The sequence below is a fragment of the Uloborus diversus genome, chromosome 1 (assembly GCF_026930045.1).
Source record: "Uloborus diversus isolate 005 chromosome 1, Udiv.v.3.1, whole genome shotgun sequence".
NCBI classification, from domain to species: Eukaryota; Metazoa; Arthropoda; class Arachnida; order Araneae; family Uloboridae; genus Uloborus; species Uloborus diversus.
Window position 1 is genome coordinate 267,547,322 of NC_072731.1, and position 72,089 is coordinate 267,619,410.

A 72,089-nucleotide genomic window follows, 5' to 3' on the forward strand; every position below is an offset into this window, starting at 1 on the left:
CATTGAGGGATCCGCAGACAAAATTTGCCGAACATAGAAGTTCTTGGGAGGGCTTAGGGACCTCCCATTGGAGTGCTCCTGGACCCATACGTAGTTTGATAATGTTGGCTTTGATGTTAGTTTTAGCTATTATGTGGTATCTCTTTTGTGATTGACATGAAGCTTTCACTGCTGCAGTTCTGGGAGCAGCAACTAGTAAAGAAATAAACTAAGCAAAAATTAAACATTAATCTACAAAGGGCACAAATTTCAAGATATTCCACAAAAAATAAATAAATGAATAAATAAATAAAAATAACTAACTACGAAAAAAAAATTAGCGTTGAAAAAATTCATGTAGGGGAACGTGGGGCAAAGTGAAATAGTTAAGATGACTGAGCTCTTTAAAAATGAACAAACTGGAAATTTGTTTTAAAAATTAGTGCATGAAGAAAGAACATTCTATTTAATAATAAAACTTGCCTTGAAACATTATTTTTATTTTTGGCAGTAAAAATGCCTTCAAAAAAAGTGGAAAATGTTCACTTTTTTTTTTCATGGGGCAAAGTAAATGATGAAATTTTTTCAAATGAAATATTTTCTATTTGATAGAGAAAAATATGTTTTAAGAAAATAATGAACAAATAAAGCGACAATTTAGTAAATAAAAAGATTATGAAACAGTAAACTAATAAATTAATAAATTTTTTTAATTAATAATAAAAAATAAATGAGTGAATAAAATAGTGAATGAATAAGAAAATAAGTGAAAGAATAAGTGAATTATTAAATGAAGGAATGTAAATAAATTAGTAAATAAATGATTACATAAGTGATTTAGTAAATGATTGCATGAATAAATGAAACGAACTGTTTCACTTTGCCTCGCATGCACTTGACTAATTGAGAAAAATATTAAATAATACAAATAAGCTAAATATTAACTAAATAAGTGCTGCACCGGTAATTAGAAGGTCCCAATTAATACTTAAAATGGTAATAATAAAAACATTATCATTTGATAATCTCACATAATTAAAAACCGAGCGTATGTATCTCTCTATGTATCTATGTAGTCATCTATGTCCAAGTTTCTTCTCCCGAACGACAGTGAACTGAACATCGAGTCAGGTATCGATAGATTTCTAATTTTCCCGTTTTTATGTTTGACGATTTAATAAATTCCTCCGATAATAATTAGCCGGATATCAATTAAAAACTTTTTATTATGACACTTAGATTTGAACATAAAATCCCTATTTTTCGAAGGCTTTCCTCCTTTCAAATGATTATTCAGTGCTTCATCTCAACTTTCCACAACAAAGCTTTTGTTAAAATTTGTAGCGTGAAAAAAATTATTGAGACCAAAGATCTGTTGCCATTTTCGTTTCTCGAATATGAACAAATAAAATTTATGCTTTTGTTTTAAAGACTTTTCCTGTAATCGGGGGATTTAAAATGTTTACTTTTTGGTCATTTTTTCCGCAATCTGCTGCAAAATTTTACCTTTCTTTTTTTTTTTTTTTTTGTTCAAGCCTGATTGTAACATAACTATTACTTTCGAGGTGCACCGTGCAAAGTCGGTAGTAGCTATTATCAAAATAATTTTTGACTCGCAGCAAAATTTTACAATTTGAGTATCAATTTTTGAAAACTGCTTGTATTATCGTATGCTTTGATATTCAGAGGTAATTTTTTTCTTGACTGAAATGTACTACGTATGTTACTACATAGTTAAAATATCACTAGCTAAGTTTAGGTTAAAAGCAAAGTAAATATTTCGACATTTCACTTTGCCACACATTCCCCTACATTGCTTCTCAAATCCGTTATATTGAGAGTAAAAATGCCTGAAGCTCTTTCTGTTGGGTGAAAATAAAGCACTTCAACTTAACTGGATCAAGCGCTCAATTTTTTTATGTGTTTTGATAAATCTTTGAATTTTGTAAAGAAAATAAGAAAATCTTTTTTTATTTTTCCTTTTTACTTTCTTCTATATCTAATCAGAGAGACAGAGACATAGAAGAAAGTCTTGCATTCGTGCAAATTTTCGAATTTCGAATTTTGACGGATTCGAACGTTTTGAGGTGTGCTGAGTTCATTTCGACTATTTTTGGAAAATGTCTGTCTGTCTGTCTGTGTGTGTGTATGTGTGTGTGTGTGTGTGTGTGTGTGTGTCCGTGTGTCACGTCTGTGTGTGACCAGTTTTTCGTGGCCGCTCTACAGCAGAAACTACCGCATGAAATCGAACGAAATTTGGTACACATATGTGCTTCTATGTGAACTTGTGCCCATTGGTTTTTGGCACGAATTCCTCCAAGGGGGGTGGAGCAATGGGACGTTTTTTGAGTTACGCGTGCTTGCTATTCCTCAGGAAGTAACTGGCGGAATCAAACAAAATTTGGTCCATATCTTGCCATTAACAGGAACAGGTGCTGATTGAATGTTGGTGTCAATAACTCAAACGGGGGTTGAGCTATAGAACGTTTTTTGTCGTCAATTGTGACTGCTGTATCTCAAGAAATAATGAACGGAATGAAAGAAAAATTTATCGGCAAGTAGCCCTTAGTGGGTATAAGAGCTGATTTTATTTTGGTGTCAACATCTGAAAAGGGGGGGTAGCGCAATCGCCCGTTCTTTTTTTCCATTGCGAGTGCCCTATCTCAAGAAGTAATGCTACGTTCTGGTTGAAATTTGGAATATACATGAATCCATATGTAAACAGGCTTTGGTTCAATTTTGACGCCAATAGCTCCAAGAGGTGTTTTTTTTTTTTTTTTTTTTTTTTTTTTTTTTGGCGAATAAAAATAGTTTTATTAATGCAGCAACAAGAAAGATAAATCGTAACAGATTGTCGTCTGCGTATCTCTCGTGATTTTAATTGTATGGAAATGATCGGAAATATTATCTCAATGATTTAAAATTTTTAACTGTTGCCATCTTATGTTTGTTAACAAATAAAATATTTGTTATTAATTCAAGCAAGGCTTTTAAAATAACTTTCAATTTTCGCTCTTTGCTTTGCTTTTACAATAATTCAGACATTGGGATGGTCGTCAAGTTTTTTGCATGTGTCATTTTGTTTTTGTTGGGAATATTGCTTCCTCGTCAAGCATGGGGAGGGGTCAGAAAAAAAAAAAGAAAATTATAGAAGAAAGTTTCGTGATGGCCACAACATACTAGTTTTTGAGTAGTTTCATATAAAAAGAGTTGAACTTTTCCTGCTAGCACCGCTGACATTAACTTATTTTAGATAACTCAAAAAATGCTCTCGAAATTCGCAAATCAAACGTTTTCCCACCAGACCGACGAAGACATACTTCCTCACCTCTCATAAGCTTAATTTTTCAATAAAACTATGCAACAAAAAATAACTTTTTGTCTGCTTCCTGTTTTTGTTTGTCAATTCTTGCTAGTTTTGGGTCGCAGAAAACGAATAGATAAATTATTTTTGTTTTGTTAACTCTTGTTTTCAAGATACACGAAAGCCCAAAGGAGAAAGATTCATAGCAAACCACACATTTACTGGAAGATAAATATAAAGAGAATAAAAAATCCTGTGCACTAAATGTAATTAATAAATAGGTCCCGTTTCGTTAAGCATTGGAGATTTTTCAGAAAGTCACGGTTGCTTTTAGGCTATTGCAGTAAGCTATACTTTGCTTCTACTATACTTAACTGAGTTATACTTTACTGACTGTTTCTTGTGGGTCAAAGACAGATCATAATTTGTAGTAGTCCAGTAGTATTTGGCCAACATTAAATTGGCTCATTGATCCTGATATCCGCGATCCATTGCATTTCAACTTTCTAGAACGTACTATTCCTGAGTTATGCGACATACATACGCACATACATACATACAGACATCACGAAAAAGGTCGTTGTAATTAACTCGGTAATCTTCGTTCGGGAGTCTATACGTTCTTAGTTGTTTTATTATTTTTGTAGTCATATACACGTGTGGTCGGGTCGAAAAAAAAAAAACTCAACATTCATTCGGGGGTGAGCAAAATGGAAATTAGGGTCGATTTTTAAGTGAAAAATTTTTCGCGAATACAATACTTCCTTTTTTAGCCTACTTTCCCAGTAAAAGTCAGAAAAAGAAGAAAAAGGCATGAAAAAAGGCTTAATACATCTTAAAAATATCGCGAAAAACAAAAAAAGTCAAAAATAAATTAAAAAGTTTAATAAATATCGAAAAATTAAAAATTGGAAAATAGGGTATTGAGATGGGGAAAAATGTCTGTGGGTCGGTCTGTCGGTCTGTCTGTCCCCCCCCCCTAATGACTTTTGAGTGAATAGTCGATTCGAACATTTTTTTTTTTTTGTTCGAAAGATCTCGGCGAGGACATCTCATTCCTATATTTCATTTTTTGACTTGAACTATTTTTTGTTCAATTTTGAACAATTCAAAAAAATTTAACATTAGCGCCTAAGGGGAAATTCAAGGCAATTCCGAACTTTGAGGCGAATTTGCTCCAAACAAACATTGTAGGAAAAAGCTTTTGATGAAAAACTTGTATATAAATTATCTTTTTGATTTGAACAATTTTCCGTTCAATTTTGAACAGTTCAAATCCCTTAACATTAGCGCCTACGGCGAAACTGAAAGTCAATGTAGATTCCGTACTTGAAGGCGAATTTACTTCAAACAAATTTTGTTGGAAATAGCTCTGGACGCCAAACTCCAGACTCCGACTCCTAGAATTTAGGGGCACCTGACTCCGACTCCTGTGCCCGATAATTACTCAGACTCTGACTCCCCGACTTCGACTCATAGCTTTGGCAAAAATTTATACACGGAGGACAAATGACTGACTCCGATTCTTGGATATTCGACTCCAACTCCTTTATCTCAAAGTGAGATTGACTCCGATTCCGCAGCTATGGTTTCAACTGTGAAATAATTATTGTTGATATGATTTGTTTTTTTTTTTTCATGCTAAAGTTTTAATTTAGGTATTCAGTTTTCGGCGAATAAACTCGAAATCATTTATGTTTCTACATAAAGATATGCGCAGACGATTTTTTTTTTTTGAGCAATCACGATTGCTTATTGTTCTCATTTGACCGTTTTCGGTGTCCGTGCCTTTTTCAACTTGGACCAGAAGCCTATGAAGCACCACCACCCACCGTCCTCTGCTGGCGGCGCGGCGCGGCTGCTCCGGTTTTGAGCTACCCGCTTCTCCTGGTCGGAGGCGTCCATGTCCTACACACACGCGCGTTCACACACATACACACACACGACTTCACACACATACCCTCGCACACGCCTACGTGCATACACACAGGTCTACGCACACACACAACTATGCACAAGTAACCGCCCCGGAGGAGAGGCAGGCTTGGGGGGGGGGGGGACAGGAGCCGTTTCTAGAAACAAAAACTCCAATGAGTAGGGTCCTATCTCAGTTCGTGATTGCGAAAAACATAATTTGAATTCAAAATTTCAGAATTCATATTATTATTATTTTTTTTTTTTTTTTTTTTGACAATGAAAATTATTTCTTTAAGTTGACATTTTATTGTTTTTATTTATTTTGCTAAGTGCATAATTCATTTAAAAAAGTATTTTTGGCAACAGGCGAAAAAGAAACGGTTTTTTTTATTTATATGAAGTAGTAATTTATTTTAATGAGCTTATTAATTTTAATTATTATTCTTTCGTTTTGGAAGCTGTTAAAAAAAAATTTTTTAATAGAAAAAGTGTATTAGCTGCTTTGTTTAAAAGGTGCTGCTTTTTTTTTTTTACGCATCTAATTTTTTAGATGAGTGAGGAATATTTTATTGCTAGAGATCAGCTTAAAATATTTAAAAAAATAATTTTGAAACAATTTGCGATTTTAGCTATTTTGAGGATATTGATCAGGTACTATAAAGTAGTATGGGTATACGGGAAAGTAGGCTCGTTTAGTTCTAGACGAAACTTCTTGTTGTAAAAACAGTGATTTTCATAATTGTGCGTATTTGAAGGGCCGTTAAAAATTCTCTCCTCTTCCTCAACGTCAATATATCTTGGAAAGCTCCCGGTTATTATCTTTGTTCACAATTTTCACGAAGTTCTTCATTATTCCCAGAACCAGGGATCGAAGTTTAGCGGACGGTCAGTCCCATAAATGTGTACATATTTCCCGGGAAAAAACGAGCATTAATGAGATTCACCACCCCTATTGGCACTGTATCTCGAAAACTAGAGCTAATCTCTACTTTTTATGGTGATTTTCGAGTTTAGCGAGGCGAGATATTTCGGAAACATCTATTTTCGAGCGGGATGCATTTTTGGTGTTGACTAGTGTAATCATACATCCATCACATTTATCTTAATATATAAAAATCAATGTCCTGAGATAACATATATATATATACACACATATATATATATATATATATATATATATATATATATATATCAACGCACAGCCGAAACCGCTGAAGCTTCAGACTTGAAATTTGGCAGGCATGTCCGCATGATTACAAAAGTAACCACTAAGAAAGGATTTTTCGAAATCTCAATTAGTTCGGGAGAAATTAATTAAAACCCCTTAATTTCTGCGAAATTAAAAACCTGTCATTGAAATTCAAATCCCTTATTTTCGAAGGCTTTCCTCCATTCAAATCATTATTCAGTACTTCATCTCAACTTTTGGTCGATAGCGAACTATAAATTTGATATTGTTTTTGTTTCTCACGTGATTCTTCGAGGCTTTTTCTCAAGTCAAATCATAATGTTTCTGTCTTTTGCTTTTATTTTTTCAAAACTAGAAACGAAGTTTTTAAGAACATCATCACAGGCGGACTTTCCTTTTGAATTTAGAAGAGTGCAGTTTCCTGTTAAAGTTTGCTTTGCAATAACCATTAATAAGTCACAAGGACAGACATTAAAAGTAGCAGGGACCGATTTAAGAGAGGACTTTTTTTCACACGACCAATGTTATGTAGCTTGCTCCATAGCCAGTTCATCAGGCAGTTTAATAATTTTAGCACCAGAAAAAAAAACTAAAAATGTTGTATACAAATTTGTTCTAGCTTAAACATAGGTATAACAATAAAATGTGGATGACCTGTGTTTGCAAAGATAATCAATACTTTAAAAGGATCGTTAATAACAGTTAAAGATCGGTTAAGGACAAGGGCATATATATATATAAGGAGTCCAGGGTCCCCGGGATCCTCCCCAAATTAGAAAAAGTTATAGGTAATAAGTAATTATTATAGGGGATTTTCGAAACTAGGTGAACCAAGCACTGTTAACCCCTGCTAATTCCATTACCCGAGCAATGCCGGGTACGGGAATGCTAGTATTCGATATTTTCTCTTGTGGGCGATATTGGCGTGGTGGTTTATCATACTGTGTGAGCTGAAGATAAGCTCGAGAAGGGGCGGGGAGGGGGTGAGACGAAAGGCGGCTCTCCTCTGAAGTGTCACTGATTAAAAAGAGAGTGAGACCACACACACACACGCTTACGTGTTTTGACGTTTATTACGCTTCGGGAAGTCGCTTTGTTTATTAGACGTGGAAGTGCAAAGGTTAATCAAGCAGACAGGCGTTTTTTCCGTGGAGTTATTTACTGGAAGAAGCAAAAATATGCATTACAAAAGAATAAATAACACACAGCTTAAATGCGGTCGACGCTCGATTATACAGACTTCTTATCTTACGGAACACTCGAGATTTTACGGACTTTTGCTGGTCTCGAATCATAGTTTCAGCAATATTTTTTAATTTTTTTGGCAAACCAGAAATGGCAGAAATCCTTTTTTTACGAAATCGACTAAATCAAGTAGCTAATTTATTAATACATCCAGCAGCAGAAAAAGAAAATTTCATTGGAAAAGCTGTGTTTTTTTTTTGAGCAATCACGATTGCTTATTGCTTTCATTTGACAGTTTTTGGCGTCCTATTATTTTATTTTCCCACCAGCACCCTCTGCCGCACCACCGTCGACCGGCTCCTCACGATGCTGCTCCTCTAGCGAAAACTAGGTTGCATCCATGTCCTACACACACACGCATGCATACACAACTACACACACACGCGCACACATACACACAACTACGCATACATACAGACACCTACACACACACATATGCACAACTACCCACACATTCATGCCTGCACACAGACACAAACACATATGCCTACATACATACACATACTCCCCCCCCCACACACATTCATACACACAACAACCCACACACTTATGCCTGCACACAGACACAAACACACATGTCTACACACACATACCCCCTACATACAAACACAAATAACCCCCCCACACAAACACACACGCCTACATACACACACTCGTGATTGCGAAAAACATAATTTGAATTCAAGATGACAAAAATTCAAATTTTTTTTTCATTTCAAAATATCAAATAATTTGATCTTCCCCGCGTTTGATTTGATTTTCGTATGGAAAAAAGTTCTTATATCTTTCAATCTGAATTTTAGGATGTCTATGTTTAGACGCTTTTTAAATATTTTCTTAAAGTATTATTCAAATGAATTGATAGCACTTTCCATGGAAATACGTACACCATGCATAGCACTGTGGTTTCGATACATAATATGTACAGTCAGACTTCGATATAAGGCCACTCGCTTATAAGGTCACCCCTCATATTAGGTCACTTTTCAAAAGTCCCGGCTCACTGAATTTACACCGGAATTCTAAGTAATGTCTTATCGGATATATGGTCAAGTCATGATACATTAATCGCTTATAAGGTCACTTTTGTCTGATTTCTTTCAATGATTTCAGTACTTAATAGACTTCCAAGAATTCACTTCCAAGAATTTTCCGCTATATACGATCCTTAAAAAGTGAAAATTAGTATTCTCATTGACTAGCGTGTAGTGCACAGAATGCACTTGAAAGTCAGTATTATGACAGTGACCCTAAAATATGAAGCAGTAAAGAGGGCACTCAGCGAGATACATGTTTATTCCTTACACACATGGTATAAAACATACATGAATCGGTTATAATTCACCCGCTTATAAGGTCAGTTTCGTGAAGTCCCCAGAGGTGACCTTATATCGAGGTCCGACTATATAATATTTCTAGTCTTTTAGAAATTGCATTTATGAAAATACTAGCTGCATGGCCCGGCTTTTCCCGGTCCACCTTGAAAATAAAAATTTTGTCAAGTGACGTATATTCAACAATCAGGCGTAAGAAATAATAATTAAAAAAAGTCATGATTTCCTTTCCAAACAATGACGACAGATATTAAAATACTTTTAAGAAATTAAATCCAGAAAAATGGACTTAAAATACGTAACCATGGAAACACAAAATGAAATAAGTTTAAGGAATTTAAATGCGAAAGAAAATGGTTCACAATTTGAATGGAATCGAGATTTCTTAAACTTGATTTAAAAAGGCTTGTAACTTTTTTTTCCTTTCGAGATAAAAGCTTATTTTTTCGACCATAGGTCGAAGATCTGGAGTAAAAAAGGTCGCTTTTTCCAATGGCGTCAAAAAGAAAGCTGTGGGACAATTCCTTCACTTTTTACTGATTTATTTAATGAAGAAAGTAGTGCCTAAATTTCAGCTAAGCCTAAAAAGAATTCGAGCTAAAAACGCAAATAACTCCCGCCGTAACAAAGTTAGAGCATTGAAACAAATTGCGTAGAACGCGGAAAATTCTACCCTTTCTAACGATATGTAATATTAATATGCGCAAATAATTTTTCACCCCCATATTTGAGAATTTATGTGAAAATTGGACGTAAATTGGAATAATAAAAGAACTATTTATCGAATTTCATTCGAACTGGTCTGCAAACCTTCTCAGGACTTAAAGGAACAAATTGTGAAGATTTCAGCCCAATCGGTCGGGTAGTTCTCGACTTTTGCGAGTTCAAACACACAGACGCTTTTTGGGGACTTCATTTTATACTATGTAGAGATTTACTTCTTATATCTCCGTGTTTTTTAGCATTAGATGAGTCAAAGATATGTGCTACTGCAAGATTTTTTGAAGTTTAGATCTTCATCTTTTTTATACAGAGTGTGTCACAATTCCATCCGTTGTTTGGAAGTACTATAATCCCTCCCCCCCCCCCCCATCTGACAGACGTTAGCCATTTCTTCAATTATGAGTTTCCTGATTGTTGGATAGGACGAGCCTCTGACGACAATCGTCTTCTTCCGTGGCCAGTACAACCTCGACGTTAGTCCCTAAAAATCCTTTTAGGGACTAACATATTGACTGAGAATAAGTCCTTAGAAATCCCTATCAGAGTAAGGACAACAGTCCTTAAAAATCCCCATTAGCTCCCCCAAACTATCCATTAGGAAAAGAAAATAATCCTTAAACTTCCCTATTATGTCTTGAGCAAAGAAGAGACTAAGGGGACATGATTCAGTTGCTTAAATTTATTAAGATGAAAGATGTTGCGGGGCTGAAGTTTAGCACTGAAAACAGGACAAGGGGTCATTGTTTTAAGCTATTTAAATCTCAGGCTAACATGGATGTTAGGAAAAATTATTATTTTAGCTGGGTAGTGGAACCTTGGAACAGCTTACCGGAAGAGGTGGTAATGAGCAAGGGAGTAGATAAGAGGGCCATTGATCTTCACTGGGGATTGTAAATTGACTAAGACCATCAGTTTAGCTGGGCCCAGAGCCTGCTTCTGGTCGTCACTTTTGTATTTGTATTATCATAAGAGAATCTGTTACAAACAACGTTAAATCTATAAGTCCCGATTAGAACAAAATGATTAGTAAAAGTTTCCATTTTTAATATGCTACTAAAATCTTTGATAATCTTCTGTCAGCAGAACCAAAAAATTAATGAATCGTGGAAAAATAAACAAAACGGGACAAAGTTTTAACTCTCCCGATTACAGTAAAAGCCTCTAAGCAAAAGCAAGGATTTTATTTGCTTCCACTCAAGAAAACAAATGACAATAGATCTTTCTTCTCAATGACTTTATTCACGCTAGTTAAAAGTGAACTCGTGGCAATTCTATGACCAGAAACCGCAGACGATTCTTCAAAAATAAAGATAAGCCTTGTTTTCTTTACTTACTAATAATGAAGCTGAAAGTCTCTCTGTCTGGATGTCAGGAGGATGTCTATATGTTCGGAAGATGTCTGGATGTCTGGATCTCTGTGACGCGCATAGCGCCTAGACCGTTCGGCCAATTTTCATGAAATTTGGCACAAAGTTAGTTTGTAGCATGGGGGTGTGCACCTTGAAGCGATGTTTCGAAAATTCGATGTGGTTATTTTTCTATTCCATTTTTAAGAATATAACTATCATAAGATGGACGAGTAAATTACGAAATTATCATAACGTGGAACCGTAACATGGACACAAGCCAATTGGCGAGATACGAAATTATCATAATGTGGAACCGTAATATGGGTACAAGCCAATTGGCGAGAAAATTCACCATACATTATTTGTAAATGTACAGGCGAACCAAAAGATCTTTCAGTTTTTCTATTACGGGCAAAGCCCTGCGGGTACCACTAGTAGAATATAAAATCAACTTAAAATGAAGAATTAAGAGTGTTTTAATTAACACTCGAACTTCTGGCAAAGCTCATATTATGCGGCATTTTAGGGCTTTAACATGCTGCAAAAATCGAACAAATGTAAACTTTTTTCCGAAGAGATACTCTCAGATTTATGATTTTCTTTCAAATTGGAATAAAAATCATGGAAAATTTTTTCCTCAATGAAAGGTACCCTATGTTCATCCCGGCACCCCTGACAATGGGTGTACAAAATTTTATTCTATTCGTTCGCAATGCTTTTTCGGTATGCTAAAATAAGATGTTTGTGAAGCACAACAGACGATACATTAACAGACGACAGTAACAGTACCTGAAAAAGAATCTTCATCGCAAGCACTAATTAAAAGTATTAAAATTATGCTTCATGGTTACAAAGAAAAACACACTAGTTATTTTTTTGTATGCACATTTATTACGCTTCTTTTTACAGCAAAAAGTATCACTTGCATCTGAGATCATTAACGTTTGTGACCATTTCGGTTCACATCAATAAATCAACAAGATTTATTTTTTAAAAATATCTTTGCATATGCTTTTTACAAAGCTTCCTCCCTCCTTTTTCTTTTTCTCTCTCTTTTTTTTTGTTTGGTAATTACTTACAAAAGTAGATCGCTATTTTTATATGAGATCATTGCAACTTTCTAGATGAACATTATCATAAATAATGAACATTATTTGCGTCATTTATCATCATTTCACATCATTTGTATCACCATTACAATGATTACATCATAGACAGTTTTTTTTTTACAGTTATTACTCGTATTTTTTTTTTTTCAAATATAACTTTACTAATTATGCGTTAAGCGAAACAGATAATTTCTTTCATATTTCACAGATTTAATCCTCATTTTAACGAGAATTTTTCAACAACTATTTAACTATTCAAGCATACAAGAATACTTTTATAAAACTTAATGAGGCATAAGTATTAATATCAACAAAATGGGAAACACAGCTTTTTAATAATACATTCAGGTTTTTTTTTTAATGATAAACGACGTTTTGGCTTACATAAACATGTACATGCAGTTGTACATGCGTCTCAAGTATCACAAAGTACAGCAGAGAGCCGATTATCGTGCCGATCATCGTTTTTCCTTTGAAACTTTCACTTCAAAACATTTTGTAAACAGAAAAAACCGCAAAAACACGCGTGCTGATGGGAAGCAAAGAATTGGAACTCCGTCTGTGTGCTACTTATTTGTCCAGAACACATATGCCCGCAGTGATGTTACGTGAACAGAGTTCATTTCATTTGAAGCCCATACTTTTTTTGTTAGTGCTTCCAACATACTGATCGAGGAACGGAGGGGGTAGGACACAGTTTCGAAGTCACTCGAGGAAACAAAAAACAGAGACAGATAACAAATTCGGCAGATGAAACAGTTCGGTTAATTGAAGTTCGGATAATCGGCACTCTACTGCAATTACTATCATGGAAGCACACAGTTGGGCAGTAAGAAAATGCGATGAATGGAGGCGTTCATTCGTGAGTTTTCGATGAGAGTCTCTCGCATGGACATCTTCGCGACATCTATCACAGCTACAGCAGGCATTCACTCACACCCGTCCTCAATGCTTTCCTTCTGACTTTCTTCCACTCAACGAGTCTCGGAACACAGTACAAGTTCGGATACCCCAGTACCCAATCACCGAAAAACAAGTACTCCCCATTTCCCGCCTTTGTGCCACAATGCAAGGGCCTGTGCAGGACTATATTTTGGGAACTCCCTGTAAGGCCGGAGGAAAAGTCCGAGGAACTGGAGAATTTCCCATGTTCGTTGGTGGAAATGTCCGAGGAACTGGATAATTTCCCCTGTTCGTTCGTGGAAAAGTCCGAGGAACTGGAGAATTTCCCCTGTTCGTTGGTGGAAAAGTCCGAGGAACTGGAGAATTTCCCCTGTTTGTTGGTGGAAAAGTCCGAGGAACTGGAGAATTTCCCCTGTTCGTTGGTTCTGTGGACGTGAGAAACCCTGACTGTCAGTTCCGTGGTCTGCAGAGGTTTGTTGTGAAATAAACTGGCAACTTCACCTTGGATCACTGGAAGGGAATGAAATAGCATGATTAAATGGTTTTGACAAAGAAGCACAAGTGAAATAAGGTAGGTAGGGAAAGTGAGGCAAAGTGAAATAGTGGGGCAAAAGGACATGGTAGGGGCCGTGGTAGCCCTATCGGTGGAGTGTCGGATTCGGGGTCGGAAGGTCCTGAGTTCGAACCTCGATGGTCGAAGATCCACCCTCGTCATTAAAGGGGACTGGGCGACGTTAAATATGCTCGTGGTCTCAATGTCCTCCAAGTGAAACGATACCTCTGGGGGTGCTAGCACCAGGTAGCTATTAGCTCCTGGTCTAGTTCTAAATGCTCATTAACTGTTCGATCCGGTGATGGTGCTGCCATCTATCGGTATAAAAAAAATAATAGAGGCAAGGCACTTCGTATGAGGGCCTCGACATAAATACAGTTGTAGTCAGTTGTGACTCGGAATCGAAATCGAAAAGGACATGGTAAAGTAGTTCTAGTTTGCAGCCGTACTTATCTAGCAATATTTTAACTATGTTCCTAATCACATAACTGATGCCGGTCAAAAAAAAAATAAATAAATAAATAAACAGCTCTAAAGATCAAAGAAAAAAAAAACTACCAATCATTGTCCAAATTTGATACACGTATTGTAACTTTTTGTAGTTTATCACAAATGTTTTTCGCTATTGTTAAACGATAAAGTTTTTGTAATTAACATTTTAAAAGCATTATTTGAGATTTACTAATGACTACTGTGCGCAGTGCATTAGGGGAAAGGGGAACATATGTGAGCACGGGGCACATGTGAGCATAGCATAATATACAAGGATAACATCAAGCAAAAATTCTTGAAAAATTCTCAATAGCAGTACCAGTTCTCCCTCTTGACCAAACTTTTAAAGCAATGAGCCTGTTTATGTTTCAGTAGTCTCAACTTCTTTGTTTACCTGGTGCTGTATGTAATTTTATCGCTGTCTTCTTCAAAGGAAAATATATTTTAAACTAACTAATAAGCCGAACTTAATTAAAGCAAACCATTGTGCGAACATTCAAGTAAATTTGTGTTAGTGTCTAAATTTTTTAGTTACATTAAGAATCCCTTATTTTTGGAAATTCGTTCTACGGTAGGTGACGGAGCACTTGTGAACACAACATATAGGATAGGGGCACATTTGAACAGTTTCCATGTCCTCTCTGCAATATAAATATTGGTGTAGGGTTATAATAAGTGTTAAAAATGCTGTAAAGATTTATAATTCATATTTTGCTGCAATTTGTTTGTAAATTTATTGCTAATATCTATTACATTATCTTTACTAATAATAAAGCTGAAAGTCCCTCTGTCTGTCAGGATCTCTGTGACGCGCATAACGCCGAGACCGTTCGGCCAATTTTCATGAAATTCGGCACAGAATTAGTTTGTAGCATGAAGGTGTGCATCTCGAAGCGATGTTTCAAAAATTCGATGTGGTTCTTTCTCTATTCCAATTTTAAGAACAAAATTATCGTAAGATGGACGAGTAAATTACGAAATTATCATAACGTGGAAACGTAACATTGCCACAAGCCAATTGGCGAGAAAATTCAGCTTACATTATTTGTAAATATGCAGGTGAACCAAAAGACCTTTTAATTTTCTATTACGGGCAAAGCAGTGCGGGTACCACTAGTTATAAATAAATTAACTTATTTATTATGTTTTATTATTATTATTATTATTATTTTGTTCCTGAATAGTTGGCCAACAATTGAGTGTTATATAACGTAATAAGAAAAAAAAAAGAAAAAGTATTTTCCTTTGACTAAAAACTAAAGTGTTAAATAATTTTACTCCTCATCATCATATTCTGTATCAATTTTAAAAGAACTATATAACAAGAATAAAGTTTATATAATAAGATATTCTTCGTATCGATTAGTCTTGTAAGTGTTTTTCCTGTCGATCCTGGGATTAGGACATGCTACGAAACTTTGAAATTTGATAGTGAGCAGAGCTATATAGTTTGGAAGCGCTAGAGAATGTTTTTCACCCTTCCCTTCTTGCAATTATGTTCCATGGGTGAAAGCGAGATACGATATAACATGACAATACCCAATAGAGAAGAATCCCAATTCTTTGTTTATCTTTCCACACAAAAGCTTAGCCAGCATTTGTTAGAAAAATCAAGAGCTCTTAGAATCATTTATTTATTGATTTATTTTTAATTTAAATTATTCAATTTATTTTATTGTATTCTGTTTATATTTCATTTATTTATTTAGTTTGTGCGTGTGTCTCTCATTGGCGTAGCACTGAACTTTTCTAATAAAATAATAATAACAATAGAAGTAATAATAATAATAATAATAATAATAAATTAATTAATTAATTAAAAAAGTAAATGAAATATAAAGAAAGAGAACTAAAAAATAAAAAAAGAAATAGCTAATATTTAAAAAAAGTAGATAAAATTAAAAAAATCTAAAAATAAAAAGAATAAAAAAGGGAAAGAGTGTTGAGAAATTTTTAGGGAGGAATTCGCGCCATTGAACTTGGGAGAGGGGGGGGGGATGAGCACCTGCTTAGAATCATTACTCACCAAAGTCACTTGAACAATATTGTCGAAGAAGTTGTTCTTCAGAGCAAGGCCGGCAATCTGAAAATACACATATGTTAACATTGTATTTCCACTCATCTGCTCAAAATAGTCATTATAATATTCAACGCTCTGAAACAATACGTCGATTAGGACTTTTTCAACAATAAACTTTATCTTATAAACTGCTACAACAGGTAACAATTTCGGGTGTACCGTACACAAGGGCGGATCCAGAAATTTTTGTAATGGGGGTCAAGTTTCAATGGACTGACCTCCATCGTAAAAAAAGTATCCGTTAAACAGGTGTGCCTATCCCTCCAAGGGTAATGGAGCACCCCTTATATGATAAGGGGCACGCCCCACCCCAAATGAGACAAAAACCCTTTGATATTGCCGCCCCCTCCTCCTAAAACTTCCAACCCAGTCAATCCTTTTAATTATGATTCGCTGAGAGAATTACTTTGCAGAATCAAATAAAAAAAATTAACATTGATTCCACATTTTTTTTTTTTTTTTGAATCTAAAAAAATTAACTTCAAAAATGATCATAATAAAATTTTTGTCACAGGGGGGTTAGCTAAACCTTTGACCCTCCCCTGAATCCGCCTCTGACCGTACATTCAGGAAGCTCCTAAGTCAGATGAAATACACTGATGTTTCCTTCCTCTTGCTTCTTATATATATTTTTCTCGTTATTTGTAATTTGTTTCAAAATTTCTAAATTATAATTAATATTTTTTAATATTTTTCAACTTCAACACACTATATCTTAAGAATATCTGTTAATGAACGGAACCATTTTTAAACGATAAACATAAGTAATATTATGATGATAAGTGGTTATTTGATATTAGTGTACCTCTCTAATTATAAAGTGGATGCAGACAACTGCTGGTGTCGGTGAATCAATTTGTCAAAAGTTGGAATACCAGAGGTAAAGGTAGTTAAAAGAAATTATGTTATTGCTAAATTGATAGCAAATCAAAACAACTAATTTTTGAACCTTTTTCCAAGTTTAAAATTACCAATCTTCACCGCAATTAGAACGTCAGGAGCATAACGAATGTTTAATGTTTTTCTTCCATGTGTTTACTAAAAGAAATCAAAAAAAAAAAAAAAAAAAATCTAAACTCTTCTCCAATTTCGAAATTATTGCATCGTGCTTAACGTTTGGCTTCACATTCATCTGTCACTCTTCGATCATCCAAATTGGAACTTGGATGCAATACAAATGTTTAACCAGCTACGAATCTTTCGTTTTTCACACAAACAACACTCTGCACCAGCAATCTGTCTTACCTCAATCCTCGGTGCTCTGAGAAAGAACAAACCCCGAAAGAGGCCCTCTGAGCAATCGTATCATCTTTCACCACCCCTCCCGCCCCGTGATCCCTTCACCCCCTCTCTACTCGTGGCAGACGATGAAGGTTTTCACAGCTTTCACTTAGCTTTCTTTCTGGAAAGCAATCGACTCTCAATCTCAATTCAAAAGTACTCAAAGCAAAGAAGAATAGAATCGAAACCTGCTGTTCTCGAAAAATTATGTAGAGATACAGTAGACACTCGTTTTACGCGGGTTTATTTTGCGCAGTTTCGATTATACGCGGTTTAAGATTTGACACCTTTATTTTATTTTACGAGGATGAGTTTCGGTTTTACGCGGATGTGGCAATGCAAACAGATGAAATTTTCCTCTCTTTCAAAATCCAAACCCCTAAAGATTGAAGATTACGCGTAGTCAACTGCATTTTGGTGTGCTAATAATCGAGTTTGGGCCACTGGAGACATTTTATGCGATTGGTTCCAGAGCTCCGTCCTTATGCAAAGTTATTAAACTCACACAGTTCAGAGCTCACTAGAAGAAGAGCTTTTAGGAATGGCAAATTAGGCCAAAACCAACGAGGATACCGACGTCGGTGACGCACGACCAAAAACGTTCACGTTGAAAATTTGGAGCCATTCCTAGACGATAGAAATGAGCTTTCTGATTTGTTAGTGAAGGAAGATTCTATCATGGAAATGACGCAAGTGATCATGAATGCGTTAATGCTGGAAAAAAAACTGCAGAAAAAAAATCTTTATGACTGCCAAAAGACTACAGAACACGAAATTAATTTATGCTTTCTTTATGCATGTTGTGCATAAAAGTCGATATAAGGACACGTTAAACTTATTATACAATCAGTCATCTCTAGAATGAAGTTTTTTTTTTTTTTTAAATCTACGGAACTAACCCCCTATTTTAATACCACTATTGGGTCTCAATTTACGCGGTTTCGATTTACGCGGCAGTTCCGTGGATCATAACCCCCGCCTAAAATGAGGGTTTACTGTATTTCTAAAAATGTTGAGGGTAAGATATATAGTATTAAAATAACAATGTTGCTGCTGCTGTAACTAATCTTAAACGTTACTGTTTGTTGGAGGGTCACCGAGGAGGGAAAAGTGTTTGTCCCTCATAAAAGCTTTTGTAAACAAATTCTCAAAAGCGCTTGAAAGATTTAAAGTTTTTTAAGATCTCTTGAAAAATATTATTAAAAAAATAATAATTTGAAAAAATCCATGGCTTAAAATGTCACAATTGCATTGCAACTAATTTTCAACCAGTCTAACGGTTGCATTCGGGTATTTCTAAAGGAGGCTTTTGCCTCTTTTTTGGGAGGAAATCATTGTTAATTTCGATGGAAACACAAGTGGTGTTATCATTTGGCGGACACTTGGCGATATATCGCCAATCTTTTGGTCGCCAAGTTTTGTCGTCAACTTCACGACAAATTTGGCGATTTTTTTTTTTTGAGCAATCACGATTATTTTTTGTTCTCATTTGACATTTTTTGATGTTTCGTTCCTTTTTCAGCTTGGACCAAGGCCTCTGCAACACCACCGCGCGCTGTCCCCCGGTCTTGAGCTATCCGCTTCTCCTGGTCGGAGGCGTCCATATACTACGCACACACGCATACACACACACGCCTACACACTCATGCCTGCGCACAGATACAAACACACACTCACACATACTCATGCCTCCACACAGACACATATGCCTACATACACACACACACGCGCGCGTACACACACAGTACTGCATACATAACACGCACACACACATACTCATGCCTCCACACAGACACAAACACATATGCCTACACACACACACACAGACACGAACGCCTACACACACACACGCCCGTACACACACAGCACTGCATACACAATACGCACACACATGCATACATACACACACACGCACCCACACACATGCGCCTACACAAACACACACGCGCATTCGTACACACACACGCTCGTGATTGCGAAAAACATAATTTGAATTCAAGATGCCAAAGATTCAAATTAATATTTTTTAATTTTTTTTGAGCAATCACGATTGCTAATTGCTTTTATTTGACTGTTTTTGATGTCCTATCATTTTTCCCTCCGCCACCAGCCGCACCATCACCGTCGACCGGCTCCTCACGATGCTGCACCTCTAACGAAAACCGTCTCCAGGTTTCGTCAATATCCTACACTTACACGTATACATACACGCACCTACACACATACAAACACATACACACACACATACATACACACAACTACCCGCACACTCATGCTTGCACACAGACACAAACACACATATACCCTCCACACAAAAAACAACACGCTTAGATATATACACACACTCGTGATTGCGAAAAACATAATTTGAATTCAAGGTGACAAAATTCAAATTAATTTTTTTATTGAGCAATCACGATTGCTTATTGTTCTCACTTGACTGTCCTTGACGTTACGGTTCCTTTTTCAGCTTAGACCAGGCCTGCAGCACCACCGTCCACCGGCGGCGGCGCGGCTGGTCCTGAGCACTGTCCCCCGAAATCCACTTTTGCTGGGCGGTGGCGTCCATGTCCCACACACACGCATGCTCATACACAGTCGCCTACGCGCGCACGCCTTTACACACATACACAACACGCCTACGTGCACACCCGTAAGCCTACACACACACGCACACAACTATACACGTAAGCACCCAGGAGGAGGGACATGCTTGAGCGGGGGAGCCATTTCTAGAAACAGTAACTCTAACCAGTAGGGTCTTGTCGCAACTCGTGATTGCGAAAAACATAATTTGAATTCAAAGTTTCGGAATTCAAGTTAAAGTTTTTTTTTTTTTTTTAATTTGGTTTCAATTTGACCACTGTTGGTGATATTTAGACAGTAAACTATTGAATCACATTAAAATCGCCAATAATAGGGAAATGACATTAAAATTCGAGCAAAAGGAAGTCATATGATGCACACATCAGCTCGCTTTCCTATTGCTCTCTCTTCACCGAAAATACCCATAAAATTCAACCTCAAATCTTCGGATTCCCGATGCCAGAGAGAGAGGCGATCCCCGCCTTCGCGGAAGAAACAGGTTCCGAGTGCTTCGCCTGGGATCAACGGTGGGGTCACCGCCATTTCGGAGGCTTTCTTTTGATACTCTGTTTGCGGTTACAAATTGAGAGAGCAATTTACCGTTCCCTTGAGAGAAGGGCGGGACCGCAGAAGACGCGCACGCGGAGAGATAAATAAATAGTAATGGTGCCGGCCCGGGCAGACGATGCTCGGGGAAGATCGACTTTTGTTCCGTGTGGTGCTTTTATCAATTTGGTACGTTCTTCGAAAGCGGAGAAAGAAATATTGAACATTATTCTGTAGTGCGAGCTTGATCTGCTGGAATGGGACCACACCTGATTTTTTTTAACTTTAATGAATTAACTAGTGCAAATCAGTGGTCGGAAAAACTACATTTTTTTTTTTTTTTGTAGAAAACTGGAACTACAACTACTTTATAACAAATGTAGTTAACTGCAACTACAACTACTTTTTTTCAAAATGTAAAAACTACAAATACGTAATATGTCAATTCACTTTTATGTCGAAAACTAAGAGAAACGAGCTGATGTGCTCATCACATGACTTCCTTTTACACCAATTTAATGTTATTTCCCCATTATTGCGATTTAAATGTGATTCAATAGTTAACTCTCTAAATATCACCAACAATGGCCAAATTGTAACCAGATTAAAAAAAAAAAAAAAAAAACGCCAAATTGGCGACAAAACTTGACGACCAAAAGACTGGCGATATATCACCAAATGTCCGCCAAAATTATAACACCACTTGAGTTTGCATCGAAATTAACAATGGAACACTTGAATGTAACCAAAAGGGGAGGTGCACTAGACCCCACTAGGAGTCTACGTACCAAATTTCAACTTTCTAGGACGTACCGTTCTTGAGTTACGCGATATACGTACATACGCACATACAGACGTCACGAGAAAACTCGTTGTAATTAACTCGGGAAGGTTAAAATGGATATTTCGGGCGTCTATACGTTCTTAGGTATATATGCATGTGTGGTCGGGTCGAAAACAAATTTCAACATTCTTTCGGAGTGAGTAAAATGGAAATGAAGGTCGATTTTTGAGTGACATTTTTTTCTCGAATACAATACTTCCTTTTTTGTAAAAGGAAATTAAAATTGTAAAACAAACCCCTAGGAGAAAAAAAAGGCTTTAATGATTTAAAAATATTTTAGCGGAAATACCACTATGAGTCTTTTGTGGGAAGCAAAGGGATGCAAGTGGCAAAATCAAAAATTTGGAGATAACCAGTACAAATGGTAGGTGAACCTCTCTTCTGTCTTGGGGCAAGAAATTGTACTAGTAGCCCTGGTAGGTGCTGCTGTACAGCATGGTTTAGAAAAATAATGCAATGAAAGCCTACCTAAGACGTTATCTTTATACAAGTCTTACTCAAAACTTGAAAATGTCCACTTACATCCCTTTCCTTTTCACTTCCTCATTTGTCTTTTGTAATTCAAATTAATCTTGCGCCTGCCCAATATTTTTCAAAATTAGTCGCTCCTGCATGAGTAAGGGCAAAATAGATTTTTTTTTCCGAGGGCGAAAAATCACGCGCGATATGATGATAAAGAGGAGAAATTTGCTCTGAATCATATCGTTTGTCCGAAATCCTCGCACGGGAACCCGAAAGGCAAGCTTTTCATTACTTCTCTTGAAATGTTACTCACAACAGTGGCGTAGCGAGAAAAAATCCTTTTGGGGGGGGGGGGAGGGTATTTTTTTTTTTTTTTTGAAGTTTAAAGTGAAGCCATGCCCTCAAGTTTATATATACACACACACCCACACACATATATATATATATTTATATACTAGCATTCCCGTACCCGGCATTGCTCGGGTAATGGAATTAGCAGGGGATAACAGTGCTTGGTGCACCTAGTTTCGAAAATCCCCTATAATAATTACTTATTACCTATAACTTTTTCTAATTTTGGGAGGATCCCGGAGCCCCTGGACTCCTTATATATATGCCCTTGTCCTTAACCGATCTTTAACTGTTATTAACGATCCTTTTAAAGTATTGATTATCTTTGCAAACACAGGTCATCCACATTTTATCGATATACCTATGTTTAAGCAAAAACTTCTTTGTATACAACATTTTTAGTTTTTTTTTTTTTTCTTCTTCTTTTCTGGTGCTAAAATTATTAAGCTGCTTGATGAACTGACTTTGGATCAAGCTACATAACATTGGCCGTGTGAAAAAAAGTCTTCTCTTAAATGGATCCCTGCTACTTTTAATGTCTGTCCTTGTGACTTATTAATGGCTATTGCAAAGCAAACTTTAACAGGAAACTGCAGTCTCCTAAAATTCAAGAGAATAGTCCGGCTGTGATGATGTTCTTAAAAATTTCGTTTCTAGTTCTGAAAAAACGAAAGCAATAGACAGAAACATTATGATTTGACTTGAGAAAAGCCTCGAAGAATCACGTGAGAAACAAAAACAATATCAAATTCATAGTTTGCAATCGACCAAAAGTTGAGATGAAGTATTGAATAATGATTTGAATGGAGGAAAGCCTTCGAAAATAAGGAATTTGAATTTCAATGACAGGTTTTAATTTCGCAGAAATTAAGAGGTTTTAATTAATTTCTCCCGAACTAATTGCGACATCGAAAAATCCTTTCTTAGTGGTTACTTTCGTAATCATGCGGACATGCCTGCCAAATTTCAATTCTGAAGCTTCAATGGTTTTGGCTGTGCGTTGATATATATATATAATATATATATATATGTTATCTCAGGACATTGATTTTTTATATATTAAGATATATATATATATATATATATATATATATATATATATATATATATATATATATATATATATATATATATATATATATATAAACAGGAAGACATAAGCTTTTTACCGTCATAAAAGCTATTATATTAAAAAGAAATCTTTTAGCTCATAAACAAAACCCTTCAGGTTCGACTGAAAAATGATTTTTTGCGGCTCATGGGGGCGGGGGGGGGGGTTGACCCCCTATATCCCTCCCACCCCCCATGGCTACGCCACTGACTCATAATAGCACACATCCGAACCCTGAGGAAGATTCAAAATCGGGAAAAGAAAACTCGGCTCCATTAAAACATCGCCCAAACTCAGGTGGGGAAAGGCACAAAGCGAGGTGGAATATAAAGGATGAAGGCTGCTCAGCAACAAAAGAAAAAAAAAAAAAAGAATCCCTTCCCAACCTCCCCTTCTAAAGAGACGGGAGGCAGGAGTGATGCGGTGCCTCCAAGTTGTGGGTGGAGATTGCCATTTCGGCGCTTGGCCTGGGTTCGAGGTCGTCGACTGCTTGGAATTATTGTTTCTCTGCAACCCCGGAGGCCGGGGAAAAGTGTTTCTTTGCACATTTGGACTTAAGAAGATTTTCCTCGCAGCAGAATTAAATGCTCTTATATTTAAAATAAAATTAGTTTCATGCGTCGCGCTTTTGATGAGGTACGGATCAGAAGGGAGGGGACCCACTTCCTAAAGGAACAAAAATCACCTTCAACTGCATTTTTTGCGACTTTCTAAAAAATCGCCCCAAACCGCACCCACCCGAAAATTGCACTTTGACCCCCTTCTACATCCAAAAATGGCCCCCGCCAAAAAAAAAGCTGGATTCGTCCTCGTTTATGATATTATGTAAGGTAGTTCAATATACTTCTCCAAAGCCAGCACATGCTTATACTGTCCATAATTATGTGCTCTCTGACTTTTACCAATTTTCTATTTGTGCTAACTCCATCGAATGATTTAGGGGGCTCCCGAGTTGGTATACCGTCTTCGAACTCCCTAACAAAGTAAATATCTTCTGATTTTTCATTAAAACAACGAAATCCTCCCCCCCCCCCCAAAAAAAAGGAGTTTTTCAGTGATTAGAACTTAGGATAAATCTGAGCCGTGCCAAAGGCGGCCAGTTTAATATTTCCTGAAGTGAGCTCTAAGGCGTCAACGACGCCAATTTGCAATGGTTTGGGATGTGATATGTGCTAGTGGGACAAAACCCACTTGTTTCTGATGATCAAGGGATGAAGATAAATCAAGAAACGTGTCACAAACTCAGTTTGAAGGATATTATCTTTCCTTGGCCGCAAGAGTTCTTTGAAAACAAAAGATTGACCTTCCATCCATTAGATTCCATGCCTGCACACTGAGCGAAAGGCACTGAAGATTGGTGCAAGACCTATTTTCGGGACTTCACTGGAACTCAAGAATGGCTACCGTATTGCCCAGATTTGAACCCAACAGATTAGTCTGTTTGGTCCATCTTGGATAAAAGGGTGTGTTCTAAACCTCATAAAACTTTGGCATCTTTTAAAAAAAAATCCTTATGCAAGGATTGGGATAAAATATCAGTGAGTTGGGTCCCATAGCCGCAAATTTTGTAATATGTTCAGAGCTCTGTAGTAAGGCTAAAGGTAGCCACTTTCAAAATTTGTAAATACATTAGACGAAATATTGTATTCATATTTATTTTGAAGTTTGTTCGTTATATTTTCATTAGCATAAAAGTTATGTATTATGTGTGTTCAAGTTGTTTCTTGTCACCCTGTTTATTATATTCACAAATAAATTACGTTTGGTCTTTCAATTTTTCTTCAATTGTGCACGTTGGATTGAACAACCTTTCTTAAGTGAAATTTTCAGAACAAAAATTATCGTGTTGCCGTGTGACCTTTAAACATTATTTTAAATAAATTATTGTCTTGTCGTTTTTTTTATTTTATTTCACTAGAGGACGAGCGTTCAAAAACAATTTTTATTTCAAACAAATTAACGTTTTTTTTTTTTTTTTTTCATTTCACTGAACGTTCTGAAACAAATTTTATTTGAAATAAATTATCGTCGGGTCTTTTTCCCCTTTATTTCAGAAGAACATTCTCACTTAACTTTTATCCAAAACAAATTATCATTTGCTTCAAAAAACATAAGAGAATCAGTGAGAATTCAGTTTCTGTGGTCGGGGATTTAAAAAATTAGTCAAAGAGGTTAGAACACGGACTTGGCACACTTATTTTGCACGGACTTGGTAGATGTCTGATTGGCCGGGTCTTTGTTTTACCTGTTTCAGCCGCCATCAGCAGCACCGTCGCTCCCTCCTACAGTTTATTTGAATGGGGTCGTTTCTAAAATTTTAAAAGTATTTTTTTTTTTTCTGAAAGAGCATGCTTAAAAACATAGGATCTGACCATTTTTTAAATAATTTGACTAAGTTCAATATTTTTAAAAAGATACTTAAATCGGTGCGCTTTCATTGTTTACGCTTCTGCCGATGACATCACAAATGATGAAATGCCATTCAGTGTTACCATTCATAGAACGTAATATTTAATTTGATTCTTTACTTACGTACTGGCAACGATAGGGTTGATAACAAACATAGAGCGCAATATTTCAATCGCTTCGTGATTATCAAAACGTGGAACCGCGGCAGACAGATGCGCCAAAAGTACATAATTTGTGACGTCATCAAGACCACGCCCTGTTCGAAAAATCTGACATTTAAAAAAAATTAATGAAAAAATAACTGTTGGGAAAATAAAAGTACTTTCTAGGTCCATGTTTTTTTTTTTTTGCTTATTCTATCAATTTTAGTAACTAAAAGTAGTACTTTTGACTGAAGAAAACAATCCCATTGCGAGGGACTTGCTAAATTAAAACGGAATTCCAACACTTACCATCAACGTCATTCTCGATGGATCTTCCGGTCCTCCTCTTCAAGTGGTAACTGAATTCCGAGGTGGCGCGTCGCAGGGCGTCCGTCACGGGGTCCGCCTCCACGTACAGTGCCACTTGGCCCCTCTGGGACGCGACGCACTTGACCAAGCCGAGAGCATCTCTGGGACTGAACACCCTGTGCAGCTTCTTCCGTCCGGCCACGTAGATCCGGGCCCCGGAGGAGCCGTTCGATCTCCGGACGCAGGCGACGAATTCCTTCCCCGCGGGTCTGTGCTGCAGGACGATCCGGAGAGCGCCCTGGGGATAGCTCCATCGGACTTTTCCTTGGTTGCAGCGCAGGTACACAGGCCGGACGCCGCGAGACAGGGCCATATCCGGGGTGCCACTGCAAGAGAGGAGCTTTGTCAGTTTTTCGAGCAGTCAGGGAAGAGTGGAAGAAAATGAAGGGTGTGTAGAGGGGAATGTGGGGCAAAGTGAAGTAGTTGATACAACAAAGATTTTTAAAAACGAACAAATTGGAGAATTTTTATCAAAAATGCAGTGCATAAAGAAAGAATAGCGCATAAAAAATAAAACTTGCATTGAAAACTTTTTTATTTTTAAGCAATAAATTCTAAATTTCAAAAAAAAAAAAAAATCACTTTTCCCCCCCATGGAGCAGAGGGAAAAGAGATATTTTTCAAATTAAGTTTTTTCTATTTATCTACGAAAAACGTTTTTGATCAAATGAATCAGTGTTAGAAAAAATGAAATTATACATGAATAAATAATGAAACAATAAACGAATAAATAAATAAATAATTTAATGTGAATCAAAGAGTGAATAAATAACTGAATGAATGAAAATTAATTATTAAAGCAAAAAAGTCCTTCTCTTGAAATAATCAACAAACATGTTCAAATCGTGTAAAATTTTAGGGAACTTTTATTTATTTAGGTTGGAATACAAATACAAATACAAATGTGACGACCAGCAACAGCCTCTTGGCCCAGCTAGGCTGGTCCTAGTCAGTTTATTAGTCCCCAATGAAGATGAATGGCCCTCTTAAAGCTATCCACCCCCTTGCTCATGACCACCTCTTCCGGTAAGCTGTTCCAAGTGCCCACGACCCTACTAAAGTAGTAGTTTTTCCTTATTTCCAGGTTAGCCTGAGATTTGAATAGCTTAAAACAATGACCCGTCGTCCTGCTTTCGGTGCAAAAATTTAATCTATTAACATCATTCATTTTGATAAATTTAAACAACTGAATCATGTCCATTCTCATCCTCCTTTGCTCCAGGCTATACAAATTAAGCCTATTAAGTCTGGTATCATAAATGGAATGTTTATATTCCATCCTATATTAATGGAACGTTTTCATTCATAAATGAATGAAAATGCTCTGGAATGTTTCGAAAATTCTTAGATATTCTATGAACGGATAATAATTCAAGTAAAATACTGTTCAGAAGAAAAGTAGAAAATGTTGGTTCAAAATCTAAAATTTTACATGCGTTAGTACTCCTTTGCCTGTTATATATCATTTTAGCTGCAAACTTACAAGTACAAATAATCCAGTTCTAAAATGTAGTCGCAGGAAAATATGTTTAGTCGGCCGAGATTTGTCAGACCATGTGCACGTGCATTGCCTCTCATAACTTCCGAGACCATAAAATAAGAACATTATCACACGAAGACGAATCAACGTTACGAATACAGTCCAAAGTCATTCACGGTCCTGCAACTCTCAAAAAAATAATTCTGAAGTGCTTTGTTGACGCAAAATTTTACAAGCAGAATAACGCATAATGCCTCGGCTACAAAAGAAACCACTTAAACTACAAGACTATGCGAAAACTAGTACCACATGCAGCTATGCGAACAGAAATAAACTTGTTATTTACCTGTTCGTTCCCTTACCTAAAACTACTGACTACGCATTGAAGTTCCCTCGTATAAATCGCATAATGGCGAAATGCTTTTCTTTTCTGGACCCCCAAGGATTAAGCATTCCCGGGGAAAGCCCTCAAAGGTTTGGCACAGAGGATTTGCTGTCCTTAGAAAACGTTGCCTCCTGGGGTATATAAAACCGTATAAAGCTCTGACGGCCACAGGCTGTTGAGAGAGTTTATGTAATTGGGGGTCTTTTCTCGCAAAGCAGCCTGAATTTCTGTCACAGTTTGTGTCAGGCATTCGACAGGTCATGCAAGTGTGTGCCTCAGTGATTCTTTTCAGCTTGGTGCTTGAGATCAGGGTTGACCGGATTGGACAAAATGGGTCTTTTTGAAAAAAAAAAAACATTTAAAAAACCCATTATTTTTCCCACTTTTGGGTTTTTTAAAAATTTTCTGAGAAGTTTTAAAAAAAATTAATTTAAATACTTTCACAATTTAAACTTCTTTTTTATTTCTTCTTCTCCACAGAAAATGGACATAGAAGATAAATTTTGAGCTTGAATAGTATTTCTTAACTCTTAACGGCATTAAAAAAGTACTTCAAAGATTTTAAATAAATATATTTAATTTTTTTCTTTAACTGGTCAATAAATAATTCAAATTCTTTTGACCAAGTCCTGTCACGTCTGATTTTCTCAATATTTCTAGATTGTGCAGAGGAAACTACTTTAGCTAAAAAGCTTTCATGTGAATTATTTTCTGCAAACCAACACGTCACAAATCTCGAATAAACAAGGTGTATTTTTTAGAAATTAACAGGTTTTACAAACGGTCGGACAGAAAACAGAATAGGATGCAGAGTATTTTCATTATCTTACGGAAAAGTTTAATATTTCTTGCTCGGTACACAGAAATAGAAAAACAGGGAACATAAAATTCAAAGAAATGTCTTGTTTAAGCTGAAATTGAGTAAAAATGGATTTAAACTACTTGAGGTTCTACAGTAGTTTTGCATAACAAAATGAAATACAATAAAGTCAAATTCAAAAAAAAAAAAAAAAAAAAAATGTACTAATTAAAAATGAATAAACGAACAATAGATTTTATCACTCGAGAAGTAACTTCGCTTTAATTGTTAATAATCATGGAAACTAAAAAATCTGAAACTTCATCATTCTTGGGTTTTGTCATCTTTCATACTTTTCTTCAGAAAACGCTGAATTTTCCAGCTTTTTTTTTTTTTTTTTTACCCTAACGCAATTTTTGTGCTTTGTCCATATACTTACGCTACAATATGCTACAAGTGCCCACATTTTCCCTAAAAAAAACAAAAAACTCCACATTTCTTTAAAAAAAAACCCAGCTTTATTTGGTTTTTTTTTTTTTTTTTTGAGTTTTATTTAGAAAACTAAAAAACCCTGGATCCATGGGCTTTTTTAAACAAACCCGGGTTTTTGCCAACCCTGCTTGAGATGGGTAAGCATGGAGGAACGACGGTCAAATATTCTATGCGATGATGCAAAGAATTTCAAGCCAATGACACACGAAACGGACAAATGATGCACTACGAGCGCCTTGAGTTTACTTCTGGGAATATTTTCTGTCTGGCAATAGCGAACAGTTTCTTCTATGTTAAGCTTCCCAGTGTTATTACATCTGTTGCCATAAAACTTAAGAAAAACTTCTAAAGCGTTCGAAAATATCCCGGTATTTTCGAAAATATTGAAAATATCCGATATTTTCGAAAATAATGAAAATATCCGATATTTTTGAAAATATTAAAAATATCCGATATTTTGATATGTATCGAATATTGTGATATACAGGGTGTCCGAAAAGTCCTTGACACATTTAAAAAAATTCATAGAAAACCAACAAATTGTCGTATGAATTTGCGGTTTATACCATAATACTTCACAGTTTCAAGTTTTTATGACATAAAAAAAAAAAAAAAAAAAAAAAAAAAAAAAAGAAAGAAAAAATGAAAAGGGGAAAAAAGAAGCAGAAAAAAGGCATTTCGCAGCCGGAGGTTACAAGTTAAGCCTTCTTTCTTCTTTTTTTCCCCTTTTCATTTTTTTTTTATTTATTTACATATTTATTTATTTTTATTTATTTATTTATTTATTTTTTATTATTATTATTTTTTTCCCATGTCATAAAAACTCGTGAACCTGTGAAGTATTATGGTGCAAACCGCAAATTCATACGACAATTTGTTGGTTTACTATGAATTTTTTAAATGTGTCAAGGACTTTTCGGACACCCTGTATATCCAATATTTTCAAGCAGCACAAACCTAAGTCTTCAAAATAGTAATTGCATCCTCAAATCACCCTTTATTTTCTTATATTATTATTACAATAATTCGATATAAAATTAAGGTTTCTTTCATTATTTATATCTAATATTTCATTTGACATTTTAATTAATTTTAATGGAGTAAAGTTAGCATTCGCTGTTTTACTCATTTTTCTTCTGTTTGCTGCTTTTACACAGTTATATGATTCAGAAATAAAAAATATGCATTAGTCGTCGCACAGTCATAAGACATTTTCTTTTTTCTGACCAATCTTTAAAGTTTAATCAGGCACTTTTAATATGAATTAGAACTGTTACATTACTAACAATATTATGAATATAAAATTAAAAAAAAATATTACATTACTTTGTTATATTAATACATCATAAAAATAAAGTATATAACTTTTTGGCTATTTTTGATAGTAAATGAACAATATTACTATGATTAGTATAATTTTTATATTGAAAATAACGTAGTTGAAAAAATAACTATTGAAAATATCAAAATATCATGATATTTTCAAAATAAATATCGGATATATATCACGATATACATGGACTGACATATATCGGCGAACCCTGGTGATAATGTTACCTAACCTTAAGCAGCAATAATTATAAAGATCCTTTTAAAAGGAATAAGACTAACCTAGTTTAAAGTGCTCCTACCAATCATATCTGCATGCGTAGTAAAATAAACTATTTTAATGGAAGGAGTGCCACTATTAGGCAGAAAAGTAAAATGCAAAATATTTAAACACTCCCTTTTTTTCAAGCTGTAAGCTACCGCCCTCAAGCCGGAGCTAAAGCAGAACTTCAAGCATATATCGATAGTCCAGTTACGGCATTCAGACACTGCAGTTTTGTCCTTGCTCAGGACTCTTCAGTCTGGAGAGGACATCTGCTTCCAGCTCGGTTATGAGCATTCCAGATTAATGAGGCCGTAACAAAGACGAAACTGCAGTCTCTGTATGTCGTGACCGGGCTGTCGGTATATGTTTGCACTTCCCAGTTTTGTTTCAGAGCATCGCAAGAGATCTATTTTAGGTTGATCGGTATTCAAGTGTAGTTTCCAAACAATCACTTCAGCATTATTGGATTATTCAATAAGCCGTGCTCAGTGTTGCCAACTTCTTGTGAAATAAACAGTAAAAAACTGATCTTCCAACCTTGCCAGCAAACACATTTCTCTACACTTTCTGTTGATGTGAATACAGTAAAACCTGTCTACAACAATACTGTTGGGACCTAAAAAAAAGCATTGTTATAGACCAGTGGCGCACACAGGAATTTTGAAAGGGGAGGGTCCATAGTTAAAAGTCTCATTTTCATATCATACCCCAATATACCGTCAAACATATTGACTTGATTTTATTGATTCTTGAGAACAAAAACAGTAAAAAATAAATTATTGAATAAATAATTAGCACTAATTAATAAACAAATATTAATAACAGATACTTAAATTACCAGAAAGCAAACGGATTTATGCAATGTATTTACTTTTATCATTGTTCATAAATGAAAACAGATGCCCAAATTCAAGTATAAGAAGCATCAAGTCTGAAGAACAAGAAAAATCTCATTTTAACCTGTAATTACAAAACTAAACACATTATTATTACTCTGTTTTCATTTACAGTCACCCATAGTCTGCCTCTATAGGTTTACAAAACATCGTAGAATAAAATGTAGTTTTCTAGTTCATTTTTTGATTCTTTTTATAACTTCCTCAGTGTGTGATGGTGACATTGCTTGAATTCAGCAGTACAAAAACACATTAAACGTTCATTAAACACAGTACTATTTAAGTATGTTTTTAGCCTTCTCAAAGTCGAGAGAGATCTCTCGCTTGTGCAATTCGTTACAAGAAATGTGCCCATTTTCTAAAAAATCTTTTAACAAGAGGATTTTTTTCCCTATTATTAGAACTGAAATTCTCGTTTTCTTTGTTTGGAAATATTTTGTGTATAAAGTACATAGAATCATAATCAGTTGAAATAAGAAAAATGCAAGTGCTATGGGAGGGGTCCGGACCCCCTGGACCCCTCCCTTGTGTGCGCCACTGTTATAGACAAGTTATCGTTTTAGACAGTTTGATTATTCATGCTGAAATTTTGCTGGAGCCCAGGAAAATATCGTTATAGACAGGTTTATTGTTATAGACGGTATCGTTATACACAGGTTTCGCTGTACTAAAAACATGAAGGAGTGCAGAGTTAACCTCATGGCTGACATGGACGGATACCAGGGAGGGGCGATGGGGGCGATCGCCCCTCCCTTGAGTTACTCTCCATCGGTAATTTTTTGAAATTGAAGTTCAAAAAATGCAAAATTTAGACGAGTTTCATTGATGTTGGGAAAAGGGAGGTTTGGGTTTGGGACCCTATCTTGAAACTGTTTCGGAATTGAAGTCCAAAACCTTCGTGATTAATATGTTTAAATCATAATACATAGTAAAAAGCAAGTAATAAAAATAAATCGCTCCTCCCTTGAAAAATTTCTGAATCCGTACTTGATGGCTGAAAATTTCTCTGAATAACTGCAGTTAATGTTCAGCAGCGAAATTTTCAATCAGGAAATCCGTTTGTCAAGCGCAATGCATATTTTCAACGAAATGCCTCAAATTGAAAATCATTCATAAACCACTTGACGAGGAAATCAGTACTATTCCAGGTCATGCAAACTAAAACATGAGCCTGATTGCAATTAGATTACGGTTCATTTTAATGCTGTTGAAGTATTCTTTGCCGATGATATTAGTTCCGAGTTTTTTGAATTTTGAACCATTGTTTTGCTTTGGACGAGCGGTTAAAAACTCCCGCTGAAGAAGATTCTATTCCCTCTCCTTGGGTGTACTTTTTTCGAGCAATCACGATTGCTTATTGTCCTCATTTGACTGTTTTGAATTCCTATCATTTTATTTTCCCACCGCCAACCTCTGCCAGCACCACCGTCGACCTTCCTCACGATGCTGCTCCTCTTGCGAAATCCGTCTCCAGGCGCTCCAGGTTGCATCCATGTCCTACACACATGCGCATACACACACACACACACCTACACACACATACACACACTCATGCCTGCGCACAGACACAAACACACTTCTACACACACACATACAGATACTCATGCCTGCATACAGACACAAAAACATATGCCTACATACACACACACGCACACCACCGCCTACACACACACACACACACGAACGCCTACACACACACACACTCATGCCTACAAACAGACACAAACACATATGCCTACATACACACACACACACGAACGCCTACACACACACGCGCGCGTACACACAAAGCACTGCATACGCAACACGCACACACATACATACATACACACGCACCCACACACATGCGCCTACACAAACACACGCGCATTCATACACACGCGCGCTCGTGATTGCGAAAAACATAATTTGAACTCAAGATGATAAAAATTCAAATTAATATAATTTTTTATTTTATTTTTCTGCGCACTTAACCTCTCGCGCACTATTTGTATGTTAGGAGAAGATTTAAAAGCAGATTTTTAGAGATTAAATAAAAATCCGAATAGATATTTATTAGACAAATACCTCATTAGCTACTACGAACCTTTTAAATATATGTTCACAATAGATCCTGGTATTTTGCATGAAAATCTCGGCGATATCGAAAAGGTCACAAATATTTCCACACGTAACAATATTTTTTTACATTTTGTGCAAATTCTGCAGAAGTATCCGAGTTTTTGATTGTGGAAAGCCGGGAAAAGGGACCCGAATCCCTCCAAAAGGATGAATTAATTTAACTATTTTATTTATTATTTTTAATTGACTTCTTTTTTGCATTTTTTTAATGTACGTAATTAAAAAGAACACAAAAGACACACAGCATATTTTGAATTAAAGTATTTTTGTTTGCTAAAAAAGTAGTACTGGAGTCAGGGCCTCATGCAAGTGAAACGTTTGCGGGTTGCGAGGTCGCAATTGACGTCATCTGCGATTTGTGCCATGCAAGCTGTAACAAATTCAGCCTGCGGTCGCCGCAAGTTGCAACTCAACTTTGTGGAAAGAAAAATCTCGCCACAAACATTTGCGAAGGGCCGTGGTAGCCCGATCTGTAGAGTGTCGGATTCGGGGCCGGAGGGTCCTGAGTTCGAACCTCGCTGGTCGAGGATCCACCGTCGTCATTAAAGGGGACTGGGCGACGTTAAATGTGCTCGTGGTCTCAATGTCCTCCAAGTGAAACGGTACCTCTGGGGGTGCTAGCACCAGGTAGCTTTTATCTCCGGGTCTAGTTCTAAATTCTCATTAACTTTTCGATCCGGTGATGGTGCTGCCATCTATCGGTATAAAAAATAATTTAGGCAAGGCACTTAGTATGCAGTCCTCGACATAAATACAGTTGTAGTCAGCTATGACTCGGAATCGAAATCGAAGTCAGGGCCTCATGCAAGTGAAACGTTTGCGGGTTGCGCGGCCGCAATTGACGTCATCTGCGATTTGTGCCATGCAAGCTGTATAGCTTGACCGCGAAGAGAAGGCGGATGACCTTGAAGCGAAACCTCATTTTGTATAATTGGTAATAAGTAGAATCAACTAGAAAGCACCTAAAAGTGAGAGTCTTTCTCACTGATCCTATCTATCACAAAATAATAACAATAAACCTATTGCAAACGAAACAAATGATGTTTGCTTCAAGGTCAGCCGCCTTCTCTTCGCGGTCAAGCTTTAACAAATTCAGCCTTCGCCGCCGCAAGTTGCAACTCAACTCTGTAGGGAGAAAAATCTCGCCACAAGTATGTTTGCGAGCGTTTTTAATGGCGGACGCGTTGATGCGACGACGTCGAATGATTCGATGGAACCGTTATTGGATAGAGATGTGAGTGATCCATTTCGAATGAGAAGTTTGGAAGGAACCTCTTGCATCCGAATGGGTATCCCTTGGAGCTACAAGTAAGTACAATTCTGTTTTCCTTTAGCATTACCAATGTCTACGACATGGGCGGATCCAGAAATTTGGCATTGGATAGAGCTGCTTTTTTTACTCCAGATCTAACTCGACCTAAGGTCGAAAGTTTAACCCTGTATCTCCATTAGAAAAAACGTTACAAGTGAATTAAATGAAGTTCAAAAATCTTTTCTCTATTCAAGTTTTTAACCATTTTATTTTGCGTTTCCACGGTAACGCTTTTTGAATCCATTGTTTATTTTCATCTTTCTCATTTTCAATTCTTGAACTTATTTTATTTTGTGTTTCCATGGTTACGCCTTTAAAATCCATCTTTCTCATTTTATTTTAATTCCTTACTAGCAAAAATACCCGGCGTTGCCCGGGTCAGTAATAGTTATGAGAAACAATCGTTACTTGCCCTTGTTTTCTGTTTTAAGCGAAAGAATTCAAAACAAAACATTTTGACGTGATTAAAAATCGAGCTTCTTCTTTACTCATAAAACTAAAATAGCAATAAGTATAAAGAACAAAATAATATTCATTTAGAAACGAAAGTACGACATTTAAGCGTATACAAATTTGAAGAATTTCCGAAATATGAAATTAAACTTTACATGTTTAAAAAGATTTATCTGTTAGTACTTCTTTTTTTTACATCTAAAACCTTCTCTGTATGGCTATTGATATACGAAGTGTTTTAAAAGATGTAGCCGCCCGTGTTCCCCTTACACTTGCTTTAGTTTTTTTTGGGGGAAATTTCAATTATTGTGGGCATTTAGTGCGGTTTAAAATTATACCAAATTCATCATTTTGGGAATCATTTTGGGACACCTTCGATAATACTCCCCCCCTCTTACTATTTTTTATTAAAGAAATATTGTCGCCAGATGGCTGAGATACTTTTGGTCAAAATAAAATGGCGCTAAACGGTTTCATCCGAAATGTTTCCAAAATAAGTAGTAAAATTTGGCGATTGTTTGATATTGTGCAAAAAGGAAAATTAATGGAAGTTTTTTTGCTCTTTATGGATTTGCCTTGTTTAGTTGCTGGATTATTTTACACAGTAAAAAAAGTCTTTTTAAAAGTTTCTTTGATTGGCGATATTTTGTTTACATGGTGTAAGCTCAGAAACATTATTACGTAGCCTTTGGCTTCAAAAACAGCAGCAGTTGAAAAAACTACCAAATGCATCAGCTACTGAATCTTTCTGCAAAAATTTTTTGCGATATTTCTGCTGATTGATTGGATAGTGAGTAAGTGTCCAATCCGGATAAATAATAATAAAAAAACCGTTAATTACATTTATGTTCCGTTTAAATGGAAAATGATCAGCCAAATCCATTTATTTTTAGCCAATCTTGGGGAAAAAACGTTACTTTAAGATTTGACTTGAGAAAAGCCTCAAACAGTCAGACGAAACACAAAAACATTCAACAATTCTAACTATGAACTGGGAGTTGAGATGATACACTAAATAACGAATTGGGTTGAGAAAAGCCTTCGAACATGGAACAAAAAAAGTCCATAACTCGTTTTTCATACAACTTAGAACTTTCTAACAGATGCCATCTTCAGCAGAAAAATAAGCGCTTTCGATGGACACATAATTTTAATATGTGCACGTATTTTTTCACTGTCATACTGGGGCATTTATGCGAAAATTTGGACAAATTAGAATAAAAAAGGAACTATCAATCGGATTTTTATCGAACTGGTCTACAAACCTCCCCAGTACCAAAAAGAACAAACGGTGAAAGTTTCAGCCAAATCTGCCGGGTAGTTTCTGAGATCTTAGGGAACAAATTTACCAAAGTCCATTTTTATATATATAGAAAAGTATTTTAGTATCTGTCGTCATTGTTTGGCGAGAAAATTTCGCATGATGGCTTTTTTTTCTTTCATTTAATCCTGGTTATTGAAGGTACTTCACTTGACGCAATGGTTTTTTTTTTCAGAAATTTCTTGTAAGGGGGATCAATTTTCGATGGCCAGCGTTATACTTCCAATATAAAAAAAAGTATCAGTTAAGGGGGGGGGGGGGCAAGGAGGATAGCAGACCTCCTCATATGCTATGGAGCCCCCTTCCCCCAAATGAGATCAAATTTCTTATTGCCCCCCACCCCTCCCTTCCCTAAATTTTGCGCAACTTGCGACATAGATCTTGGCGCAAGTTGCCCTAAAATATAGTTGCCTTAAATTTTAGTGCAACTTGCGACATAGATCTTGGCGCAAGTTGCCTTAAAATATAGTTGCCTTAAATTTTCAGTAATGTCATACTTCTTTAGGTAAACAGGCTGGACGCGTTGTCGTTAACTTTGAAGATATTTTTCTTTTAAAAATGGACAAAAATCTCGAAAGAGCAATAACTCAGTCAATCCTCTGAAATACGGCATGCTGAGGAAAAATTCCTTGCAGATAGAACCAAGCAAAAAAAGATTATCATTGATTTCATGTGCTATTTTTTCAGATCTGAAAATTGAAGTTTAGTAACAATCATCATAAAATTCGTGCCACAGGGGGGTCAGCTGACCCTTTGACCCTCCCCTGAATCCGCCCCTGGTCTATAATTCAACTCTTTTGTTCTGAACCATGAACTGCTGTATGCATTGTCAGCGATCGCGATACCGATCAACAATTGTTCTTTTTTTCTTTCACACACACAGATTGAGGTTTCTGCTATTCCACTAGGGAAGCTTATACCTCTATTAATCCACAATGTTTCCAGGGTTTTGTTTTTCCAGGACAGCACAAAGACAACACAATAGATGGTGGTGCCATCTATGGACAGTTCGAGAGACAATTTAGAACCAGGCCAGGAGCCGAATAACTTCCTAGTCTGGCACCCCCAGAGGTATCGTTTCACTTGGAGGACATTGAGACCACGAGCATATTTAACGTCGCCCAGTCACCATTTATGACGACGGTGGGTCTTCGACCAGTGGGGATCGAACCCGAGACCCTCTGGTCCCAAGTCCAATGCCTTACCGATCAGGCTACCACGGCCCCAACAATTGTTGTTTGCAACAGATTTGTAAAAAGTCAACAAACGGTACTGATGAAGATCGTTCGAGCTGTTGTTGGCTGAATAATGTTCTCCATTCTATTTACGTCTTCACTGCTGGAAAGCTGTGCCATCTCAATTTTACATACAGTGTTAACCCTTTCAGACGTGGCGTCCGCTATACCGGACATGAACTTTAAACAGCTGCTAATCATTTATTAATTGAATAAATTACTCGATTTTTTTCGTAGTTGACTCTTTACAGTGTGATTATTATTATCTGTACAAGAATTTTTCAGTTTGGGATTGACAACATAAAGAAATAGCGGTTGGGAGAGAATGGGACTGGCTCGTTTTCCCAACCACGGATTCTCGTCGCAAAAGCGAGGTTTTTTTTTTTTTAATGACTTTTAAAAAAATATATAATCTTATATTAATCATTTCAGATGCTTATATTATGTTCTATTATTGTTTAGAGAATATTTTACAAACAAGTTTGTTTGATGTTTCATCGTTTTATTATCTGAAATATGTATTTCAATAGCATATGTCCGAAATATTGGACGTGTCATAACTTTTTTAATTCCTTACTTATAAACTTGAAATTTTGTTTATAAAATACGCTTTACCATAGTACACTGTCTACCAAATAAAAACACTTGGATAAGTATTTCAAAATTCCGTCTGAAAGGGTTAAAATATCTTACTTCGCATACCTCACTTTCTGAGAAGGTTCTAAACTTGAACATGTACTATTTATCTAAATCCAATGTGTACTGCATTGCTACTTAAATTTGTCTAGTGGGCTTCTTTAAAATCAGTATACCTAATCACGATCTATAGCACTGGCATACAAATACAGCATCTGATATTGAAATCCCATCGTGATTAACTTCAGGGGGTTACAATTGTACTTCAAGCTTTGAAATGAAAGTTTAATTTGTTTAAATGGACATTTCACTGTATTGGTAGGAATCTTATCAAATGTTTTAATAAACATTTGATAAGATCATTAAAAAAAAAAAACTTACCAACTGAAATGCTAAAATCTTTTTTGGTTTTAAATGTATTTGCTGTTCATACAAAAACTTTATGTAAGAAAATAGTTTGACAGTCTTAGCAGTGAAAGAAATACTTACGAAACACATTATCTCGCTCGTTTGGAAGAAGTGGCCCACAATACAAAATTCTTAGTTGTCTTTTTTATTCGCTTAAAGGCCTTTAAAGGAAATTATTGTCTTTGGGAAAAAAAGTGAGAGATTTTTTTTGTCCAATATTAACTACTCGAGAGCTGAGCAAACTTACTTTTCTTAATACAAATTGCCTGAATTGTTCAACTTCAAACACTTCTCCTGTAAAATTTCATTTCTTCGTATTGTGGAACTCTTCTTCCAAATAAGTCATGTAAACAATTTTGTTTACGTTCTAGATTTTAAGCAGCGAAATAAACTGATGTTTTTTTTTTGAGCAATCACGATTGCTTATTGTTCTCATTTGACTGTTTTTGGCGTTACGCTGATTTTTCCCACCGCCACCCTCCGCACCATCACCGTGGACCGGCTGGCTCCTCACAATGCTGCTCCTATAGCGAAAGCCGTCTCCAGGTTGCATCCATGTCCTACACACACGCGCATACATACACAACTACACACACACACACACACGCGCACAGACACACACACACAAACACATACACACACATACACACATACAAACACTTACACACACAAACACATACACACACATACATACACACATACAAGCACTTACACACACGCATACATACAGACACCCACACATACACACATACAAACACTTACACACACGCATACATACAGGCACATACACACACAAATACACAACTACCCACACATTCATGCCTGCACACAGACACAAACGCACATGCCTACACACACATACACATACCCCCCCCCACACACATACACATAACCCGTACACACAAACACACACGCCTACATACACACACTCGTGATTGCGAAAAACATAATTTGAATTCAAAATGTCAAAATTCAAATTAATTTCCTTCTTTCTTTTTTTTTTTTTTTTTTTTTTTGAGCAATCACGATTGCTTATTGTTCTCATTTGACTGTTTTGGCGTCCTATCCTTTTATTTTCCCGCCAGCACCACCGTCGCGTCGACCGGCCTCACGATACTGCTCCTCTTGCGAAAACTGTCTCCAGGTTGCGTACATATCCTACACACACGCGTATACACAAATACACACCCTCATGCCTGCGCACAGACACAAACACACCCTCCTACACACATACACATACACACACTCATGCCTGCACACAGACACAAACACATATGCCTACATACACACACACATGAACGCCTACACACAGGCGTACACACACAGCTCTTCATACACAACACGCACACATGCGCCTACACAAACACACACACACTCGTGATTGCGAAAAACATAATTTTAATTCAAGATGCCAAAAATTCAAATTAATATATATTTTTTTTATTGAGCAATCACGATTGCTTATTGTTCTCATTTGACTGTTTTTGGCGTCCTATCATTTTATTTTTCCACCGCCACCCTCCGCACCATCACCGTCGACGGGTTCCTCACGATGCTGCTCCTATAGCGAAAACCGTCTCCAGGTTTCGTCAATATCCTACACTTATACGCATACACACACAACTACACACACACAAATATACACACAAAAACATACACACACATACACCTACACACATACACACACATACACAAACACATACACACACATACACAAACACATACACACACACAAATACATACAGACACCTACACATGCACACACACAAACACATACACACATATACAAACAAAAACCCACACATTCATGACTGCACACAGACACAAACACATATGCCTACACACACATACACATAACCCCCCCCTCACACACATTCATACACACAACTACCCACACCCTTATGCCAGCACACAGACACAAACACACATGCCTACACACACATACACATAACCCCTACACACAACACACAAACCCCCTCCCCACACAAGCACACATGCCTACATACACACTCGTGATTGCGAAAAACATAATTTGAATTCAAGATGTCAAAATTCAAATTATTATTACTATTATTATTATTATTATTATTTCAATTTTAGGTTCTGAATACTCTTTGCATCCTTGGAAGTGGAAGCTTTCAAACTGTTGCTGCTGATGGTGTCCTCGCCGAAATAGACCACTCGACTGTATCTCGGCATATGAACAGAATTTTGGTTGGGAATGAAATTCCATTGGCGACTGCAGCCTTCTACGCTGACCTTTCGTTCCCTAATACAATAGGAGCGATTGACTGTACACATGTCCGAATTGAGCGTCCACCAGCTAATGACTGGTTTGTGTACCTCAACAGGCATGCGCTCTTCACGATTAATGTTCAGAAGGTAAGATCTGTTAAAACATTTTTCTCTTCAATTAACTTTGCTTTGAATTTATTCCTGCACGCTTTTATTAACGAACCCGCAGACCCAGACCTTGTTCCGGTTGAAAATCTTAAAAAGACTTAATAATCTTAAATTAATATTATGCCTGCACTGTTTATTTTAAAACAAATTTATTTTAAAATATTTCGGCAAGCACGCCATCAGCAGCAATCCTTTGGAAGCATGGTACTCAACACAGATAATATATAGCCTATGTCACTCTGTAGTTATATAGCTTTCAAGTGTCAAAAGAATTTTTCAAATAGGTGCAGTGCTTCTGAAGATTACTTGGAGCATATAAACATACAAAATCCACTCTCTCTCTCTTTTTATACTGTTGCAAATTCTGTAAATATTAATTATTGTAGTAACGTAACCTGTAAATAGTTTCCCGTAATGAATATACAGCCCCTATACATTCGGCTGAAGTATACGATACCCCTATTTCTTTTTTTTCATTGATAAAATTTGATAACGGTCTACGCATTTCGAGAAGCATTTGGAATCTTGTGGAATATTTGAGAGTTCTCTTTAGGTGTTTATCAAAAGCGTTATGCATGATAAAGAGTTCAGTTTCGATTGAGAATTTGTACTGAGAGCGTATTAGCTCTGTTTATTACGAGGCATTTCGCTGTGTTGTTCTTCGTATTTGGAAGTAAATACGTGTGTAACCGTTGAATTTACTGTGTTGTGTGATATTTGCTCAATTGCTGATGATTAATTTAGCAGTTGTTGACGATCTATCCTGTACATAGTGTAAATAAATTTCTGTGTTTTTAATCAAGAACTGTGTCGTCCTTTCAAGAAAGTTGGAAGCCGCACCGGATCCTTTACAATACATTTGTGTAGATGTATTGGTTTGAAGTTATTCTGGTTCAAAAAATATCCTATGAAGTTACTACATATTAAAACGAGCTGATGTGTGCATCACATGACTTCCTTTTACTCCAATTTAATGTCATTTTCTCATTATTTTCAGTTTTAATGTGATTCAATAGTTTACTCTCTAAATATCCCCAACAGTGGCCAAATTGAAACCAGATTAAAAAAAAAAAAAATTTTAATCGCCAAATTTGTTGGCGACAAAACTTAGCGACTCAAAGACTGGCGATATATCGCCAAGTGTTCGCCAAATTATAACACCACGTGAGTTTACATTGAAATTAACAATGATTTTCCTCCAAAAAGGGGCAAAAGTTCCCCTTTGGAGCATACGAATGCAACCAAAAAGGAAGGAGCACAACTAGACCCCACTAGGTGTCTACGTACCAAATTTCAACTTTCTAGGACATTCCGTTCTTGAGTTATGCGACATACATACACACATACGCACATACAGACGTCCATACAGACGTCACGAGAAAACTCGTCGTAATTAACTCGGGGGGTCATCAAAATGGATATTTCGGGTGTCTGTACGTTCCAGGGCACATATCCACGTGTGATCGGGTCGGAAAAAAACTCATCATTCATTCGGGGATAAGAAAAATAGAAATTAAGGCCGAATTTGAGTGAAATATTTTTTGCGAATACAATACTTCCTTTTTTGTAAAAGGAAGTAAAAATTGTTCGTTTTACAAAGAATTTCGTCAGTTTTTAAAAGAATTTCGTCGAGTCCCAATCTGATTAAAATTTTCTATAACGCACAAAAAAAAAAGAAAGGACAACACAAAAACAAGTTTTGATTGTATTTAATAAAGGAATCATTGAGTAATGATAGCAACAATTACTAGTTTACAATTTTCTATCCTTTTCCATATTTTCCCATGTTATTTATTAAATAATGAACTTTTGTGAAATTTTATGTGTTCTCGCAAGGCCGACGTTCTGGTCCGTGCGGTATGGTACTTACAGTATGTACACTACAGCATTATTATAGCATTTAACAGTATATAGTAAATATATTTATAATTTAAAAACTGAAGAAGGTTTATGTAGCTCGATCAGAATGTTTTTTATCAACGTTCAAATGTAAATGAAAAAAAAAAAAAGTTAAGAATCGGAGCGGTTACTTGCATAAACTAATGCAAAGCGTTGTTTAGACTAATATAGTGGGTGAACTTTCGCTTTCAGTGATGCTAAAGGGATGAAAGTTCATTCACAAAACCAATATTTAGTGCCAACGAAGCCCATTCTAACTCTCCGCTCGCCCCGCCGCTTTTTTCCGAAAAATTTCAATTGCAGGCGAATAATTTGTGTCCGCACTAAAAAAAATCATTACTCATGAAAAACTCGCGTTATAGCCATATCGCGTAAGTCGGATCGCGTTGTAGATTCATTGACCTGAAAACCATTTCAAAATAGTCATGAAAACTTTGTTGTGAAACATCGAATGGGGGAGGAGGGAGGTGGCTATTCAATTTCCCGGTCCCCCTCCAAAAGATTTTAATGAATCCCCCTGATTGGATATACATATAGACCTTTCTCTCCCCTCCCCCCGTCACTCTGGTCTGGTATTTCGTCATGAACTCATAATAATGATAGCTTTTCAACGGCTATAGTTATAAATAACTGTGCCATTGAAGTTTAAGGGGGGGGGGAGATCGTTTTTGGAGTATTTTTCTTGAAGTTTTCACAATTGGAAGGGTTGAGGCACCGTTTATTTCGGGGGATGGTACCCAAATATTCATGTCTTTTTAAAAGCATTACTTGGTCAGCTAAGCTAACATTCATAATCTGGCATTACTTAATTTGATGTTATGTCTTTGAAACATATTGCAGTCATGTCTCCCGTTTATTTAAGTAAAATTGTTTAATTATTTTTTAAAATTTCACTCAAAGCTTATCAAATACAATGTTAAAATTATTACTTTCTTCTATATCTAATATATAGAAGAAAGTATTGGATTCGTGCAAATTTTCGAATTTCGGATTTTGACGGATTCGAACGTTTTGAGGTGTGCTGAGTTCATTTCGATTATTTTTGGAAAATGTCTGTCTGTCTGTGTGTGTGTGTGTATGTATGTATGTGTGTGTGTGTGTGTATGTATGTGTGTCACGTCTGTGTGTGACCAGTTTTTTGTGGCCGCTCTACAGCAAAAACTACCGCATGAAATCGAACGAAATTTGGTACACATATGTGCCCGTATGTGAACTTGTGCCCATTGGTTTTTGGCGTGAATTCCTCTAAGGGGGGGGGGGGTGGAGCAATCGGACGTTTTTTGAGTTACGCGTGCTTGCTATTCCTCAGGAAGTAACTGGCGGAATCAAACAAAATTTGGTCCATATGTTGCCAATACTAGGAACAGGTGCTGATTCAATTTTGGTGTCAATAACTCAAACGGGGGTTGAGCTATAGAACGTTTTTTTTGTCGTCAATTGTGACTGCTGTATCTCAAGAAATAATGAACGGAATGAAAGAAAAATTTATCGGCAAGTAGCCCTTAGTGGGTATAAGAGCTGATTTTATTTTGGTGTCAACAGCTAAAAAGGGGGGTAGCGCAATCGCCCGTTCTTTTTTTCCATTGTGAGTACCCTATCTCAAGAAGTAGTGCTACGTTCTGGTTGAAATTTGGAATATATGTGAATCCATACGTAAACAGGCTTTGGTTCAATTTTGACGCCAATCGCTCCAAGAGGTGTTGATTTTTTTTTTTTTTTTTTTAGCGAATAAAAATAGCTTTATTAATGCAACAATAAGAAAGATAAATCGTAATAGATTGTCGTCTGCTTATTTCTCGTGATTTTAATTGTATGGAAATGATCGGAAATATTATCTCAATGATTTAAAATTTTTGACTGTTGCCATCTTATGTTTGTTAACAAATAAAATATTTGTAATTAATTCAAGCAAGGCTTTTAAAATAACTTTCAATTTTCGCTCTTTGCTTTGCTTTTGCAATAATTCAGACATTGGGATGGTCGTCAAGTTTTTGCATGTGTCATTTTGTTTTTGTTGGGAATATTGCTTCCTCGTCAAGCATGGGGAGGGATCAGAAAAAAAAAAAAAGAAAAATATAGAAGAAAGTTTCGTGATGGCCACAACATACTAGTTTTCTGTTTTGATATTGTAAAATGAAAGCTCATTTATTTATTTGAATACTTTTTTGAGACTTAATGTATCAATACACTATACGAATAGATGAAAATGTTTTCAAATGAAAAATAAAATTTTGTCCATTTATCACTTCGTTTTATGTAATTGTAAAATAGAAACGTGCTTACTTATTTGAGTACCTTTTAAGACCTAAATATTTTTATGGAAAATACTATGAAAAAAACTCAGTCTAATTTTTAATGTATGATTATCGGCTCCTTTTCATGTTTCCAAATGAAAAAGTAGAACTTTTAATGCTATTAAAACAATAGAAGACAATAATAAATAAGCCAAATCATTTAATTAAACCAAAATACTAATCGAAGTGCCCATTTCCCAATATCATCATGGATCGAAGAACGATGACGTCATTTGCTAGTTAGATGGCTTTCCTATCTCGAAGGCTACGCCCTGACAGGACCAACATGATGGACTAACTTCTTCCAAAATTTTCCCTCGCTCCTATTACTTAATCTCGTATAATAAAAGAAAGAAACGAATATCAAAACTCTATCAAGATGCAAGTAGTTTCACCATTTTCCTCCTTACCGCAGTTCCAAGTCCAAAGCCAAAAAAAGGGAAATTACCTAATATTCTTCAAAATGAGGGACTTTTCGGGTTTGTACAGTGAATTCTATGTCTTTCTCATGCTTCATTTATTACCTTCATTAGCAGTTTCCGGCATTTAAAGGGATTCGAAAAGGAAATTTGTTGAATAATTCACTAATTCACTGTTAATGTTGGGAAAAGCAACATTCTTTCCGTTTTGGCATTAATAGTATTAAAACTACGATCATTTACAATGAAACGAAAAAAAAAAAAAAATATTTCGGAAGCATTCTGAATCTTATTAGGGGCATTTGGAAACAAAATGGAAATAAACCGAATAACTCAGGGGTGAGCGCGAGGGAGTTTTCTATGGTGCAGCTTGTGCCAGTGTCATTTTTAGAGGAGATAAGTCTTCGGGGTTTTTGATCTCAATTGAATGTTGTCAATCTGGGAGATGTTGTCAATCCTGGGGGGGGGGGGGGATGTTGTCAATCCTGTCGGACCTCCATATATTGAAGTAGCAAATTGCCGGAAAAGAAATTGATATATAGAAATTTCGATATATGGAAACAATCTTAGTTTATCATAAAAGTATCCTAAAACATTAAAATAAAAGCTAATTTTCGTGTATGAAACCCAATTTATAATTTATACGAGTATGGGATTAAATGAAAGTTAATGATTAAAATATTAACAGAAATTACATCTTTACGCCAACCATACATCTTCATATTCTTCGGCAATTCAACTTGATCGCAACATTAGAGGATTTTCGTTTTAACAATGTGATCGAGAGAAAAGTGAAAAATCAATCTACTTAACTTGAATGATTTTTATTGAAGCTAAGAAGACTAGAAACGATAATCAACAAACAAAAGGGATAATTTGAAACTGATTTTAGTGTTACTGGTTACAGCTAAGATATGAAATAAAATTCAGGGAATTTCAGAACGGAACAACGACGTAACTGCAGACCCTTCAACCCCAGATTTCTTGAGTACCGTAAAGGTTAAGTACCATAGCAACCTTTTTTAGTGAACGAAATTTTCTCCTTTAACCTTCATTTTTCATGAGACAAACAGTCTAAAGTGCAAAAAAATCTACGAATGTCTCGAAAATTTTTTCGATATATAGAGATTTTTTCGATATATAGAAACAATTTTTCGGTGTAATGAACTTAGAAATTTGCTGGGATTTCGATAGATAGAAAATTTCGGTATGTGGAAGTTCGATGTATGGAGGTTCGACTGTATATATCATGTAATGTTTGTAAAGGCAGTCTCTTGGTTTTCGTGGAAAAGATTTTCCAATTACTTAAGGCTTTTTGGGCAGGTTATTAAGTTACTTTTATGGATCGCCTGTTTTTTATTTTTTTTACTTCCTTTTACAAAAAAGAAAGTATTGTATTCGCGAAAAAAATTTCACACAAAAATCGGCCTTAATTTCCATATTGCTCACCCCCGAATGAATGAGTTTTTTTTTTCAACCCGACCACACGTGCATATATAACTAATGTGTAGACGCCCGAAATATCCAGTTTGACGTTTCCCGAGTTAATTACAACGAGTTTTCTCGTGACGTCTGTATGTACGTATGTATGTGCATATGTATGCCGCATAATTCAAGAACGGTATGTCCTAGAAAGTTGAAATTTGGTACGTAGACTCCTAGAGGGCTCTCGTTGTGCACCTCCCCTTTTGGTTGCATTCGGGTGTTTCTAAAGGGATCTTTTGCCTTTTTTTTGGGGGGGGGGGAATCATTGTTAATTTCGATGTAAACTCGTGTTCTTATAATTTGGCGGACATTTGGCGATATATCGCCAGCCTTTTGGTCGCCAAGTTTTGTCGAAACTTGTCGTCAAATTTGGCAATTTTTTTTTTTTTTTTCATTTAGTTTCAATTTGGCCAACTGTTGGTGATATTTAGAGATTAAACAATTGAATCACATTAAAATTGTCAATAATGTGAGAAATGAGCAAGTTTGCAGTTGAAGTGGTAAGAAATCCTAGACATTCATTTTTCAAAGTTTGAAAAAAAAAAAACAAGTCATATATAAACTTTTTTACAAAGTTTGAAATGAATAGAAATCACGTTACGAAATTTGAAATGAGTTGAAATTGAGTTCGGAAAAATTGAATGTCGTGTTCAGAAGATAATCATGAACCTTATGGCAGACTCCCTGAATCTGTGAATGGTTTTTGGATATCAAGGAAGTGTCCAGACCACTACACACACACACATTACACCACACATATATCTATAGCAAGGGCGCCCATATGGGGGGGGGGCAAGTGGGGAGTCAAGCCCCCTCCCTTTGAAATTAGAACTTCATTGCTTTTAGTTCAATTTTCTTTGCAAAAATGAAAAAACATTTCTTTCCCAGTCATTAAGGGTTCACAGTACCTATCAAACATTTTTTTAAAATTTAAGTAAATTTTATATTTCTTTGAAACCACAACATGCATACTTATTTCTTAATCATTAATTTATTTTCAAAATTTAAAAATATTATCTATTTTTTAAAAAAACTTCAAAAAATTGAAGAAAATTTCCCTAAGGCTTTTTTATTTTTGCACTAATTAAAAAAAAAATTTTTTTTTGCTAAACGATCACTATAATCATTTCTAAAAATCTGTGCATTCATTTGCTTATGAGTTTATTAGAAAATTTTCTGTGATTAATTATGTAAAAAATCAAAGTTTTTTTTTAAAAAAATGGTTTTTAAAGGTTTAACACGCTCTAAACATTTGAGTCATTTGTAAAATGTTTATCCAATGCACAGTTTTGTCAAGTATGTTACCCCAATTGCAAAAAGTATTACTTTAAAGCTGTATCTTTAATAGAAAAAAAATCCTTAGGGATTCTAATAACATGAAAACACAAAAATACCATCATCGAGAACAGGGGCGTAGCTAAGGGGGGGGGGGGTTGGGGGACAAACCCCCCCCCCCGAAAAGTTAGTCTCAAAAAAAAAAGAGAGAAAGAAGAGAGAAGTGAAAGAAAAAAAAAGAAGAAAAGGAAAAAATTCCAAGCGATTATACATATATATATATATATATATATATATATATATATATATATATATATATATATATATATATTATATATATTATATATATATATTATATATATATATATATATATTATATATATATATATATATATATATATATATATATATATATATATATATATTATATATATATATATATATATATATATATATATATATATATATATATATATATATATAAAAGAAGTAACCCCCCCGAAAGTCGGGTCTAGCTACGCCACTGATCGAGAAAAAGCAGTTTAAAGTTTTTCTTTTGCATAAGAATACATTGCGAGCATGGCCTAAAACCACTCATAACTTTTTAAATATTTGAATTAAAGCAATGAAACTTTTCCCCTGTGTTCAGAATAGGTTTTAGTTTTGAAATAAGCAATAAAACATTTTTTGATCGTTTCATCATTTTTGAGGTGCTGTAAACCCTTAATGAATAAGTTATTAAAAATGTCAAATTTTAATATCTCTAATCTGTTCTGAAATCGGTTTCTATGGAGAAAAATTTCCTGCTAAACCATGGGGGAAATATCTGAGCAGCCCCTTAAAATTTTGGATATGGACGCCCTTCATCTATAGTAGAAAGATAACGATTGGATGCATATGGATGGGATGGATGGGACCCGATTTTGAAAAACTTTTTCTTTTGTTCGAAAGTAGAGTTGATCGAGAGCGTTCTTAGCTAGGTTGTGTCTTCGGATGAATCTAATTAACGAAGATATTAAAACCTCTAAAAAGTTTTACGCGATTTTTGTAGTGAAAATATATTTACAAATTTTAAAATTTGGTACCAAAATAAAGAGTATTTTTTTCTGCGTCTGATAGAATGTGTTTGGAACTTCCATGTTACATAGGATTCGAATTATAACGCTTTTTAAAGCATATTTTAAATACGACTAAACCTTTTTTCAGCGATTAGTAACCGAATTCATTGTTGGCCGACAAGGAAATGAAAAGCAATGATTTAAAATTTTTATCTGTTGCCAGTTTCTATTTGTTAACAAATAAAATACTTGTAATTGATGTTAATAGTATAAGGCTTTTGAAAGGATTATCAATTTTCCCTCTTGAATTCTACATTTGCGACCAAGTCGTTTTTTTTTTTTTTTTTTTTTTTTTTTTTTTTGAGCAATTCGATTGCTTATTGTTCTCACTTGACTGTTTTGATGTCCTTTGATTTTATTTTCCCACCGCCATCCTCCGCAGCATCACCGTCGAACGGGTCCTCACGATGCTGCTCCTATAGCGAAAACCGTCTCCAGATTGCATCAATGTCCTACACACACGCGCATACATACACAACTACACACACACAAACACATACACACACATACACTTACACACATACACACGCATACATACAGACACCTACACATACACACACAAAAACATACCCACATACATACACACAACTACTCACACATTCATGCATACATACAGACACCTACACACACACACACACACACAAAAACATACACACACACACACAACTATCCTCACAATGCTGCTCCTCTAGCGAAAACAGTCTCCAGGTTGCGTCAATATCCTACACTTACATGCATACATACACGCACGTACACACACACACAAACACATACACACACAACGACCCACACACTCATGCCTGCACACAGACACAAACACATGCCCACATACACATACCCCGCCCCCACGCACACACATTCATACACACAACTACCCACACACTTATGCCAGCACACAGACACAAACACACATGCCTACACACACATACACATACCCTCTACACACAAACACACATACCCCCACACACAAACACACACGTCTACATACACACACTCGTGATTGCGAAAAACATAATTTCAATTCAAAATGTCAAAATTCAAATTTATTTTTTAAAATTTTTTAATTTTTAATTTCAGTTGCTTGTAATTATACAGTAAAACCTGTAATGTTGACCACCCTTGTAAATTGACCACCTGTCTAAGTTGACCGCTATTTTCAGGCACAAAACTAGATCATACCATATGATTCAACCTCTATAAGTTGACCACTTGGTTTAGTTGACCACAAAAGTAGTGCACCGCAAGTGGTCAACTTACACAGGTTTCACAGTATCAGAAAGTGTGTCTTACCTCCCCGTCCAATCACAGTCGTCCGAAGTCGGTCCGGAGGTAACGGCAGCCGCTGAGAAGATGACGCAGACGACCATAGTGCGCAGGATCCTCATCATGATGAATCGGAATGTCTGGGAAACCAGTCCATCTTCCCGCTCATCTCTCTTCCGTTCGAAATGTCCACTCTTGAGTTTGGCACTGCTTTCGAATGGTTCACGTTTGAAAGAACAATCATCGGGCTGTTGTTTTCTTCTTTTTGCAAATCTTTAAGATCACCGCATTCGGCACACGTCTTAATGGAAACATTGTCGGAAATCACTCGAGTTGTGTGTTTTTTTTTTTTTTTTTAATCTCGTGGAATCAAAGTAAACCTTTGGAGAACATCAGTTTGGGGAGAACATTTTTGCTGACTATTTAACAACCGAACTGTACTACTAAACAAAAACTTTTAAACTGTTTAACGAGCAAATTGAACTTTGGGGGGGGGGGGGAGGGAATCTTTTGAATTCTTAATGTTCGAAATAAATCTTCGGTGAAATTTTTAAAACTATTTAACAAATTTGGTTCGAAATGAGTCCGATAAGAATCTCTGCTTCGTTCATGTTTTCAACCGGGAACTTATGTGAGGGGAAATCATAAAGAGCGCCGAGAAGAAGCAGGGAAGTAGGTTGCTATAACAACGGGAAGTGAGTTGTCGCCAATACCACAAGCCGACTGAAAATCTCGCCAAACGAAGAAGGATGGGAGTATTTATTGACAATAACTTGAGCATTTCGGAAAGAATCGACCAAATGCACATTTGCTTATTCGCATCGTATAAGTTTCTGAGTTGAAGAACATAATACAGTGAAACCTGTCTATAACGATACTGTCTATAAGTATAACCTGTCTATAACAATATTTTTTTTTTGGCCCCAGCAAAATGTCAGCATGAATAATCAAACTGTCTATAACGATAACCTGTCTATTACGAAATTTTTTTTAGGTCCCAACAGTATCGTTGTAGACAGGTTTTACTGTATACCCAAAATAAGTCGTTGTGTATGCTGTTGTTATGTATCAATCCCTGCTTACTACAGTGAAATTCCGTTACAACGAAATACATTTTCAGTCCCGATTTAACTGACATTACATTATTTGAATTCCATTACAACGAAATACTCGTTACAACGAACAGAATTTGCGGTCCCTTGAAGTTTGTTGTAACAGGATTTCACTGTACAGTGAAATTCCGTTACAACGAATACCAATACAACGAAATTTTCGTTTCAACGAAACACATTTTCAATCCCGATTTAACTGACATTACATTATTTGAATTCTATTACAACGAAATAGGGAAGTTGCAACCTATTAAATGTTCATATTTTGGCTATTGCATATTGTTAATTGACCCTCAAAACTAAAAAATTCACCATTGCCGAATTTTAAAACACCGTGGTTGATTTTTAATGAATTTTTAAAAATCCACGCGCAAAAGTGCGCTCTTCTGAAACGTCACAAGCCTACGTCACAGGGCGCGAATGGGCAACCTTCCGCCGAAGATCCCTTGTTTTCGCTACGGACATTTTGAGCGCGCTGATATTTTTATTTTTTAGAAATTCAGTAATCCTTTTGAACACACTATGGAGGCCGGATTCGTTAAAGCACAATCTAATTAATCTTCCTCAAATAATATCAATGGTGATATTCGAATATTTCCGAGAGGATGAGAGGTTTAATGTTCCAGAAACGCGAGGAGATAAGCCTTTTACGTTTCATCTTCGAAGTCGAATGCACGTTCTTCGATTTCTCCCATGACATGGGAACCGGTTCGCTAGCGCTTCTCTCCTATCGGACGTCACTTCCTATGCCATCTGACGTCACAGGCGCTTGAACTTTAAAAATTAATTTAAAAAAAACTGCTTATCGTATCGCAAAAATTTTTTCACCTATGATGTTCATACATGTTACTCTATCATATAAAAATAAAATTGAAAAATCGAAAACTTCCCTATTCTCGTTACAACAAACAGAATTTGCGGTCCCTTCAAGTTCGTTATAACGGGATTTCACTGTATTAGTAATTGATTTAAAGTATATTTGATTGAACTTTTATGCATAAAAAATTACGATTTGAATGTTTTAGTGGGCAATTGTCAGATTTGATATTCCACCTTTAAAGTTGAGTTTTTTTATTCTGTTGCAAACAATGCATTTTGATTATTTAAAGAAAAAAAAACTTCGGAATGAGAAATCTAGTGTTTCAGTATTTTTTAAATGCTGATATCTCTCAAAATATTTGTATTAGCATTGAACTTCTCACGTTTTAAAATATAGCTAAATTTGTACGAATATGTCTAACTATGATTTATTTCTATATTTAAAAGTGTCTTGATTTTTTTTATTTATTTTTTTATTTATTTATTTGTTTGTTTATTTTTTTACGAGTCACAAATTTTACTAAAATCAGAAGAAACTGGAGGACTTTATAAAAAAAAAAATCTTGTAATACATTGTAATAAATACATAATTACATATCTTGTAATACATACATCTTGTAATTTTAATAATCCTACACGAATATTAAAGTGTTTGATTCATTATTTATTTTTGCTCACTTAACCTCAAGTCTTAGAATGCAATCGTAATGCCATATTTTGTAATATTAGGGGCAGTAATTTTTTGAAATTGAAGCTCTAAAAACGCAATTCTGAGTGATTTTCGATGTTGTTGTGTTTGGGGACTTTCCCCTAAAACTTACAAATATTTGATGCAAAAGAATGCCTTCTTTGTTTTTAACCTACATGAAAGCTGGTATTACGTTGGTTCAAGTAAAATATAAAAAAAAAAAACCCTTGAAAAGAATCATCATCAGATGAGTCCAGGTCGAAATTTAATTTTGATGTAATTTACTTCGATAAATCGGATTTTCTATTTATAATCGACAAATTATTTATTCGTCTTCTTAGTTTGATCAATATGAGTCACTAATTCAGTTTTAGTTTTTGTTTTTTATCTAGTAGGAAAACATTTTACTAGATAAATACTTGGATTTTTAACATTTCCATTTTTCGAACCGTTTTTGGTTTATTAATGTTTCACAAATATTAGAAACAGATTCATTGCTTGTGTTTTAATTTGTGTTATGCATAGCCTTCGATTGTTCTATTCATTAATATGTAGAAAAATACAAGTATGACGCGTCCACGCGTATGATTCACTAATGTTATAACTAACCTGATTTTTCCGTGTATATAGGGGGGGGGGGGCGCCAGAAAACGTTCGCCCCGGGCGCCATCAGCTCTTCGTACGGCCCTGATTGACGCATTGTTAAAAATTCCCAATTTGTAGAATAATTCAATGAGGCTGGTTTTCTTTTGTGAATATTTTTGCTAAGAAAAACTCAGCCAAAATACTTCGAGCTAACCCGCGTGTTTTCAACAATGAAACTCGCGCTACGGCATGATTGTGTGATAATATTCTTTGGTAATGTTTAACATGCCGGGAAAGGCTTTATTGTGACAAGGCTGAACTCGATCCGGCAACCTTAACGGTTTTACTGGTAAGACTGTGTCGTTTCAGGGGGATGAAGAAGCGAAAAAGTGGTTGAAAGTTAACATAATCCACTGGAGTTTAGGGTTGATCCACCGGGCGATCATTCCAAGCTCGTTAGCTTGCGAGATCGAGATTCTCGCTCACGTGATTGTTTGTGATGTAGAAATGTCGCAAAGTAGTATTCTAATCTACTCGAACTTAGCTTGCGGCTAGGTTCGAGTAGATTAGAATACTACTTTGAGACATTTCTAAGTCACAACCAATCACGTGAGCGCGAATCTCGATCTCACAAGCTAACGAGCTTGGAATGACCACCATGTTGTTAGGGTTAAAATTTCAAAAATCAAAATATGACCAAACAGGCAATTGCTTCGTTCAAATGTAGAAGCAATTTTCACCCGTCATATCTTGACGGGCGATTTTCTAGTTTTCTAATAAAAATCTTGGCGTCGAAAACTGACGACTGCCTGGATGCTAAATCGTGGTCGTCGTCAGAGCCTGATTACCGCAGGGGAACGTGGGGCACAAGCCCCTCCTCTTACATTTCAGGGGGCCCAAAATGCCCTTAACTTATCATAGTAATTAAAAATAAATGATAATTTCACACAGAATCTAGAGTACAATGATATCATTGATATTTTTGCAAATGCCAAGACAAGGAAAAAAAATCTCTTATTTGTTAATACAATTTCCCCTTAAAAATTTGATATCTTTTGCAAGTCCCAAAACCCACGTCCACTTTAGTCTGTATTTACTGTTAAAAGTTATATCATAGATAATTTTTATGTTTACGGTTACGGGCAAATTCTAACCACATCTTATATAATTTTAACGTATTATCTCTTCTACTTTTTTAAATGTACCTTTATACTAAATTGTGATATGAGGTACCACCAAATTTAGCACAGCTGCGTTAATACGCAAGTATCGAAATATTTTATTGCTTCTTTAATAGCATAAGGGGGAATAGAGTGGGGGAGGGAGGGGCACAGAATGAATTCTGTGTGCCATTGTCTTCGAATACTTTGAGCACCTCCGCGGGGGGAGGGGCTGAAATAGAAATGTGCCCCATGTCCAATATCAGATTGATCGAGCTCTGGTCGTCGTCATACTTAAAATTTTAGTTTCAAAATACGACTAGCAAGGTTGCCAACTCCTAAAAAATTTTCCCCCTAAATTCAACTCATAAAACCCCCAAAAACCTCTAAATGACGTCAGAAAGTCACGTGATCCTTTAACTGTGACGTCACACATGGGATTAAAAGATCACGTGACCATTGCTATTTTTCGCTGTTGAGTGGAATAAAGTCATTTTTACGTCATTTCTGATCAAAACCAATGGTAACAAAGGCTCAAAAAGTATATGTATGTAAAAAAATGCATGAAACAATCGAAAAATAGCATTTTCATAGGTAAAAGAAGAACATTTTTACCTAATAAAACCCTAAAATTTAAACCCCTAAATTTACCCCTAAAAATTTTATCCCCCTAAAAAAATCCCATTCCAAAATTTTCCCCCTAAATTTAGGGGGAAAACCTCTAAGTTGGCACGACTAGCGACCGCTCGATTTTAAACCCTATTGGCGCTCGAAAAAAGAGAATGCAGCCGAGTATTCGCCAAGTGGGAGAGAAGCGCAGTTTACGTGGCACGCGAATCGGGAGTTCTCTCTACACATTTCATTGGTCGTGGGATGCGAGGAGGCACGCGCCCTCAAAAAACAGGTTCCGATTCCTAGACGTGCGCAATATGATCTTTTGGGCAGAGGAAAAAAAAAAAAAAAACAGTTAAAGATCAGGTTTCATTTCGAGGTTATGATTTTCGTCGGTTCCGAAAGCTTGGAAATAAGTGCTTCGGCTTGATAGGGAAAATGCGGATTTTCTTGGCGAGAGATAAAAGTATAAATTTGATTCAAAATGCTGTTATCTGCGCATCTTTCTAAAAAAAATTTATTATATAAAAAAAGGGTTCTCAAACGGGAGGGGGGGGGGGGAGTGCACCGACTAAGAGGCGCAGAAGCATTTCAAGGGAGACGTGAAGATTTGAAAGAATAGAATACAAAAATGAATCTGACACTATAAATTATTTCGCCATCATCTTTTTTTTTTTTTTTTTTTTTTTTCCATTCAAATTATTATTCGGCGCTTCATCTCAACTTTCCGCAACCTCGCTTTTATTAAAATTTATAGCGTGAAGAAAGTCATTGAGAAGAAAGATCTGTTGCCATTTTTGTTTCTCGAATATGAACAAGTAAAATTCTTGCTTTGTTTTAAAAGCTTTTCCTGTCATCGGGGTATTTAAAATATTTACTTTTTGGTTATTTTTCCGAAATCTGCTGAAAAATTTCACTGACTTTTTTTTTTTGTTCAAGCCTTAGTGTTGAACACGCGTCACTTGACATAACTTTTATTGTCGAGGAAGACCGTGCACTGCCGGGTGACGCAGCTAGTAGTTTAATGTTAAATTTCGTCGCAAAAAAACGTATCTATCTTTTCATTTAACAATCAGCTTCAGTTTCAAAATCCGATTGTATTACTTGTATTATTGACTACAACATATAGTGTCGACCAAGGGGGGGGGGGGAGAATGAACTTACATGAGTGTCTAAAGGGCGCGCAGCAGAGCCTGAAAGGTTGAGATCCCTGATATTCAAGAAGATTGTTTGGCTCTGTGTTTAAAACGCAATTGACTAATTTTTTAGCTGAATATTTTCCCCCAACTGTGCAGCAAGGAGTAATTTTAAGGAGGGAGAGGGAACAAACTCTTACCATATTGTCAATCCTAGTTTACTATGTGTCTTCGCGCCAGAACAACTGTAGGACATTTTACTGTTATCTATTGGCTTGGACGTATTCCTTTGGACGTTACACCTCATTCCCATATTTCACCTTTTTTATGTGAACAATTTTTCGCTCGATTTAAACAGTTCAGAAAAAACTACGCCAACGAGAAAATTCAAGGCAAAAAAAAAAAAAAAAAAAATTCTTGAACTTAGAGGCAATGTGGGTTCAACAAACTTTGTAGGAAAATGCTTTTGATGAAGAACCCCATGTATCGAAAATATCTTTTTGATTTGAACAATTTTCGGCTCAATTTTGAACGTTTCAAATCTTTTAACATTAGCGCCTGCGGGGAAGCTAAAGTCAATATAGATTCCGAACTTAAAGGCGGAAAAACTTCAAACAAATTTTGTTGGAAATAGCTCTTGACGACCTACCCAGACTCCGACTCCGAGAATTTTGCGACACTTGACTCCGACTCCTGTGCCCGAAAATTAGTCGGACTCCGATTATTCGACTTCGACTCTGACTTCGTAGCTTTGGCAAAAATTTATACACTGAGGAAAAATGACTCGCTCCGACTTCTACTCTTGTATCAAAAAATGAGTTCGACTCCAATTCCGCAAACATTGGCAGAGTTGCGGACTTTAAGGGAAAATGCAACTCCGAGTCTTTGAATTAAAAGCTTTCGACTCTCGAACCTGAATCTTTTTTCCCAAAAGCAGATTGACTCCGACTCAGCCATGTTTTTTACAGCGAAATAATTGTTTTGAATGTGCAGTGAATAAAAACTAATCATGTTTTTATTTTCACTCTAAAGTTTTAATTTATGTATTCAGCTTCTGGCGGAGAAATTAGGAGTACTTTTATGTATCTACATTTTTTACATATGCGCAGACTATTTTTTTTCGACAACGAAAATTATTTCTTTATGTTGACATTTTATTGTTTTATTATTATTATTATTTATTTTTTGAAAGTAAATTACTGCATTTTCAAAATTATTTTTTGGCGACAGGGGAAAAACAAACGATTTTTTTTTCTTTTGATGTGATGTATTTATGTTAACGAGCTTTTAATTTTAATTCTTTTTGAAACCGGTAAAGATTTTTTTTAATGGAAAAAATGTATTAGCTGCTTTATTGAAAAGGTGCTGCTACTTTATTTGTTCGTTTATTTATTTATTCTTTAGATGAACGAGGCATATTTCATTTCTAGAAAGCAGCTTAAAATATTAAAAAATTATATTTGAAAAAATTTGCGATTTTAGCTAATTTTCAGCATATTGATCAGATAGATAGAAAGTTGATATTGGTTTACGGGAAAGTAGGCTCGTTTAGTTCTAGACAGAACTATTTGTTTAAATACTGTTTCCATAATTTATTCAAAAGTATTGTCTAAAATGAAGAAAACTAATGAGATCCTTTCTTCCTTCAGCCCTTTTTCGTGCTTTTTTTTTCTTCTTTTTCCGACTTTTACGGTGAAAGTAGGCTAAAAAATGCGATCTTATCACAAGTCCATCAATATAATGTTCCAAACTGCTCACAGTTCAAAAGAACGGTCGTTCTTTTTTTTTTTTTTAAACGAACGGAGCCGGTCATTTTAAGGATTCGTTCTTTTTGACCCGTTCGTTCATGAACGACACATCACTAATGTTTATGCACTTGTGTGTATGTAATGTATGTACGTACATCCCGTAGCCCGAAAGCGGTACGTAAAGGTTTTTTGGAGCAATCATGATTGTTTATTGTTCTCACTTGACTGTTTTGATGTGCTATCATTTTATTTTCCCACCGCCAACCTCCGCACCATCACCGCCGACCGGGTCCTCACGATGCTGCTCCTATAGCGAAAGCCGTCTCCAGGTTGCATCCATGTCCTACACACACGCGCATACATACACAACTACACACAAACACACACACAAATACATACAACACACCACACATACACAAGTACACAAACACATACACACACGCATACATACAGACAGCTACACATACACACAAAAACATACACACAACTACCCACAAATTCATGCGTGCACACAGACACAAACACATACAGTGGCTCCCAAAAGTCTTCGTACACCTGCGACTTTCAACGAAATAGGCCCCATTCCATTGGTTAGAATTAATATTTCGAAATAGGTATTTAATTATAAGATCTATGATCCATTTTTAACAGAACTACATGAAAAGGTTTTAAAAAATATTAAAACTTAGTTTTTTAAAAATCAAAAACCAAAAAGTGCCGGAAATTTTATCTCACAAAAGTCTTCGTACACTTTATAAAATGTCTATATTTTATTGAATAATCTAACTTTTGATTAAGTTATTAATTAGTAGAATATCATACAGTATTCATAACACCTTTTAAACGTCTGGGAATAGAATTCATTCTTTTTCTTTCTTATTTTTGCGTAATTTCTGAGTAAGTGCTCAAACACACTTCGAGTCTTACTGTTTCTAGCTCTTTTTTCGTTTCAAAGCCCTATTTTCGTAATCTAGCCTCACGATATCTCTAAATACGTTACACTAAATTAAAATCTGGAGATTGAGGAGGGATTTTCTAAACTTAGAACAATTTTCGAGGCACTAGACGCAAACGTTGAAAACCGTGTGCTTCTTATCGTTATCTTGATAAAAAACAAAGTTGTTTCCAATAACCAAATTTTTGACTAAGAGTTCAAAATTTGTGTTTAAATATTTAAAGGAACAGCATGATTCATTATTTCATCAAAAATTAAACTATCAAGTCCTGATGCTAATATGCACCCTCACACTAAAACACCTCCACCGTCCTGATTACTGATCCAAATAAGTTCTTGAGATTAAGTTCCTAATTTTTTCTTCTACTTACAATTATACAAAAAATTAACCAAAAATGCTGAACTCATTTTTATCTATAAGTAAGACGTGATTCTAAAACGTTTTTAGCTTATTTAGCATTGATTTTGCGACGAAAATCGTAAGCTTTCTGTTTTTCGCATGACCAAGAAAATTTCTGCGGGAAGAGGTCCCATTTAATCCAGCTAATCAGAGAACTTGGCGAACAATTTTCGGTAACAATTAAATGTAAAATGTTTCATTTAACTCTGCAGAAACTTTTACAGCACTCAAATGTGTATTTTTCATAAATGTTTTAACTTTAAATCTCCGATCACGTTTTGTCAACTTTGACGGTTGACCTTTTCTCACCTTGTTTTCGGTCCAATTCTTTTTTTAAAGCATTTTATCAAGCACTTTACTATACAAACAAATAAATTAACTAATTTAGAGACATTTCAAACCAATTTACCACTACTGTGGGAAAAAAATTCAAATTTTAAATGGTGTTTAAGGTTTTTTAAGAATACCAGACATTTTACAGTAATAAGCACAATATTAAGGAATAAATAAAGAAAAAAATAAAGCCAAATGACTTATAAGAGTCAACACAATGCAAAAATATTAATAAAACAACATATGATAATTTTAATCATGAATTTATTCGAAAATATTTGAGTGTACGATGACTTTTGTGGCGTGTTATTTCTCTGTCTCTTCTTTCTCTGATCCATTTCAAAAAGAAGTTCTGTCAATATTTTGAAAAAACCAATGGGTTGTATTTAGAATGACGTAGGAATGATGTGAAAATATATTGGACTTCATATTCGAATTCAGTTTCGAGTTATTATGGTTTTACTAAACAATTTCTAAGTGTACGAAAACTTTTGAGAGCCACTGTATGCCTACATACACATATCCCCCCCCCACATACATTCATACACACAACTACCCACACACTTATGCCAGCACGCCTCACGATGCTGCTCCTCTAGCGAAAACCGTCTCCAGGTTGCGTCAATATCCTACACTTACACGCATACATACACGCGCGTACACACACACACACATATACACATACACATACACATACATAAACAAATACACACACACAAACACATACGCACACAAACACATACAGACACAAACACATACACATATACAAACACATACACACACGCATACATACAGACATATACATACACACAAATACATACACACACATACACACACAACTACCCACAAGTACCCACACATTCATGCCTGCACACAGACACAAACACCTGTGCCTACACACACATACACATACCCCCCCCACGCACACAAACACTCATACACACAACTACCAACACTCATGCCTACACACAGACACAAACACACGTGCCTACACACACTTACACATACCCCTACACACAAACACACACATTATTTTTTTAAAACATGTGTCTTTACATAATATAGAAATTAATACATTCAATACCCACAGCCTACGTGGTTAAAAAAACAGACAGAAGGAGTAAGCAGAACATCGGGTCTATGATCGATCCGGTTAATTGGACATTCGGTCCACTGGCGTCCGAAACCCCAGCCTTTTACTGTAATATTTCCTTCTCCGACATAAAACACGCGAAAACAACCTCAGATTGTCGCATGGAAAATAAAATTTCCGAGGAATTCCTGGCTGACAGGGCGTGGTTCCAGCCGCACCGGACAAATGAACGTGAACGCTCTTGACAGTTGGATGGCACCCGAAAGACTTCGGACAATGGCTGTCAATTTAGAAGAGCGCTTCGGATTGCAGGTTACTTGAAGCACGGGAATAAAGCACCAGAGTGACAGCGCTGGTGGGCAGAAAAAGGGCGCGCTTTTTCTTCAAGCGTCCTGCAGCGAAAGAGACTTGATTGCTCTGATTTTTTTTTTTTTTTTTCAAGTTTTTCAGAGTGGAGTTTCTGCACAAGCAAAAACGTTTTCCTTTTATTTCCCCATGAATTGCAAGAAAGAAAGCGTTATTTTTCAGTAAAGTGTTTGTTTTCATGTTGCTCGTCTTCGGTGGGGGGGGGGGGGGGGGGGGAAGATGCCTCTTGAACTGATTTTATCAGCTTTCTTACTGTTAGATGACCCGTTTTTAATAATAGATATAGGGGCGAATTTAATGAAACATCGCAAAGGGAGTGCGTCCGGAAGAAAATGGGAGTGTCAGTTCTGGCAATGAACAAATGGCAAGGTTTCTTAGGTGATACATCTCTGGGCCATTCCACGGAAAACGGTAATTTTGTCCCGCACGTGACGCGCTTCATATATTTCATAAAAAATAAAACAGTCAAATGAAAGCAATAAGCAATCGTGATTGCTCAAAAAAAAAAAAAAAAAATTGAATTTTGTCATTTTGAATTCAAATTATGTTTTTCGCAATCACGAGTGTGTGTGGGGGGTTTGTGTGTAAGGGGTATGTGTATGTGTGTAGGCATGTGTGTTTGTGTCTGTGTGCAGGCATGAGTGTGTGGGTAGTTATGTGTGTGTGGGGGGTATGTGTGTGTAGACATATGTGTTTGTGTCTGTGTGCAGGCATGAGTGTGTGGGTAGTTGTGTGTAGGAGTGTGTGTTTGTGTGTGTATGTGTTTGTGTATGTGTGTAGGTGTATATACGTATATGTGTGTAGGTGCATATATGTATATGTGTGTAGGTGCGTTTATGTATGCGTGTAAGTGTAGGATATGGACGAAACCTGGAGACGGTTTTCGCTAGAGGTGCAGCATTGTGAGGAGTCGGTGGACGGTGATGGTGCGGAGGGTGGCGGTGGGAAAAATCAAAGGAACGCCAAAAACAGTCAAATGAAAGCAATAAGCAATCGTGATTGCTTAATAATTTAAAAGGATGATGAACAAAATTTTGTTGCTTAAGAAATCGCAAACACATGTGTGACTTCTTAAGCAAAAACATTCTTCAAAAATTATTTCTTTTTTATGAAATACTAGTGGTACCCGCACGGCCTTGCCCGTAATAGAAAAATCAAAAGGCCTTTTGGTTCGCCTGTATATTTACAAATAATGTGCGGTGAATTTTCACGCCAATTGGCTTGTACCCATGTTACGGTTCCACGTTATGATAATTTCGTAATTTCCTCGTCCATCTTATGATAATGTTATTCTTAACATTGGAATAGAAAAAGAACCACATCGAATTTTCGAAAAATTGCTTCGAGGTGCACACCCGCATGCTACAAACTAACTTTTTGCCAAATTTCATGAAAATCGGCCGAACGGTCTAGGCGCTATGCGCGTCACAGAGATCCAGACATCCTCCGGACATCCAGACAGAGAGACTTTCAGCTTTATTATTAGTAGAGATAGGAAACGGCACGTGCGGGGGAAAATGACCATTTTCAATGGAATGAGCATGTAAATATTTTTTTTTTCAATGGTTTAAATAATTATTTCTAAACTAATGAGATATATTTCCTTGACGTTGGGACCATAGTTTTCAAAATCTACAATTTGTTTCGTCATTGCAGTATTAATAGAGCAAAGATATTAGCTTATTCATAAGCAAGTTACCAGAGGTTGACATTGGATGTCCCGCCGACGTGACGCATGTAAATAAATTTTATTTTAAGTAACAAAATTGTTCAATAAAAATATAATTGTGTCAGGAGTATCTTTGTATCGAATATAAATATTAAAAAAAATGGCTTACTCCTGTTTCATCAAAATATTAAGGGATAAGACGATATGTCAATGAAATTTAAGCGTATTTTTGTCCCGCACGTGACGGTGGAATGGTCCCTCTTATCAAATGCAACAGTCAAAATATAATCCTTTGGTTAGGAAGCAATAGGTAGTTCAAAATTCTAAGTGGGGATTATAATATTCTTTATAGTTTGGAAAAAGGGATGCCAAAGTTCCAGAGACAATTCAAAAAGTTATGTATGGTGAAGAGTGTCGAAACAAAGATTGTGCAATTTATGCTCTGAGATACTCACATTTTTTTTAGTTTTTGTCACGCATTTATACTACAAATGGTTAGAAGAAACAAAATAATATAATACATAAGTATTATATTATTTTGTTTCTTCTTATAAATGGCTACCGGTTTATTATTCCGTTTTTAGACAAGTGTCATTAGTTTGGTAAGGGTTGGAACGTGTCCCTGCATTAGGCCCGGATCTTCGTACCCGCAGGGGGGCAGGGGCGGCAAATAGAGGGGGCAAGAGGGGGCGCTCGCACCCCCCAATAATTTGCACATTTAGATAAAAAATGGAGAAAATTTACATAACGCACAAATCAATGATCATATGTAAAAAGAACTTTTAAAGAAAATCTCCAGCTGGTTCTCAATAAAAGTTGATGAAATTGAAAACATTTCCTGACACGAACGAGTGTTTTTCGTTGTTTGATAATAATTTAGAAATTCATGAATCATTTTCAGAGTTTTTCAGACCTTACAACGAATCCATTTGCAAAAAATATTTTTTTTTTAAAAGTGACAAAACCCCCACATGATGATGAAAAGTAATAAGAGTGAATTAATATTTTGCATATAGTAACAAATTCATTCAGTTTCTAATGAAATTCACAAAAGATTTGTTGATAAATACTTATCTATATGTGTCGTTAGTCTTAAGTTCGATATTATAGGGATCGGTTATTGAGCAAGAGAGATAAATATTTCCCTTACAAGTAAAATTTATTGTAAGAAGAAGCAAAAAGTACTGTTTTGCGCCAGTCAACCGTTCAATGATGAAAAACAAAGACCAGCACTAATTTTAGATTTGCGTGGGTTATTTTAAAGAGAAAAATTTAAAAGAGAGCATTACTTTGTTGCTTTAATTGTTTTTCAACCATTCCAATCAGCTCAGTTTTAGCTGTGAAAGATCATTCTCGTGTCTCAGGAGATTAGAGAATTTTCTTCGGTGCATAATGCACCGAACTTCAGCTGTACTGGCAAAAGTGTATGCCATTGGATAATTCCAAAAATCGCACATTAAAATTTACATAACGGTAGTATCAAGATATTTTGTGCAATAGCTCAACAGTGGTCATTAAAATTTAAATAACTTTAATAACCTTACTTTAGAAACAAAATCTGGTTATGATCCCTCTCTCTTAAGTAATATGCATTTTATTCCAAACTGAGATAATTTACATTCGAAAAACTCGACCCCCCCAAATGAAATGTTGAAATGCCGCCCCTGCAGGGGGGGGGGAAGCGATTAAAGGGGCCGCGAATCTTAGTGGCATAATCCAGTAGACAGTTAGAAGCCCTGCTGATTTTTTGCAGGGGGCCCCAAATTTACAGATCCGGGTTTGAGCTAATAAGGCTGCGTCGCTAGGTGAGGAAAAGTTCTTTCCAAGGGCGTGTACAGGAGGGGAGAAGGGACACCTGTTGGCACGGGCCCGAACCTGAAGGGGGACCGATATTTTTGAAAATAAGGGTGAAATATATTCAGGGACGAAGGGGTGAACTGTATGGAGGGGGCCAGTAAAAGACCTTTGTCAAAGGCCCCGAAATTTCTGTGCACGCTCCTGGTTCTATGCAACACCTCAATTATTTAGGAAAGGTTTGCCATATCGCCCATGCGAGACAATTGTTTTCCAGTGAAATATAAACTCTTTCTAAAGCTAATTTAAAAAACACTGTGCTTTTGCTCACATGATTAAATGTTTACCCACTTTTAAAAAATTAACGCAAGTCCTTTTACTGAAGAGTACTCCCCCTGGAAGAGCAGTGCGATTTTGCTCTTTTGTGAAAAACATTTCTGTCGGAGCTCCAATCCTAACAAACCAACAATGGCCAAACTAGAAGAAACTTAATCTCCCCTTTATAAACCTTTTCAAAAGAAAGTGGAACCTTGGCAAAGAAGGGTGACAATGGGCGGACTCGAGGTGTCGTCTGAAGTGACAAGACCCCCTCTCGCTTTAACTATCCTCTCTGGTCCCGCCACTTTCTTTCCACGTGCCTCTATAGTTACAGGAGAATGTCCCTTTTCGAAAAAATGGTTTGGTAATTTGTTTAGGAATCATTCCCCCTCCCTCCCATAGGCGGATGGTGAACTACAAAATGGGGGGAGGGGCAGAGGAGACGTGCAGGGGGGGGCAAAGTTTAAGGGGGCGGTGCCCTTAAAGTTGGCTTTTTTGGAAAATTAGGCTATATCATTGAATTTTAACGTCATTATTGATTTTATGATCTTTAAAAAAAATCGGGACAGGCCCTAGAATTTGGGACATGCCTCAAAAATTGGGACAGATGGGCCGCCGCAGACTACCTCCTTCCATTTCAAAGTTTTGATTTATATGGTTTAGTTCTACCCGCACGACTTTGCCCGTAATAGAAAATAAAATGTCTTTTGGTTCGCCTGTATATTTACAAATAATGTATGGTGAATTTTCTCGCCAATTGGCTTGTGCCCATGTTACGGTTCCACGTTATGATAATTTCGTAATTTACTCGTCCATGTTATGATAATTTTGTCCTTAAAATTGGAATAGAAAAAGAACCACATCGAGTTTTCGAAAAATCGCTTCGAGGTGCACACCCCCCATTGCTACAAACTAATTTTGTGCCAAATTTCATGAAAATTGGCTGAACGGTCTAGGCGCGACACAGGGATCCTGACAGGCAGAGATCCTGACAGAGAGAGAGACTTTCAGCTTTATTATTAGTAAAGAAAAGAATACAACTCAGATTCAAAATAATAGAATACTTTTCACTTTTTGGAAAAAAGTTTATTTTAATCAAATATAAGTGTAAATTAGATATTTAAATGAACGTGACACCTTTCTTAGACCTTAAAGTGCACATTTCATTTCAAATATACTTAATTAAAAAGTAATTTTAGACGGAATAATCCAAAAATTTATAGTGATGTAAGTTTACATTGAGTCAAAAAAATAGAAAATTTTCATCTAAAGGGGGGAAAAAACATTTTCAAAAGAAACAATGTCAATACTTGAATGCGCCATTTTTGCTGGATTCAATACTTTAATCCTTTCACAAACGGATTCAACCACTTATTTACATTCATCGCTACTGACTACGTTTCCATACCCTTTTCATTGCGGCAACGAGTTAAATTTTGTTTTCATCACTGCATATAATAATTTTTCAACCTTTTTGTCATTTCATAAGCTTCCTTTTGCTCCAGGTGAGTCATGCACGTTTCTCCTTCATGTTTCTCTTTGGTTTTACTTGGTTTTAGATTCGCATTTGGAACTGCAGTTTATGCAATCGTCCATTAGTTAAACATTTTTTTTATTCCAATAATTTTAAAATAGTGTACTTTTTTAAATTTTGTTGTGGTCCCATTCTGAAAATTTTTGGCCCTATTCACTAAAATACAGTAAAAATCATGCTCTTTTTTATAAAATGACACTATTCTCAATTTTTTTTAAATTTGAAAATTTTGGGAAAGCGAATTTTTTTTCGAAAAGTATTTAAATTATACATTCAACTCAAGTGCATGTCTTTCTCTTCAAAGTGAGCTATAATACAGCTCTGTAGCTCTCATAAAGCTTGAATTATAAAATTTTCAGCACTGCCAACAATTTGGATGAAGCTTTTCTTTTTTTTCCCCCAAAAATAATTTACAATTCCAACCGATTTGTTTGTAAGGTTTGTTGCCATTTCAACACTTAGAAGTCAAGTAATATACTGTGAAAAATATCGTCTGATAATAATTGAAAACGTTTTTATGAAAATTCGCAACTCCAACAAACTATAGGGTGCGCTGCAACCACTGTCTAATGGCGGATGAAAAAGGTAAAACAAACAAATGTGCCGTAACTTATAACTTGCTTTGACGGTTTGTGAATGACAGTCATTTTTCATCGTGTTTGTAGGAAGTTTTCTTTTTTATTCTTCTGAAATTACATTACACCATAAACTGTCTGAAGCCTGTAATTTATTCCAAAGAAAACACGTGAAATGAAATGTTTTACCTTTTTGTTAGTATTCTTAATTACCGCAAGGTAGCGTACTCAAGCTCTGGAGTTGCGAATAAATAAATGAATAGAATTATTCTGTGTGCTACATTTTTTACTTGTTGTTTGTCAAACTTTGCTTAAACAACAAAATAGTTTTTTCCGTGTTGTTTTTAAAACACGGATAGGAAAAACAAACGCCTTTTCGAAGTTTGATGACTATGAATTTCATTTTCATCTTATTTATTTGAATTAAAGTAAGGTTATCGTTTTCTAAATAATAACTTTTGGTATACTTTGCAGCTGTACGTACTTGGGCTTCAAAGTGGTCACATGGAATATTTTAATGAAACTGTAGAATAAAAGCTAATGGCGTTTCAACTAGTACTAAGAATTCAACTGATGATGAAAAATTTGGAAACAACAAGGTAAGCGTTAAATTTCTTTCATCTTGGCAATTAAATAATCTGGAACATGCTATTCGTTGTAATTCGCGACTCCGAGTACGCTACCTTGCGGTGATTAACAATACTAAAGAAAAAGGTAAAACATTCCATTCCAAGTGTTTTCTTTGGGGTCAATTACAGGCTTCAGACAGTTTGTGGTGTAATCTAATTTCAGATGAATAGAAAAGAAAGCTTCCCACAAACAAGATGAAAAATTACTGTCATTCACTAAGTGTCAAAGCAAGTTATAAGTTACGGCATGCGTTAGTTTTACCTTTTTCATCCGCCATTAGACAGTGACTGCATCGCTCCCTATAGTTTATTGGAGTTACGAATAGATAATAGAATAATGGTTATTCCAAGTTGAGGCAGCAGGCGAAGTTTGCTTTTCCACATCGAATAGCAAGTTATTACGTACTATGTAAAGTGTGTACAACTTGTATTGAATTTCTTTTACAAATTATAAAGCTGAAATTCTCACTGTCCGGATCTCTCTCTGTCTGTCAGGTTCTCTGTCTGTCCGGATCTCTGTCTGTCAGAATCTCTGTGACGCGCATAGCGCCTGAACCGTTCGGACGATTTTCATGAAATTTGGCACAAAGTTAGTTTGTAGCATGGGGGTGTGCACCTCGAAGCGATTTTTCGAAAATTCCATGTGGTTCTATTTCTATTCCAGTTTTAAGAACAAAATTATCACATGATGAACGAGTAAATTACGAAATTATCGTAACGTGGAACCGTAACATGGGCACAAGCCAAATGGCGGGAAAATTCACCATACATTATTTGTAAATATGTAGGCGAACCAAAAGACCTTTTAATTTTTCTATTACGGGCAAATCCGTGCGGGTACCACTAGTAAACAATAAAACGAGTTTCTAGCTAAAATTAATTAAAAAGTTAAAAAAAAATAAATAAATAATCCATACAAGTAGATACGCCAAACAAAGTTATGTAGACCAGTAAAAACGACCCCTCATTTTTTGCTATAGGGTAGCTAGAATTGACTAGATCATGATTTTATCGTTATCAGAAAGTTATCAGATAAAACGTATCAACAAGTAGTTGGATATAAACAGTTATTAAAAAGAGTTTCCTGATCTTATTTTACAGTATTTCTTTTCTTCATGTTTCAGTAGTTAGTTTTGCAGAAGTTTTTGCTTGAAGATTAGTTCACGCTGTTGACGAATTCAAAAAGAAAAATTTTGTAGTTGACGAAATTAAGTTGTTGTGCAGCGTCATTTTCTCCTGTGATTTGATAACCTAAGGGACGTGTCGCTCATGAACGAACGGGTCAAAAAGAACGAATCCTTAAAATGAACGAATCCGTTCATTCACGTAAAAAATGAACGACCGTTCTTCTGAACGGTGAGCAGTTTGGAACATTATATGGATGCACTTGTGAAAAAATTGCATTTTTTTTGAGCAATCACGATTGCTTATTGCTTTTATTTGACTGTTTTGATGTGCTATCATTTTATTTTCCCACCAGCACCCTCGGTAGCATCAGCGTCGACCGGCCGCCTCACGATGCTGCTCCTCTAGCGAAAACCGTCTCCAGGTTGCATCCATATGCTACACACACACACCTACACATACACACAAACACATGCACACACACACACAAACACATACACCTACACATACACACACGCATACATACAGACACCTACACATACACACACACAAACACATACACACAACTACCCACACATTCATGCCTCCTGCACACAAACACAAACACATATGCCCACATACACATATAACTCCCCCACGCACACAAACACTCATACACACAACTACCAACATTCATGCCTGCACACAGACACAAACACACATGCCTACGCAACCACACATGCCTACACAACCACACATACCCCCCCCCACACACACAAACACACACGTTACATACACACTCACACTCGTGATTGCGAAAAACATAATTTGAATTCAAGATGACAAAATTCAAATTATTATTATTTTTTTAAATTACATTTATCTTCAAATTTTTAACTCTCAATGAATCTCAAATTTCCTTTTTCTCAGTGTTGTACAATATATTCATTTCGAACCTTTTTACTTTCGGCTTTATTCATCATTTTTCTTTAACCGCTGCAGTTCATTTGCAATTTTCCAATGTATCCATTAGTAATGTTTTATGTAACTTGTTCGGGCTTCTAACAAGTGGGATGGGAAGTGGAATGTTTGGACATTCCACTTCCTGTCCCATGCACCTGCTAAAATCCAACTCACGCTTTCTGTCGCGAAATTTATTTCTGAAAATACCTTTTATCACTTTTCTGGCGATCTTTTCGTCTTCTATTACAGCCCTATGAATAAGATTTATTACTGGCCCCATTTCTTCCCCTTTTTAAAAAGGTGTTAATTTTTCTGTTATCATCGGTACTGTGGAATAGTTTTGAACTTCTTGAAAATTTTGTGACACGTTTGGAGCTGTGTATTAAGGCTAAAGGTAGCCACTTTGAAAATTTGTTAATATATTAGACGGAATAAATGTCTTCATATTTATTTTGAAGTTTGGCATTAAAGTTATAATGTACTAGCAAAAATACCCGGCGTTGCCTGCGTCAGTGATAATTGTGAGAAACAATTGCTACTTTTATTCTTTTTACATCCTTTTACAAAAAAGGAAGTATTGTAATCGCAAAAAAAATGTCACTCAAAAATCGGCCTTAATTTCTATTTTGCTCACCCCCAAATGAAAGTTGTTTCTTTTTTTTCGACCTGACCACACGTATATATGTACCTAAGAACGTATAGACGCCCGAAATATCCATTTTGACGTTTCCCGAGTTAATTACAACGAGTTTTCTCGTGAAGTCTGTATGTCGCATAACTCAAGAACGGTATGTCCTAGAAAGTTGAAATTTGGTGCGTAGACTCCTAGTTTAGTCTAGTTGTGCACCTCCCCTTTTGGTTGCATTCGAGTGTTTCTAAAGGGGTCTTTTGCCCCTTTTTGGGGGTAAATCATAGTTAATTTCGATGCA

The 72,089-nt window shown here is 36.0% G+C and overlaps 1 protein-coding gene across 1 annotated transcript; it reads right to left on the reverse strand.

Moving 5' to 3' along the window:
- Positions 1-12,719: 12,719 nt before the first annotated feature.
- On the reverse strand, positions 12,720-51,724 carry LOC129227525 (meteorin-like protein). The gene is made up of 4 exons (XM_054862103.1): positions 51,595-51,724; positions 26,220-26,605; positions 16,124-16,180; positions 12,720-13,562 (listed from the first exon to the last, which is right to left on the reverse strand). Exons 1-4 carry the CDS (start codon positions 51,690-51,692, stop codon positions 13,066-13,068), a joined length of 1,038 nt encoding a protein of 345 aa, XP_054718078.1. The 5' UTR covers positions 51,693-51,724; the 3' UTR covers positions 12,720-13,065.
- Between the last annotated feature and the right edge of the window lie 20,365 nt (positions 51,725-72,089).

Coding starts and splice junctions, on each gene's coding strand:
- LOC129227525 (XM_054862103.1), bottom strand. CDS start 51,692: ATGATGAGGATCCTGCGCACTATGGTCGTCTGCGTCATCTTCTCAGCG. Junction 26,606..51,594: donor GACTGTGATTGGACGGGGAG/GTAAGACACACT, acceptor CCTCTCTTGCAG/TGGCACCCCGGATATGGCCC. Junction 16,181..26,219: donor CATCGAGAATGACGTTGATG/GTAAGTGTTGGA, acceptor GTGTATTTTCAG/ATTGCCGGCCTTGCTCTGAA.